This window comes from Bos indicus x Bos taurus, chromosome 16 (genome assembly GCF_003369695.1).
Source record: "Bos indicus x Bos taurus breed Angus x Brahman F1 hybrid chromosome 16, Bos_hybrid_MaternalHap_v2.0, whole genome shotgun sequence".
NCBI lineage: Eukaryota > Metazoa > Chordata > Mammalia > Artiodactyla > Bovidae > Bos > Bos indicus x Bos taurus.
In genome coordinates, this window is record NC_040091.1 from 24,174,452 (window position 1) to 24,246,540 (window position 72,089).

Genomic DNA, 72,089 nt, shown 5'->3' on the forward strand with positions numbered 1-72,089 from the left:
GGGACTAGCATGAGAGGGTGGGCAGATTAGAGGCCAAAGCCAAAACTAAGTGGATATATTTGTGATTACTATTTTTGTTTAAAAGTCGAATGTTTTTGCTTGCGAAAGAAATGTTATAGCCTTTCAGAGAAAAACTGTAAGTAATTAGGGATTAGGGAAAACTATGCAGGCTAGGAGGTTTGAACAGAGCGAAGAGGCAAACTTAGACATTGTCCCATTCCTTCTCAGACTCTACGGGACAGGTGACAATGAAATGCTGAAATCCAGGGTTTGTAATATGGCACAGGAGAAAGATGAGTGATTTTTTTTCTAAATTATCCAGTTTAATGAATTTCCATAGGTTCATCAGTCAGTTTAGTTGCTCAGTCGTGTCCGACTCTGCGACCCCATGAATCACAGCATGCCAGGCCTCCCTGTCCATCACCAACTCCCGGAGTTCACTCAGACTCACATCCATCGAGTCAGTGATGCCATCCAGCCATCTCATCCTCTGTCGTCCCCTTCTCCTCCTGCCCCCAATCCCTCCCAGCATCAGAGTCTTTTCCAATGAGTCAACTCTTCGCATCAGGTGGCCAAAGTACTGCAGTTTCAGCTTTAGCATCATTCCTTCCAAAGAAAGCCCAGGGCTGATCTCCTTCAGAATGGACTGGTTTGATCTCCTTGCAGTCCAAGGGACTCTCAAGAGTCTTCTCCAACACCACAGTTCAAAAGCATCAATTCTTCAGCGCTCAGCCTTCTTCACAGTCCAACTCTCACATACATACATGACCAGTGGAAAAACCATAGCCTTGACTAGACGGACCTTTGTTGGCACAGTAATGTCTCTGCTTTTGAATATGCTATCTAGGTTGGTCATAACTTTTCTTCCAAGGAGTAAGCGTCTTTTAATTTCATGGCTGCAGTCACCATCTGCAGTGATTTTAGAGCCCAGAAAAATAAAGTCTGACACTGTTTCATACAGTTGTATAAATATGGGTACAATCAATATGTAAAGCAATTAATATATATGACAACATCAAAAAGTTTCCTCCTATCTCCTTTCAAATCCACTCTGATTCCCATCTTCAAGTAACCACTGACTTTACTTTTATCACTGGGGTTTGCCTACTTTTAGAATTACATAAATAGAATGATAGAGTGTATATGATTTTTTTGTCCACAATTCTTCACTCAGCAAAATTATCTTGATATTCTCCAAGACATTTTTGTTCATTTTTATTGCTGTGTAAATTTCCACAGTGTGTGTGTGTGTGTGTACATATCCTTTCATCAGTTGGCAGACATGTGAATTGATTTTGTTTTCTGCTTTTATGAGTAATACTTCTATGAGCATTGGAAGTTGAAAGAAGTTAATTAGGAATTTTTTGTTTAGGCCATGCCATGAGACATGTGGATCTTAATTCCCTGATCAGGGATAGATCCCATGCCCTCTACTATGGGAGCTCAGAATCTTAACCACTGGACTGTCAGGGAAGCCCCTATGAGCATTTTAAACAAAATCTGTGTGTGTACATCTGTTTTCGTTTCCCTTCAATAAAAACCAAGGATAGCTGAACATGTGTTTGACTTTGTAAGATACTGTCAAACTGTTTTACAAAATGTTTGTACCATTTTACAATGCCATCAGCAGTTTTGTTTGTTCTACATCATTAATACTATTTTTAGTCATAGAAATTTTACCTATTTTATTAAAATGGTAGTTCGGGCTTCCCAGGTGGCTCAGTGGTAAATAATCCACCCGCAATGCAGGAGACATGGGTTTAATCCCTAGGTGAGGAAGATCCCCTGGAGAGGGAAACGGCAACCCACTCCAGATTCTTGCCTGAGAAATCCCATGGACAGAGGAGTCTGGAGGTCCATGGGATCACAAACAACTGGACATGACTTACTGACTAAAACAGCAACAAATTGTAGGTTGTTATGGTTGTTTTTATTTATTATGGTAAAATACACATAATATAAATTTTACTATCTTAATCATTTTTCAATGCACAGTTCATCTACAATGCTGGCCTAACATCATCATTATCCATTTTCAGAATGTTTTCATCATCATAAATAGGAACTATGGCCATTAAAAAATAACTCCCTACTCTTTTCTCCCCTGAAGACCTAGTCATCTCTATTCTACTTATGTTTATGAATTTGCATGTTGTAGGTACTTCAGATATATGAATTCATACTATATTTATCTTTTTGTGTCTGATTTCTTTCACTTAACATAATATTTTGAGATTTCATCCATGTTGTAGCATGTGTAACAATTTTTACTTTTTAAAGTTTGAATCATATTCTGTCATCTTTCTCTCACTCTCCAGATTCTGTTTACCTGTCCATTTTCAACCTTTAAAGTACATCATTTGGGTTGTTTTATATCTTGTGAATACTGTTGCTATGCATGTTGGTGTGCAAACATTTGAGTCCTGTTTTTGATTTCTTTGACGCATATTTAGAAGTAGGATCACTGGATCATATAGTGATTCTGTTTAACTTTTTGAGAAACCACCAAACTGTTTCATAGTGGCTGTAATACTTTACAGATTCACAAGCAAATCCTGAGGGTTCTGCTTTTTCTGCATCTTCATCAACACTAGTTATTTTCCATTTTGGAAAAAAAATAGCCATTCTAAATGCTACGTAGTATCTTCCTGTGTTTTGATTTGCATTTCCCTAATGACCACTGATGTTCAGCACTTTTTCATGGTCTTCAGTTCAGTTCAGTCACTCAGTCATGTCTGACTCTTTGCGACCCCATGGACTGCAGCATGGACTCCAGGCTTCCCTGCCCATCACCAGCTCCTGGAGCTTGCTCAAACTCATGTCCATCGAGTTGGTGATGCCATCCAATGTCTCATCCTCTGTCATCCCCTTCTCCTGCCTTCAATCTTTCCCAGCATCCGGGTCTTTTCCAGTGAGTCAGTTCTTCACATCGGGTGGCCAAAGTATTGGAACTTCAGCTTCAGCATCAATCCTTTCAATGAATATTCAGGACTGATTTCCTTTAGGATTGACTGATTTAATATATTTGCAGTCCAAGGGACTCTCAAGAGTCTTCTCCAACACCACAGTTCAAAAGCATCAATTCTTCAGCACTCAGCTTTCTTTATGGCCCAACTCTCACATCCATACTTGACTACTGGAAAAACCATAGCTTTGACTAGATGGACCTTTGTCAGCAAAGTGATGTCTCTGCTTTTTAATATGTTGTCTAAGTTGATCATAGCTTTTCTTCTAAGGATCAAGTGTCTTTTAATTTCATGGCTGCAGTTACCATCTGCAGTGATTTTGGAGCCCAGGAGAATAAAGTCTGTCACTGTTTCCATTGTTTCCCCATCTATCTGCCATGAAGTGATGGGACCAGATGCCATGATCTTAATTTTTTTAAATGTTGTTTTAAGCCAGATTTTTCACTCTCCTATTTCACTTTCATCAAGAGGCATTTTAGTTCCTCTTCACTTTCTGCCATAGGGTGGTGTCATCTGCATATCTGAGGTTATTGATATTTCTCCCAGCAACCTTGATTACAGCTTGTGCTGGAGTCATGGTCTTACTCACCATTTATATATCATCCTTGGAGAAATGTGTTTTCAAGTCCTTTGCCCATTTTTTAAATTTGGTTTACTCTTCTGTTGTTGTTAGGTTGTAAATGAAGGATTTTGATATTGGTCCATCTAGTGTGTTTTAGGACAAATTTAATAAATACATGCTTATGTAACTATGTGCTTAGTGCTTAGTCACTCAATCGTGTCTGACTCTTTGTGACCCCATGGACTATAGCCCACCAGGCTTCTTTATGTTGATTCTCCAGGCAAGAATACTGGAATGGGTTGCCATGCCCTCCTCCAGGGGATCTTCCCAACCTAGGGATTGAACCCAAGTCTCCTGCTTTGCAGGTGGATTATTTACTATCTGAGCCATCAGGGAAGCTTCTATGTAGATATACTATAGCTAAAAGTAGATAATATAGAGCTTCAAGACCTTGATTCTCCATTTCTGAAGTTCTGACCTGATTTTTGAAGCTGTTGTAATTAAAAGTGAGAAATGTTAACATTCAAGCTGTTATTTGATATCTCTGATATAAAGAAATCAGTGCATTGTTTTGGAGGGGTGTTATGGAGAATGACATAGAAGATTGATTACTTATTTGGAATCATTTCTTATTTAATAATTTAATTCCAGTCTTCTGGATCATTTAAATGTATATTTTATACTCTAGCCCAACAGAGCGTACTCTTAAGCTGTTCATAATGATGCTATTCTGCTTTTTATTACCCTTTGGTGAAACAGAGAGCCACACATGTAACTGTTAATAATGAAATGTATATGATCTTTCATTTCAATGAAATATGTGTTATTTGATGAGTAGTACTTAAAAATATGTTATTTGATTTGTAGTACTTAGAACTAAAGAGCTTCTTTATGAAGGTGAAAGAGGAGAGTGAAAAAGCTGGCTTAAAACTCAACATTCAAAAAACTAAGATCATGGCATCTGGCCCCATCACTTCATGGCAAATAGATGGGTAAAGATTGGAAAGAGTGACAGACTTTATTTTCTTGGGCTCCAAATTCACTTCAGATGGTGACTGTAGTCATGAAATTAAAAGACACTTGCTCCTTGGAAGCAAGGTAAAACCTAGACAGCATGTTAAAAAGCAGAGACATCACTTGCTGACAAATGTCTGTATAGTCAAAGCTATGGTTTTACAAGTAGTCATGTAAAGATGTGAGAGTTGGACCATAAAGAAGGCTGAGTGCTGAAGAATTGATGCTTTTGAGCTGTGGTGTTGGAGAAGACTCTTGAGAGTCTCTTGGACTGCAAGGATTTCAAACCAGTCAATCCTGAAGGAAATCAGTCCTGAATATTCATTGGAAGGACTGATGCTGAAGCTGAAGCTCCAATACTTTAGCCACCTAATGCAAACTGCCAGCTTATTGAAAAAGACCCTGATGCTGGGAAAGATTAAAGGCAGGAAGAGTAGGGGATGACAGAGTGTGAGATGGTTGGATAGGATGTTCGACTCAATGGACTGAGTTTGAGCAAACTCTGGGAGATAGTGAAGGACAGGAAAGCTTGCTGTGCTATAGTCCATGGGGTCGCAGAGTCAGACATGACTGAGAGGCTGAACAATAATAACAACTTAGAAAAACAAATTTTCCTTTCTTAAAAGAGTGAGTCAATGGCACCCAACTCCAGTACTCTTGCCTGGAAAATACCATGGATGGAGGAGCCTGGTGGGCTGCAGTCCATGGGGTCGCTAGGAGTCGTACACGACTGAGCAACTTCACTTTCACTTTTCACTTTCACGCATTGGAGAAGGAAATGGCAACCCACTCCAGTGTTCTTGCCTGGAGAATCCCAGGGACAGGGGAGCCTGGTGGGCTGCCGTCTATGGGGTTGCACAGAGTCAGACACAACTGAAGTGACTTAGCAGCAGTAGCAGCAGCAGCAGTTCAGATGTCTTACCTAAAATCTTTCCCACTAATGTGGCCTTATTTATGTCCTTATGGAAGTGAGAATCATTTCAGTTCTCTTCAACAAGCTTCTCTGTGGATATGGTCCATGAACTAAGAGTGGTTTTCATACTCTTCCTACATATTTTCTGAATTTTACTGTGCTTGTTTTGGTTTCTTTTTTGTTTTGTTTTATTGAAGTATAGCTGACTGACAGTATTATATTAATCTCAGCTGTACAATATAGTGATATGATATTTTATAGATTACACTCCATATAAAGTTATTATAACATATTGGCTATATTTCCTATGCCATATATTACATCCAGACATGAAGGGAATTATGCTCAGTGAAATAAGTCAGACAGAGAAAGACACATACTGTTTGTTTTCACTCATTATGAAAGTGTTAGTTGCTCAGCCGTGTCTGACTCTGCGGCTCCTTGGACTGTAGCCCGCTAGGCTCCTCTGTCCATGGGATTCTCCAGGAAAGAATACTGGACTGGGTAAGCCATTCCCGTCTCCAAAGGATCTTTGTGACCCAGGGATTATATCTGTGTCTCCTGCCTTGCAGGCAGATTATTTACCCTCTGAGCCACCAGGGAAGCCCCTTCACTTATATGTGGAATCTAAAAAATAAAACAATATTTTATTGTTTTATTGTGAACGAATATTTAATATATCAAAACAGAAATGGACTCACAGACACAGAGAACAAAGCAGTGGTTACCAGTGGGGAGAAGGATGGGGAAAGGCAACATGGGGGAAGGAGATTAAGAGGTACAAATTATTAGGTATAAAATAAATAAGTGGTGCTCATTTGTGTGTGTGTATTTAGTTCAGTACAATTTTATAACCTGTATAGGTATATAGGCATGTATATCACACATATCTATAATGACATAAAAGAGTCTCATTACCTCAACATTTTTCATGGTCACACCTGCCTGCCTCTCACTTACTTGGGAGTTCAGTTCAGTCGCTCAGTCGTGTCCGACTCTTTGCGACCCCATGAATCGCAGCACGCCAGGCCTCCCTGTCCATCACCAACTCCCGGAGTTCACTCAGACTCACGTCCATAGAGTCAGTGATGCCATCCAGCCATCTCATCCTCTGTCATCCCCTTCTCCTCCTGCCCCCAATCCCTCCCAGCATCAGAGTCTTTTCCAATGAGTCAATTATTCACATGAGGTGGCCAAAGTACTGGAGTTTCAGCTTTAGCATCATTCCTTCCAAAGAAAGCCCAGGGCTGATCTCCTTCAGGATGGACTGGTTGGATCTCCTTGCAGTCCAAGGGACTCTCAAGAGTCTTCTCCAACACCACAGTTCAAAAGCATCAATTCTTTGGCATTCAGCTTTCTTCACAGTCCAACTCTCACATCCATACATGACCACAGGAAAAACCATAGCCTTGACTAGACGGACCTTTGTTGGCAAAGTAATGTCTCTGCTTTTCAATATGCTATCTAGGTTGGACATAACTTTCCTTCCAAGGAGTAAGCGTCTTTTAATTTCATGGCTTCAGTCACCATCTGCAGTGATTTTCGAGCCCCCAAAAATAAAGTCTGACGCTGTTTCCACTGTTTCCCCATCTATTTCCCATGAAGTGATGGGACCGGATGCCATGATCTTTGTTTTCTGAATGTTGAGCTTTAAGCCAACTTTTTAACTTTCCACTTTTACTTTCATCAGGAGGCTTTTTAGTTCCTCTTCACTTTCTGCCATAAGGGTGGTGTCATCTACATATCTGAGGTTGATATTTCTCCTGGCAATCTTGATTCCAGCTTGTGTTTCTTCCAGTCCAGCGTTTCTCATGATGTACTCTGCATATAAGTTAAATAGATAGGGTGATAATATACAGCCTTGATGTACTCCTTTTCCTATTTGGAACCAGTCTGTTGTTCCATGTCCAGGTCTAACTGTTGCTTCCTGACCCGCATACAGATTTCTCAAGAGGTAGATCAGGTGGTCTGGTATTCCCATCTCTTGAAGAATTTTCCACAGTTTATTGTGATCCACACAGTCAAAGGCTTTGGCATAGTCAATAAAGCAGAAATAGATGTTTGTCTGGAACTCTCTTCCTTTTTCCATGATCCAGTGAGTGTTGGCAATTTGATCTCTGGTTCCTCTGCCTTTTCTAAAACCAGCTTGAACATCTGGAAGTTCACGGTTCACGTATTGCTGAAGCCTGGCTTGGAGAATTTTGAGCATTACTTTACTAGCATGTGAAATGAGTGCAATTGTGCGGTAGTTTGAGCATTCTTTGGCATTGCCTTTCTTTGGGATTGGAATGAAAACTGACCTTTTCCAGTCCTGTGGCCACTGCTGAGTTTTCCAAATTTGCTGGCATATTGGGTGCAGCACTTTCACAGCATCATCTTTCAGGATTTGAAATAGCTCAACTGGAATTCCATCACCTCCACTAGCTTTGTTCGTAGTGATGCTTTGTAAGGCCCACTTGACTTCACATTCCAGGATGTCTGGCTCTAGGTCATAGATTGTGATTATCTGGGTTGTGAAGATCTTTTTTGTACAGTTTTTCTGTGTATTTTTGCCACCTCTTCTTAATATCTTCTGCTTCTGTTAGGTCCATACCATTTCTGTCCTTTATCGAGCCCATCTTTGCATGAAATGTTCCCTTGGTATCTCTAATTTTGAAGAGATCTCTAGTCTTTCCCATTCTGTTTTTTTCCTCTATTTCTTTGCATTGATCACTGAGGAAGGCTTTCTTATCTCTTTTTGCTATTCTTTGAAACTCTGCATTCAGATGCTTATATCTTTCCTTTTCTCCTTTGCTTTTTGCTTCTCTTCTTTTCACTTGCTTGGGAAACCACTCACCATACCTGTTCTCCATTTTTATTTTTCTGCTAATAAATGTTATATAGATGGAACATATAATATGTAACTTTGGAGGGTTTATTTTTTCACTCACCATAATTCTCTTGAGGCTTATCCAATTGCTATTTGTATCAAGAGTACACTCTTTTTATTGTTGAGTAGTATTCCATAATATGGATGGATGTACTATATTTTGTCTAACCATCCATCCACTGAAGAATACATGATTGTCTTTATTTTTGGCTATTATAAGTAAAGCTGCTCTGAATATTTGAGTACAGGTTTTTGCATGAATACTGGTTTTCTATTTCTTTGAGATAAATACACCAAATGCAACTGCTGGGTTGTTTGATAATTATATGCTTAGTTTTATAAGAAATGGCTGAACTATTTTCCAGAGTGGTTATATCATTTTATATTCTGTCCAGCAATGTATGGATTATCTAATTTTCCCACGTACAGCATTTTCTGCTATTACTATTTTTCCTTTTAACCAGTGTAAAGAGTGTACAGAAATAGCTCACTGGAGTTTTAACCTGCAACTCCTGGATAGCAATTGATGTTATTATTTTCCATGTGCTTACCTCCCATATCTGTATTTTCTTTACTGTAATATTTGAGTATGTCTTTTTTCCTTTTTGAAATTTGATTTTTTTCTCTTTTTTTTCTATAATAATATGTTTTTATTATTTTTATAAACAGAAAGAAGTTCTTAATAGAACTTTTTTTTAATTTCTTTTTTTATTTTTAAATTTTATTTTATTATTTAACTTTACAATATTGTATTGGTTTTGCCATATATCAACATGAATTCGCCACAGGTATACTGCTGAGTTTTGAGAGTTCATTATATGTTCTAGACACAATTCTTTTGGCACACATGACATTTGCAAATATTTTATCTCAGCTTAAAATTTGTTTTTCCATATTCCTAAAAGCAAAATCTTGAATTTGATGAGGTACAGTTTATCAAATTTTTCTTTTATGGGTCATGCTTTTGATATCAGGTTTAAGTAATATTATGATTGTTGTTTTTTAGTTGCTAAGTCGTGTCTGACTCTTTTGTGATGCCATGAACTCTGTAACCCACCAGGCTCATGTATGTGTCCATGGGATTTCTTGGGCAAGAACAGTGGAATGGGTTGCTATTTCCTTCTCCAAATATTATATTTGCCTAGCCTTAAATCCTAAAGATTTTCTCCCATGCTTTCTTCCCTAAAAATTTACATTTTTGCATTTTGCATGTAAGTCTATAATTCATTCTGAGTTAATTTTTGTGTGAGGTATTAGGTCTACTTTGAAGTTGGGTTTGCTTTATTATTTTTTTTTTTCACCCATGAATGTCCACTTTAAACCATGAGAGACAGTGTAGGGTATTTTTTTTTTTTTTTTTGGAGGGGGGGAATGGATGCTATTATCTCTAAATATATTTGTAAGACCGACTTTATAAAATAAGTTGGTAAATGTTCATTCCTCTTCTGATATCCAGAAGGGATTGTGTAAAACTGGTGTTTACTCTTTAAAAGTTTGGTAGTATTCTCTAGTTAACACTATTTTGGTCTGGAAGTTTTGTTTAGTAGAGTTTTTAAATCATGAATTCAATTTCTTTAATGGTTATAGGAATGTTTATAATGTCTAATCTTGGTTGGGTTTCTAAGTTTGTGATTTTTCAAGGAATTGGTCCATCTCTTAAAAGGTATTAAATTTATGACTACAATGCTTTTTATAGTATTACCTTATTATCCTTTTAATGGTTGGAGGGTCTGCAGTATTATAATATTTCCCTTTATTCCCATTTCTTTCCTCCACTCCAACTCCAATCAATCTTTCTAGAGGTTTATCAGCTTCATTAATATTTTTGAAGAACAAGCTTTTGGTTTTATTGATTTTTTTCTGTTTTACTTTTTTAAAGTTAGATGATTTCTCTTATCTCTACTCTTCCTGTTTTTTTAATTAATTTTGCTCTTATTTTTCTAATATTTTGAGGAAGCCACTTCACTTCAGTTTAGTTCAGTTCAGTCGCTCAGTCGTGCCTGACTTTTTGCAACCCCATGAATCGCAGCACGCCAGGCCTTCCTGTCCATCACCAACTCCCAGAGTTCACTCAGACTCACGTCCATTGAGTCAGTGATGCCATCCAGCCATCTCATCCTCTGTTGTCCCCTTCTCCTCCTGCCCCCAATCCCTCCGAGCATCAGAGTCTTTTCCAATGAGTCAATTCTTCGCATGAGGTGGTCAAAGTACTGGAGTTTCAGCTTCAGCATCATTCCTTCCAAAGAACACCCAGGACTGAGGAAGGCACTTAGATTATATTAAATTTGAGATATTTCTGTTATCACCACTTTTCCTTTTAACCAATCTAAAGCGTGCATAGTGATAGATTATAGTGGGTTTAATCTGCATCTCCTTAATAGCTATTGATGTTATTATCTTTCCATGTGTTTATTTTCTCTGTCAATATTCTCTTTATTGAAATGTCTGTTCTACAGGCATTTAGTGCTATACATTTCTCTCTTGGGACAGATTTACCTATATTGTGAATATTTGACATGTTATGTTTTCATTTTCATTTCATTATTTGTATTTTCATATTTAAAATACATATTTCATATTTCAAATATGCATTTGAGACTGCTCTTTAACCCACAGATGACTTAAGAGCCTGATGTTTAATTTCCAAATGTTTGGAAATTTTTCTCTTGTCTTTCTGTTAACAATTTCTAGATTTATTTAATTTTGTTCAGTGAACATATTTTATATAATTGCAGTTCTTTTAAAAATATTGAGATTTGTTTTATGGCCCAAGATATAATTTATTAATATCTTGGTGAATATACTCTTCTCATATGGAAAAAACTATGTTATTCAGCTATTATTGGGTTATATGTAGGGATTAGATCCTGTTGCTTGATTGCTTTGTTCAGATCTTTCATATCCTTGTTGATTTTCTGTGATGTAGTTGTATAGATTATTATGTTGACCCGAAATAAAGTGTCAGTTGCTCAGTCATGTCTGACTCTTTTCAACCCCATGGACTGTGGTCCGCCAGTCTCCTTGGTCCATGGAATTCTTCAGGGAAGAATACTGGAGTGGGTGGCCAGTCCTTTCTCCAGGGGATCTTTCCGACCCAGGTTTCCTGCATTAAGGGTGGATTCTTTACTGTCTGAGCCACCTGCCAAATATTTCTCCAACAAATATAGGTTTATTCAGGATCAGTAGGAAATTGCAATTTGGGGTCTGCAACCATGGAAAGCCATGTGCAGGTCCCCATAGCACAAGGGAAGGAGAGCATTTTTACCCAGAAGAAAAAGACGTCGGGAAGAACATAGTAAACAAACAAGTCCATGGCGTTTCATTGGCTGAGACCTTGCCAGGGAAGACATCTTCTTGTTTGGGCTTGGTTATCAAGGTAGGACATGAGAGCGCCCCCTTCTGGTTTCCCACCTCTACTTAATTGAGGTTTCTGTTTATTTCTTCTTTCAGCTTTATCAGAATACGCTTTATGTATTTTGAAGCTCATTTTTTTTGGGTGTATACACACTATAACAGTTGTATCCTCCTTGTGGATAGATTCTTTAATTATTACTTAATGTTCCTTTTTTTTGCCCCTAGTAAATATCTCTGCTGAAGTCACGTCTATCCAATTTTAATATTAAAACAATCCTTGCATTTTATTATGAGTAGTGCTTTCACGGAATATCTTTTTCTATATTTTTACATTAGTCTAATTGTTGAATTTAAAGTCAGTTTCTTGTAAACAGCATTTGGTTGGGTTGGTGTATACCTTCTTTTTTTCTTAAACTCATCTTACCAATCTTTGCCTTTTAATTGACCTATTTAGCCTTTCTGTCAATACATTTAAAGTAATTGAGCTTTAGTCAGCCATTTTATTATTTGTTTCCTTTTTTTTTTTTTTCCTTCTAGATACCTTTTCTTGCCTTCCCACAGGTTACTTGAGTATTTAGGATTCTGTCTTAATTGATTTACAGTGTTCTGATGTTGTTTTTCTTTCCATGCTTTAAGTGCTGAACATCTGACTTGTGAACAGCCTACAGATATAAACATTTTCCTGCTTCAGGTAAAATGTGGGGCTTAACTTGCATTTGTGTCCCTTTTAGAGTAGGTCTAGTGAAGAAATCTTTTAGCTTTCTTTCACCTGAAAGTGTCTGTATCCCCTGCATCATTTCAGAGTGATAGTTTCCCAGGACACAGAATCTGTACCTGACGGGGTTGGGGTTTTTCACCACTTGAAAAATGTGCCACTTTCTTTTAGTTTCTATGGTTTCAGATAAGAAATCTGCTGTCACTGGCATGGTTTTTTCCCAATAGGTGATACACTGTTTCTCTCAGAATGCTCTCAAGATTTTTCCTTAGAAGTTGTTTTGGTGTGGCTTTCTTTGAGTTTGCTCAGATTGTTGAATCAATCGATCAATCTGTATTTCTCTAAACCTGGGAAGTTTTCAGACATTATTTCTTCAAATACTCTTTATGTTCCATTCGGGTTCTCCTCCCCTTTTAGGGTATCCAATATGAGATCTTTTTTTGTCATTTTTGCACAGGTCACTAAGGCTCTGTTCATTTTTTCCTCCAGTCTCTTTTATCTTTATTGTTCAGACTAGGTAAGTTTTATTGATTTGTGTTCAAGTTCACCAATTCTATGCTCTGTCACCTCAACTCTACTATTGAGCATATCTAGCAAGTTTCAAAATTTTTATTATTGTATTTTTTCACATAATTTACATCTGGTTCATTTATGATAGCTTCTATTTTCTCATCACACTTTCTGGGTTTTTTTCCCATTTGTCTCAAGATAATTTATGGTTGTGTATTAAAGCATTTTTATGATGGCTGCTTTAAACTTCCTCTCAGATAATGCTGACATTTCTCTCATCCTGATGGCAGTATCATTTAATTGTGTTTTGCCATTCAAGTTGTGATTTTCCTGACAAGTGATTTCCTACTGTATCCTGGACATTTAAACTATCATGTCAGAAAACTGTGGCTTATATATAAATCTTTTTTTTAGCAGGCGATTCTGTTTAGGTTCAACATACAGATTATGGCCTGCTTTTGTGGCCATGACCCACTGTGGGCTGTGGTTCCAAAGGCAAGCTTATTTTAGAACTTTTGCTATGCTAATTTGGTCTGCTTGGTGTATCTTGTGCAGATGAGACTGTCATTGGTCACTGCTTTGGAAATGTGCAGATTTTTCCAGGCTGCTGTACAGTGGTAAAGTAGGGGGTGCCTGGTCCATTGGAAAGAAGAGGCTTCCTGGTCCAGGACATCTGTTGTGCCAAGGTTCTCTCTTCCAGATGCTGCCTGGTCACCTGTTGTCTTAGCTGCAGGAGCTGCAGGGAGTCTCAGGTCTGTGGGGACAAGGAACTTCCCGAGTTGGCTCTTATTATGGCAGAATCCCCTTTGCAGGCATTCCTAGCTGCCTAGTATCTCTTGATGATAAGGAAATTCTCAAGTCCAGAGGAGATATAGAATGTTTCTTAAATCAGAGTGATTACTGTGGTGAGATTCCCACTTGATATACTGTCAACCATCTCTGGGCAGGTGAAGAGAATCGCAGTCCTGGCGAAAGGGACAATGTTTCCCCTGGCCATGTGTCGTCAGTGGGGATCTCTTGCTAGAGCTGCTGGTCTTGTGGCCTAGGTAGCAAAAAAGGCCTGAGCCACCTTTTTTGCTAGGTTAGCTATGAGGAAACAGGCTTTGGGTTGCTTTCTTCTGCTGGATGGGAGTTTGTAAGAGGCACTGGGACTGTGTTATGTTTTTCCTTCAGTGCTGGAGTCCCTAATCAGGTTTCCTTCCTGTGTCTACCTTCCACGGTTCTCTTTTGGTTGTGTCTTAAATTATTTCCAAGGTTTTAAATTGAATTTAGAGAGGAGAAGCAGAGAGAAACAAACCTATAACTGTCTTCTCTGGACATAATTTATGTTTTAGACAGAATGACTAAAAATACATGGAATCTTTGCTAAACAAATTTTCTCTGGGAGGTCAGTAGTTGACAGGACCATTACATTTCCATATTATTTACTGATAATTGCTCATAATAAATAAACTGAGGTTCTGGTTGTTGAAAAACACACTACTCTTCAAGAATCTACTTTTAAGTGGAAATTGATCTGCAACTATCATGAAACTGACACATAATAGATCATATGTAATTGGTGAATGAATGAAGTAAGGAATGAAAACTAAAGAATCTCTCCCTTAACAGCATGATAATGCAGATGGCCAAGTAAGGGCTAGATGTTTTGGAAGGAATATGACATATATTTTTGCAGGATTTGTCTCTAGGTTTATTTTCCTGATTCTAGTCACAGAAGAGCTCCCTATAAATACAAAATTAACACAGCAAGAAGAAAACCTGAAGGTTTTGTTATTGTATGAAGGCCCAGAAAGTTCTTGAAAAAATGAATGAAGAGTAGATCCAAAAATGCCTGGAGTTCATGCAGAAGAGATTGAGGAACCTCTGTGGTTTGGAGGACTGGTCCAGGACATGGCATTGAGTTAAACCATAACATTAATTAACAGCAACTCCAGAATGACATGAATCAGAGATTTTAGTTAAGGTTCCCTTAGCAATTTCAGAGAAGGCAACGGCAACCCACTCCAGTACTCTTGCCTGGAAAATCCCAGGGATGGAGGAGCCTGGTAGGCTGCAGTCCATGGGGTCGCTAAAAGTCAGACACGACTGAGAGACTTCATTTTCACTTTTCACTTTCATGCATTGGAGAAGGAAATGGCAACCCACTCCAGTGTTCTTGCCTGGAGAATCCCAGGGATGGGGGAGCCTGATGGGCTGCCATCTATGGGGTCGCACAGAGTCAGAAGTGACTTAGCAGCCTTAGCAATTGGAGCTTCTGGTGTTCTGATAATGCAGAAAGGACAGAAGACAGTGTTCAGACTGTGTAACCCTTCCCAAGAGAGCACCCTGGAGAAAGAAGAATGTCCCGTCAAACACCAAGCTTCCACTCTTCTCTCTGGGGACCCTTCTGAGGGCAAGAGCTCAGAGGACATCTCTGAGAAGTCTCTGCTCTAGATCTTCATTTGCCCCTTGTCTATAAGGCTCTGTTTTCCATCTTCACAACCTGACTTGCTTTTCCTCCACCTGTCAAACAGACCCAGTCACAGCCCCTCACCTCATGGGTACCTCTGCCAGCCCCCTTGCAAATTTCTTGCTGGTGGGAGACAGCTGGGTCATCTAGGGCACGCACTGCCCCATCCCGTGGACATGGTTTTGGTTCCTGACAGCAGGCCCTAGCCAGAGGCTTAGTCTCTCTGCATTCCACAGCTGATGAGCTCCAGCAAGAGAAATTAGAGTGGAACGGCACCGGCCTCTGTCTACAGACTTCAAACACTCCCAGCAGATGAGGCCTGGTGCTGGTTAAGGGCCGTTTGCAGTTGCGACTCTGGGTTTCAGCTGTACGTTTTTATGTTTCGCATTAGCCCATTCCACTCCGCCTCCCTCACACATGCCCTGGAGATGGATTGTGCAGGCAGACACCGTCTGCTGTCCCTCAGTGGGAGACTGAGGCCTGCCTTCACTTTGCCCATGTGTCATGTTTTGTATGTGAGGCGACTACACGTGACCCCTCATCAGTCAGATATGGTGCTGTGGTTCCTGCCATGGATGACGCTGGGCAGAACAGAGCCCAGCGCTTTCTAGTCTTCCCCTCCTGAGCCATAGCTCGTTTGGCAAGTCTACAGTCTCTTCCTGGGGATTAAAGGAATCAGTTGGGCAAAAAGCAAAACATTCTACTCAGGAACCTCATCTCTGAGCAGGATTAACCCAGACACATGTTTCTCAGAGGACAGTGGTATTTCAGAGATGAAGTACCACATTCTGCGTTACTCTCTCCCCAACAGCCCTGAGAATATGGACAGCTGCCTGTAGGTCTTCCCCAAGAAGGTGGCTAGACTGAGTCTGTAAGTTGAGTTGCCCAGGAATCCCGACAGTTGCTTGGAGAAGTTTGTTGTTGTTCAGTCGCCCAGTCATGTCTGACTCTTTGTGACCCAGTGGATGGCAGCATGCCAGGCTTCCTTGTTTTTTCACTGTCTCCCAGAGTTTACTCAAACTCTTGTTCATCGAGTCGATAATGCCATCCAATCATCTCATCCTCTGTTGCCTCCTTCTCCTCCTGCCCTCAATCTTTCCCACCATCAGGATCTTTTCCAATGAGTCAGCTCTTCACAGCAGGTGGCCAAAGTATTGGGGCTTCAGCTTCAGCATCAGTCCTTCCAATGAGTATTCAGGTTTGATTTCCTTTAGGACTGACTGGTTTGATCTCCTTGAGATCAAACTCCATGAGATCAAACTCCTTAAGATCAAATTCTATGAAAAAGAATTTCCCTACACTGGCTATTCCCTCACCTAACTGTAGTATTTTCTAGAATTTTGTTTTTAAAAGATCTTATTGAACTCTAAGGCCCTCAAGGAGAGAGAATTTGGGGACATAATTCTTAAGAAAGATACTCTTGGGTTAGGTGAAATTGTGGGGAGAGGGAGAAGGAGAAGATAGCTAAAGCAAAACTATGGTTCATTTTGCTGAAAACATAATGATTATTAAAATTTTGTTTCCATTTAAAATTTTTTGTTTAAAAAATAATAATAAATATGGAGTCAAATGCAAAACTTATTTGCATTTTGGTCACAAAATAGGGTATGTCAAAGACTTTTAGACTTTACTTTAGGCTGCTCTGATTTGTGTCTACCCAAATACCAGTCATTGGGTCCCATCACAGGGCACATAAAGGGGTCATTCAGGGAGCACTGTACCTGTGCTTCTTAAAGGATGACCAGTTCAGACATGGGGTCCTCTGTGGAGGTGATTGGAACTGAATGGAGAAAAGGGGACCTCACAGGAGATGGGAATCTTACCTTAGTAAAGCGTTGGGCGAATCATGAAGATACACTTACTAAAAGCTTATTCCTTCAGTTTGAGTGTCTAAATCTGGCAGAGAAGTTCACCCATGAATGGATCTGTGTCTCTTCTTCTACAAAAATCATGAGGACTCAATCAGCAAGTCAATCTTTCACCAAAGCTGCTTTTTTAGAGGGGTTTTAGATATGATTGATATATACTTACTTTTTAAATCCATTTTTTTGTCTTTATTGAATTTTTTACAACATTGCTTCTGTTTTGTGTGTGTATGTGTGTGTTTTGGCTCTGTACTATGTAGAATCATAGCTCTCTGACCAGGAATCAAGCCTGTACTCTCTGCATTGGAAAGTGAAGTCCTAACCACTGGACCACCAGGGAAGTCCTAAAAGATGCATATTCATGATTTTAGAATTTCATAGAGAATGTTTAATGTATTCTTTTTAATTGCAGTGTAATTGCTTTACAATGCTGTGTTAGTTTCTGCTGCAAATGAAGTTATCAGCTGTATGTATATATATCCTCTCCCTCCTGAACCTCTCTCCACAATACCTTTCTTTTTAACTTCAGAGGTAAGCAGGACAGTAAAGTCACTTTTTAAAATTTGAGATGAGAAAACTGAAGTTAAAGGAGCTAAGAAACTTGCCCTAGGAGACCTGGCTGTTAGGGCACAGCAGAGACCATCCTTCCAGTTTCTTTGTGTTTCATACACTATCTTTCTCTACTACACCGTATGGCCTCCAGCTAAAAGGTGTGCAGCAATTCACTTCCAAGCCATGTGGTTTAGTATGTTTTTCACTATTAAAAATGCAAATATAGACTGGTACTAAAAATGCAGTGAAGAGTTGAGAAATGCTGATATCTGCTTATTTAGCATCTTGCAGTGCAAACCTGGAATTTAGCCAGCTTTGAAACCTAGATTTGCGTCTAGTTTTAAAGTCTAAGAAAAATTTAAAAGTTTTTGAAGTATCCTGTTTCATCACCGAAGTTCACCTAAGTTTTCTACTCTGTAATATATACTATTTTTAAATAAAAATTTCAAAATGAAAAAATCTTTGAAAAATGTTGATTTTTTTTTCTTTCAACAAAATCTCTCATTAGCTGCCTTTGTGTGTAAAATAAGGAGTCATTTATGTTTGGGTAGAGGAGAGAGAGAAAAGCATAGTGACCACTTATTCTCAGAAACGATTGGAAGTTACTTTTGCAGGGGTAGGGGTAGGGGGCTGTGTGCTGCCAGACTGGCAGTGTTGGGGTGAGGGGATATCTTACATGCCAACACTGTCTAGGGGTAGTATGTTTCTCCTTTTTGCCTCTCTGCTGACAGTCATGGCTGGGATGCCCGTCTCTACAGAGCTCAGATCTTAGCACCTGTTCAGTGTTCTACCAACTTCTGGTTCTAACACCAACCCATGTGACAACCAAAGCATGAATAGTAGAAATCAAGGACCTCAAAGCAATGTATCAGAAGGATATGGTTCAGAGCTCAAAGCCGTTGATTTCTAATCCAGTCCTGCTTTCACTTGATTTTTATGGCCCTCTGAGATTTAAAGCAAAGTGAGCAGACACACGACCTAAACCCAAGTCATGTTCTGGCCTCCGAATTGATTTCTGGGAATTAGCTTCTAAACTGAGAAACACTTCTTCATTAGAGACAAACATTACAGCTGGAAGGAGTCCTTAATCAGAACATAGGTATGACATTCATTAGAGACTGTCATTTTTCTTGTCTTTCTGCCCCTTATTGAAGTCTAAGTCAATCTGTTTCTCTTTATATTTCTAAATCAAAGGTGTATGATAGATTTTTCATAAGGCTCCTTTTAACCAACAAAACTTTCTCTGGTTCATTGACATTGTAAAGTTTTTTTTTTTTCACTTAACATGCACTTATTTGAAAAACAAATCTTGAACTTTTTGCCATTAGGCTCACTGCCTATAAAACCATCTGTTTGGAGAGCCCCTCTTGGGGTACCCTGCAGGTGCCAAAGTCTCCACAGCTGTGGCAGTTACACACTGATGAATTTGGGGAATGGAATGGACTTCAGATCAAGATGACCAATGAGATAACTGTACAACTCAAGCTGAAGCTTATGTTAAAAATTAAAAGGCCTTTATAGATGGCTTTTGTTTCTCCCCTGAGTCTTCTAAATCAGGAAGACAGCTTGCAACAGCCCTTGTGCTGGATATTCCTTGCATGGACAGGCTCCCTGAAAAACCAGAGGGCCAAGACATGGGCCCCAGTTGAGTTTGGAAAAACTGGGAAAGGATTGCTATGATGGCTGCTGTGGAGGTCAGACTCCTTGCAAATGAGGGTGGATAGCTTTTCCAAGTGGGTTTTGGCAACCACTGATGTCATCTGCACCTCCAAACTTCTTTTGTGACTTGTATTCTCCTAAGCTAACAGCTCCAACAAATGTAGAAGCTAATGAGATAGGGTGGGTCTGGCTATCCTTCAAATAGACCTACCAGCAAATAATTCCCTTGTGGTGTAGACAAGTTAACTCTAAGTTGTTTAGGAAAGATACTCTAACGAAACTGAAGTTGTGGTCCCATTGCAAATTAGGGTCTCTGATTTGCAGCAATCATGAGAAGGTTTCTCCACCTTATCCACCAGTGTTCTCATATCATTGCATGGTTGCAGGACTTCTAGGTTGTATGTAGATTGTTTCTTCATGATCCAGTCACAACTATGACTAAAAGGCATAGGACAAGCAACCTTAAAGCTTTTTTTTTTCTTTTTCTGAAAAGAAAAAGCAAAGAACTTGTGTCCTTTATTTCAAATATTTTAATCATATTAAATAACCTAATTGAAAATAAGTAGCATAACTGAGAAACAAAATAGTTAATTCATCCATGTGTCTTTAAAAAAAAAGCTCATCCTTCATGTTCTAATATTATCCTTCCAAGTATTTACAGTACTTTATAAACCACCATCTATCAGTGCCGAACATGTGGGGCTGGTGTTACCAGAGCATGCAGTGTATTTGGAACATTCTCTGCACAGCAGCCTTGCTGGTAAAGGTCAATAGGGGAACATGCTCCTTTCAACAGCACATGTCTTGAAGAGTCTATGCATGATCTTTGAAGATTTGCATGCTTACTAGCAGCAGTAAAACAGAGAAAAACGGAACTGTTAAAGAAGCTCTAGATGGCTAACCTCCCAGGAACAAACAAGTCTGGATCTTGAGCATAAGTTTCTTCAGAGAAGGACTTTGAAGTTTGTTTCATCTGTGATATTCTAGTAATGGTCTAAATTTGCCCCTCTACATCTGGTGGAGATAACTGCAACCAATGGTATATGTATTCATTCATTAATTCAAGACCATTTTGTTGAAAGCCTCCTATGTATAAGAAAATCATCTCAGCATTTCAAGGAATAGAGAGGTAAGATAGTCTTTGCTCTCAAAAACCCCTTTTTGGAGGGAGGGATCCATAAGTACATAGTGGTAACATGTAGTATACTGAGATAAACCTCAAAAACTGTATCAGATTCAAAGATGTTTTATATGATGATATATAAGACACTGAAGAAAGAAATTGGAGGTGACACAAACTATACTGTGCTGACTAGAAGAATTAATATTGTTAAAATGACTATATTACCCAAGGCAATCTACAGATTCAATGCAATACCTATTAATGTCAAAGGAATTTTATGCAGAACTAAAATAAATAATCATAAAATCTGTATGGAAACACAAAGACCCTCAGTTGCAAAAAACAACCTTGAGAAAGAAGAAAAACCAAGAGGTATGATGAGCCCTGATTTCAAACTATACTACAAAGCTTCACTAATAAGAAAACAGTATGGTACTGGCACAAAGACAGATACACAAATTAATGGAACTCTATAGAAAGCTTAAAAGGAGCTCAGTTATAAGGGCAGTTAATCTACAACAAAGCAGGTGAGAATATACAATGGGGATAAACAGTCTCTTCAATAAATGGTGTTGGGAAAACTGAATAGCTACATGCAAAAGAATAAAAATGGGATACTTTCTCAAATAATAAACCCAAAACACAACTCAAAGTGGATTAAAGACTTATGTGTAAGACCTGAAACCATTAAACTTCTAGAAGAAAATAGGCAGAACATTCTTTGACATCAGTCTTAGCAGTTCTTTTGCATATTTCTCTCCAGGCAAGAGAAACAAAAGCAAAAATGAGCAAATCAGGCTATATCAAACTAGAAATCTCTGCATAGTAGAAAGAAACTACTACCAAAACAAAAGTGCTGTCTACTGAATGGGAGAAGATATTTCCAAATGATACTTCTGGTATGGAATTAATAGTCAAAATATGCAAAGAATTCATACAATTCAACATCAAAAAAAGCAAACAATCCAATTAAAAATGGGCAGAAGATTTGAATAGACATTTTTCTAAAGAAGACACGCAAATAGCAATAGGCATATTAAAAGATGCTGAACATCAGAGAAATACAAATAAAAACCTCAATGAGATGTCATCTCACACCTGTCAGAATGGTTATTATCAAAAATAAGTGTTGGTGAAAATGTGGAGAAGAGGAACCCTTGTGCCTTGTTGGCAGGAGTGTAAATCAGTGCAGCTACTCTGGAAAACAGTCTGGAGAACCCTAAAAAAATAAGAATAAAACCATTATAGGGCACATAAATTCCACTTTGGGGATTTATCTGAAGAAAATGAAAATATTAATTCAAAAAGATATGTGCATTTTTATTCACTGCAGCATTCTTTACAATAGATGACACATGGAAGCGACCTATGTGTCCATCGACAGGTGAATGGCTAAAGAAAACTGTATGTATATATATGTATATACACAATGGAATATATATTATATATATATATACACACACACAATGGAATATTACTCAGCCATAATAGGATAAAATCCTACCATTGGGGAAAACATGGATGGACCTAGAGGGTATTATGCTAAGTGAAATAAGTAAGACAGAGGAAAAGAAATACTGTACGATTTCACTTATATGTGGAATCTAAGAAACAAAACAAATGAACAAATATAACCAAAGATAAAACAAATGAACAAGTATAACAAAAGTATAGGTAAAGAGTACAAATATATGGTTGCCAGAGGGATGTCACATAGAGGGAGGAGAGAAATACATGAAGAAGATTGTGAGCTGCAGGCTTTCAGTTACAAAATGGGTGAGTCACTGGTATGAAAAGCAAAGTGTGGGGAATATAGCAAATCATTATGTAATATCTTTGTATGGTGACAGATGGTAGCTAGACTTACCATGGTGATCCTTTCAAAATGTATAGAAATATTGAACCACTATGTTGTATTCCAGGAACTAACATAGTGTCATAGGTCAGTTATACTTCAAAAGCAAACAAACGAGCATACAACAAGCTCATAGAAAAAGAGATGTTTGTGGTTACCAGGGGAGGGTCTTTGAGGGTGGGAGAATTGAATGAAATGAAGTTGTTAAAAGGTATACACTTTCATTTACAAGATAAATAACTACTACAGATCTAACGTATGATATAATAAATACAATTAACATTGCTGTACATCATATATAAAAACTTTTTGTGAAAGTAGATTCTAAGAGTTCTCATGACGAGAATAAAATTTTTTCTATTTATTTAATGTATCCATATGAGATGGTGGGTGTTCAGTAAACCTGTTGTGATCATCGTTTCATAATATATGTGTGTCAAATCATTATACTGCACACCTGAAACTAATACAGTACTGTATGTCAATTATATATCACTAAAACTGGGAGAAAAATAAGTTTGAAAAATAAAGGATGGATAATGGCATATTTTGGGGACTAACCTAATGGAAGGGTTTATAAAAGGATTTGGGTTATACTGAAAGAATATGCTGGAGTTCTGTATCTTAATAGGTCTGGAGGTTTGGGAGGATATTTCAAACAAAGGCACAACAGGAATAAAGGCATAAGCATGGGAAAAATGCAAGTCAGGCTTGGAAACAGTGAGAAGCTAGATTTGAAACTATGGTCTACCCTTGGATTGGCATCCTGAGTAGCTCATATGGTAAAGAATCTGCCTGCAGTGCGGGAGACCTGGGTTCGATCCCTGGGTCAGGAAGATCCCCGGAGAAGGGCATGGCATCCTACTCCAGTATTCTTGCTTTTGGAAAATTCCACGGACAGAGAAGCCTGGCAGGCTATAGTCCATGAGGTTCCAAAGAGCTGGGCATGACTGAGTGACTAACTTTCACTTTCACCCTTGGATTATCCAAGAAATTGATATTTCCAGTTGTCTCATAATCTATTTTCTCTAATTCATTGCTTTGTTCCTTACTGATTTGTTTATTAATTTAAAAAATAGTTACTAAAAATTTAATATAACAAATATTTCCAGCACTGATTAAGTGTTGAAGATATAATGAACTAGATTGACTTAGATTCTACTCACAGATCATCTAGAAAGATGGACAAGAAAAAAGAACACTACCTGTTAGTCTCCAGCTGCTGGGGATCCAGCTCACCCTCTGCTTGGATAAGGATCCAAGAATTCAGGTCAACCCTCTCTGTTTTTCCCCTTTCCCTAAAAGTCACTCTCACTGGGATTTCCTCACAGAAATCTGCCTAGTTTCTGACTCCTCCCCATAAAATCAGATGTTCTGGACCTTTCTAGATGTATCAATAAATTCATCTGTAATATAACTACTGATGGGCTTCCTGGTGATTCAGACAGTAAAAACTCTGCCTGCAATGCAAGAAACCTGGATTCGATCTGAGTAGGGAAGATCCCCAGGAGAAGGGAATGGCTTCCCACTCCAGTATTTTTCCTGGAGAATCCTATGGACAGAAAACCCTGGTGGGCTACAGTCTATGGGGTCACAACAAGTCAGACACGACTAACAATTTCACTTTTTTCATTAATGCTGACAATAACAAAGTAGGAGGAGCAGTAAGTATGTTTATCTGGATATTTCAGATTGACAAAAGAAGAAATTTAAGGATGCCAATTTTAGAATTCAGCTGCATATAGATGAGTTCAGGAAGGCAGACTAAAATTCTTTCCATGATGCTTTTAGAGATATAGAAGTAAGTCAACTGAGAATAACACTTGGGAATAATGTAAAGAGTTTTCCTGAGTGTAGACTGTGTTCTCTGAAGAAGAGCTTCAGTGTCTGTGGTTTCCCATGGGAATAAAAGTCTAAGTAAATTTATTAGGTGATCATTTATATTTGAAAAAGGAGATAAATTTTGACTTTCATACAAACATAAAATGAAAAGTGTCAAAGATTTTACTTATTAATTAATGAGGCAACTAATGAGATGCTAAAAACTTGTTCAAAGGAGAATGGAAAGAGCAGGCAATCAATGATGCTGAAATGAGTTTGTGTAATGGATGCAAAATTGACTTATGACATGAGCACAAGGTTATATGAATTTCACCTCCACAGGAAGAAAATTTCATTGGAATTTCTATGAATAGGAAGGGTTAGCATTAACATCAGTTTTCTAAACTGATTGAAAAACAGCTCCAAGTCAATGAAAAATGCAGTCTTCATAGACTCATATAGCCCAAAAGGGTACATACTAAACAAAGCTTAACTTTCTTTTGAAAAGAAACTCAGTAATCTTCATGGCATATTTAAAAGCCTTTCACAATTTTTCCTGACCAAGTCTTACTGTCATCTCTGATAAGAGAACAGTTCAATGGTTCAGTTACATTTGGCGATGTCTTCTTCCCCATTTAGGTGACCCATGTATAATCTAATTAGAAACATCAGCCATGCCTCTGGGAGACGACATTCAAGTATGCAAATTTATGGCTACAGACATGTGTAAAATAGTGCAACTAGTTGCACCGGGATGGGCTGAATCAGAGGATAAGTAAAGTTCCTAGTCTGAGTGACAACTCCAACCGCAAGAAGCCAGGAATAGTGCTTCTCTTAACACAGAATTAGCAAATGACTTTAAGAAAATGATGAGGGTACTCAGAACATTATTGTGTTAATCAGTGAAAATGGTAGTCAAGAACTAGATGTGGTCCAGGGAAAGAAGAAGAAATAAATTAAAGCAGGAAGCCATGCAGTCTTGAGTACTGTGGTAGGAGTTTGAGGAGAGCTGGTTATGCCCCACAATATTGAAAGCAATTTGTTCACATGTGGTGAATGGGAACAAAATCAAGGGGACTGATTGGCACAGAGGAGGGAGGAATCGACTGTGGGCACATGTGACAAACAGATTTCTGACTCTGACATATAATAAGCTAAATATGGAATATGTTATTATACAATTACATTATTATTATACAACAGAACTGGCAACATGCTGCTATGGTTCATAAATAAGGGTAGGACATGCAGGTAATCATAAATACCTCCATCTCTATAGCATTTTGTATGTGAATGTTCTCATTAATAACCCTTAGATGTATATACTGTTATTTCTGCATTTCAGTGGAAGAGCTAAAGCCCTTGTTAATGGGAGACAGAGGCAGCACTTACACAGCTTCTTCTGATTTCCATCAGACCACAGCTGCTGCTTCTGTTCCACGAGCCGGTCCTCCTATCACGCTGCCTCGGGCAGATCCCACATAGAATTCTATGTAGGACCAGAGGTCAGGCAGTAACTATCCAGAAGCCCAAACTATAGGAAAGAAAGACCCACAACAGTGTCTAAAAGATCTATGACTATACTATGTCCTTAAGAGACCAGAAAGCTGTGGGGAACAGAGCAGGTACATTGTGGATGAAATGCTGAATTTAAAGTAGTGGCCAGAAGGGTGCCCTGAGGGAAGATGCAAAAATGAGAATAAACAGCAAACTTCTTGGGAGAATTGACCAGGCCGGGCATTGGCTATGTAAGTTACATCGGCTTTCCCCTTTATTCTTTACAATGCGCCTAGAGGTAGGTACTATCTCCATCTGTCAGATGTGGAAACAGGCACAGAGATGTTAGAGGAGACCCCAAGGTCCCTTGGGGCTTCCCAGGTGGCTCTAGTGGTAAAGAACCTGCCTGCCAATGCAGGAGACATAAGAGACGCAGGTTCAATCTAGAAGATCCCCTGGAGGAGGAAATGGCAACCCATTCTAGAACTATTGCCTGGAGAATCCCACGGACAGAGGAACCTGGTGGCCTACACCATCCATAGGGTCGCAAAGAGTCAGACACTTTCAAGGTTCCTACCTTGTAAATGTTAAAGTGAAAGGGAAGTTGCTCAGTAATATCCGATTCTTTGCGACCCCATGGACTGTAGCCTACCAGGCTCCTCCATCCCATGGGATTTTCCAGGCAAGAATACTGGAGTGGGTTGCCATTTCCTTCTCTAGGAGATCTTCCCAACTCAGGGATTGAACCTGGGTCTTCCTGAGCATTGTAGGCAGACACTTTACCGTGTGAGCCACCAGGGAAGTAAATGTTAAGGCTGATATTAAAACCCAGGTCTGTCCGATCCTAAGTCTGCCACTGTTTTCCAATCAGCCCTGTATACTCTTTGCCATAAAAGTGATTATGATTAATTGGGGCTTTTCAGGGTTAGAAGAAGTGTCTGAGAGAATTTGGAAAAAATTTCTTTGGAGTAAAATCAATTATTGGACCCAAATCTTGTCTGATATATTAGTAGTTTGCATGAAGTGTACAATTAAAGATTACAAAAAAAAAAAAAAAAACATTATCTATGATCTTAACAGAAAATTCAGTGTCCTAAAATTGCAGCTGTAGTTGCTATGGGAGGTCAGGGTGACAGTTGAGGAGGGGATGGTGTTATTGAGTGGAAAGTATATTCTACCAGGTTTTGAAATAGACTGAAAACTATTGTAGGTTAATGTGTTAGTCGCTCAGCTGTGTCCGACTCTTTGTGACCCCATGGACTGTAGTTCACCAGGCTCGTCTGTCTGTGGAGTTTTCCAGGCAAGAATACTGGAGTGGGTAGCTATTCCTTTCTCCAGGGGATCTTCCCAACCTAAAGATTGAACCAGGGTCTACTGCAATGCAGGCAGATTCTTTAGCATCTGAGCCCTTAATAGCTATTAGATGAAATATAAATAGATACTAATATGGATGGTATTTAATCAAATAAGAAAACAGAATTATTACTATTCACAATAAACTATGTTGCACAAAACCTATGAAACCTTGTGGAACGCAATCCATTTTTAAAACAGCTATTGCCTTTAGATGGAATTCCAGTTAAACACAAAGAAGAGCTTGAGGATTTCCCAAATGCTGTCTTGGAACACTACATTGGCCTTCACTTATCATCCATTCTGAGTCAGTGACATCTGACTTGAGGAGATAGTACCATTTTCCCACAAATTGCCTCAGATGAAAATCTAATGCAGTCTTTAAAAAAAGGAGTTCAGAAAGGCCAGGCTACCAGAGATTGCTTCTATTTCCTTTGACTTCCGTTGGATCCTTGTCCCAGCTGGCTCTCCAGGCTTGTTCAGACCTCTCTCATTTGTCCACTTCCCTATCAATACTGACTTTGAGTTCAGCTCTTTGCCCTCAGATCTGCTTAAAACCATTCTGGGGACCAGGGCTTTCAGATGTTCTCCACTGAAATACCAGACCTCCAGCTAGCACTGTGGGGTGAGTTTTCTACAATATCCCATCCTCCGTGGCACATTATTAAACAAAACACAACACCATCAGAGGCAAAGCTTGCATCTGGATTACTTTATGGAAGCCTAACAGTAATACCAAGGATAATGAGAACTTAATTGACCAGGAGGCCTCACAGAAAACGAGACTGCCTGACCTAGAATTTCTGTTTCTACCTTCATAGTCAAAAGGGGATTTTTTTTTCCCAAGCAATTTTTAAATAGCATTCTGTCTTTCCCTCCAGTCATCCAAGTTTTAGAAATATTGAGATAACATCATGTTGAAATAACATCATAGAGCCTTAAAAGATTGAAACGACATCATAGAGCCTTGGGGTCCCCACATGGTGCTAATAGTAAAGAACCTGCCTGCCAGTGCAGAAGATATAAGAGAGGTGGGTTTGATACACGGGTTAGGAATATCCCCTGGAGGAGGGCGTGGCAACCCACTCTAGTATTCTTGCCTGGAGAATCCCATGGACAGAGGAGCCTGACAGGCTATATATAATCCATAGGGTCGAAAATAATTAGACACGACTGAAATGACTTAGCACAGCACAATGTCATACAGCTTAGCCTGAAATGGGGACATTTAAAATTTATATTAAAAATAAGATTTATATGACCTATTTTCATACTTTTACTAGACCAAAAGTTAAAATACCAGTTAGTCCAACTCAGTTGAAGGCATGGAGCCACTCTAGTGACAGATAGCCTACAGTTCCCCGTCAGGAAAGTCCCCCTTACTACCCCTGATCTTGGGAAAGAGCTCTCCTCCCATGGTGGAACTTTGCCAGGGAAATTATGTTCCAGCCAGTATTAGTTGGGAAATCCATTTGTTTTGAGAATTTGGCTCTTCCTGGAGGCAGGGTGGTTGGTCAGATCTCCCATTCTTCTTCATTTTTTCCTGTGAGTGATTCTTTTCTTTCCTTCAGGGTAGCTCTTGCTTTTTCTCCAGCACTCTCTGCTTTCCCTAATGAAACGACTGATTAATGTGCTGGCATTTTGCCTTTCAAATTTTCTGAGATGTTGTCATGGCTCAAAGCAGCAGTAACTATTTTATTTCATTTTCAAAATCATCTCTGAGGGCAATGGAATGGTTTTAATTCGACTCATCCACAACCTTCTTTTTTCCCAATAGATTATTTTTTTTTTCCTATTGCCTTGTTTGGCACAATTCCTGATTTACTCTTGGCTAATTTCAAGGACAGGCAAGAGAGATGTTTACAGGTATCCTTAAGTTCAAAGTTGATAATAAATATTGTAGTTATTAAACTTATCTTGCTGCCAAAGGCAAAATGAATAAAGATGTTCGCTCCAATGAAGATAACTGTATTTCTAGTCTTTTCAGAATCTTGCCTGGATCTGTAGGACATTAGCACATTAGAGGAAATCTTTAGCAGTGACTAAAGATCTCCAGCCCCAAATTATCCTCAGCCTATTGCTTAATCACTTGCTCCTTGGAGTCAGGGCTCAGAGGAGAAGCACACTTAGGAAAGAATTTATAGATAGAAAACTACTGAAGACAACTCAGTGGAATGAGCCAAACCATCCCAAAGCAAAAACCAAACAAAAACAAATTATTTGGGGGGAAATGCTATAATCCAAGGACTTATTTATTTTTGATAGCATTGGCCATTGGCTGCATATTTTTGCTTTCTGTTTGATTTCTTTTATGATACAGATATTCCTCCAAATTCCAGAGGTCCCCATTCTTATTCTTATGCAGACTTTCTATATGTACAGACTAACACTACCCACCCTCCAGGTTTCCCTACTGCTGTTTAGCCAACCCCCCTTCTCTCTCTTAGTTCCAAAATCTCTGGAGGAAACCTCTATGATGGTTGGTTCAAGACAGGGCCTGGAGAAAATGACAAACTAGGGGAAAATTTCTTTTTAGTTTTCTGGTTCCCTTTCTAAATCTCCAAAGCTGGTAATGATACAGTCTTACTGGCAAAATTGTACAATCTGTTAGGAGTTTAGGTATGTATATAGTATTCTCGGAAACTGTTTTAAAAATATGCATAAACTTATTGCATTCATACATTTTGGCTCAGTAGTTTTAACTTTGCATATTTATCCCAAGGAAATAATCTGAACAACAGCAAAAATTTTGTACAACAAGATGTCAACTTCTTCATTGTTTACATTAGTACAAAATTAATAACAGTCTAAATGTCTACCTGTCTAACACAGAAGAACTGTACAAAAAAGATCTTCATGACACAGATAATCATGATGGTGTGATCACTCACCTAGGGCCAGACATCCTGGAATCCAAAGTCAGGTGAGCCTTAGGAAGCATCACTACGAACAAAGCTAGTGGAAGTGATGGAATTCCACTTGAGCTATTTCAAATCCTAAAAGATGATGCTGTGAAAGTGCTGCACTCAATATGCCAGCAAATTTGGAAAACTCAGCAGTGGCCACAGGACTGGAAAAGGTCAGTTTTCATTCCAATCCCAATGAAAGGCAATGCCAAAGAATGCTCAAACTATTGCACAATTGCACTCATCTCACACACTAGTAAAGTAATGTTTAAAAATCTCCAAGCCAGGCTTCAGCAATACATGAACTGTGAATTTCCAGATGTTCAAGCTGGTTTTAGAAAGGGCAGAGGAACCAGAGATCAAATTGCCAACATCCTCTGGCTCATGGAAAAAGCAAGAGAGTTCCAGAAAAACATCTATTTCTGCTTTATTGACTATGCCAAAGCCTTTGACTGTGTGGATCACAATAAACTGTGGAAAATTCTGAAAGAGATGGGAATACCAGACCACCTGACCTGCCTCTTGAGAAACCTATATGCAGGTTAGGAAGCAACACATAGAACTGGACATGAAACAACAGACTGGTTCCAAATAGGAAAAGGAGTACATCAAGGCTGTATATTGTCACCCAGCTTATTTAACTTACATGCAGAGCACATCATGAGAAATGCTGGGCTGGATGAAGCACAAGCTGGAATCAAGATTTCCAGGAGAAATATCAATAACCTCAGCTATGCAGATGACACCACCCTTATGGCAGAAAGTGAAGAGGAACTAGAAAGCCTCTTGATGAAAGTGAAAGAGGAGAGTGAAAAAGTTGGCTTAAAGATCAACATTCAGAAAACTAAGATCTTGGCATCTGGTCCCATCACTTTATGGGAAATAGATGGGGAAACAGTGGAACAGTGGCTGACTTCTATTATCTACTTCCTTCACTCAAATATGATTTCCATGGAGGCAGGGGCCTTATTTCTATTGTTAGTAACTTGTTTAAATACAGCCTGATAAATAGTGTGTGCTCAGAAAATAATTATTTGATGGCAGAATGATCACGTGTGCATCAGATGAGGATCAGTCTTCTTCCCTGGGTCTGTGGGCATGGCTGAAAGTGAAAGTGTTAGTCTCTCAATTGTGTGTGACTCCTTGCAACCCCGTGGACTGTAGCCCACCGGGCTTCTCTGCCCATGGAATTTTCCTGGCAAGAATACTGGAAAGGGCAGGGGATCTTCCTGACCCAGGGATTGAACCTGGGTCTCCTGCATTGCAAGCAAATTCTTTACCGTATTAGCTACCGGGGAACCTCATTTCATATGGACCGTTGGGAATATGCTCAAGGCAGGAGGATCACTCAGCAGAGGGGATCCATCAGGGAAGTGCAAGGAACTGCAAGGTGATAGTCTGGCGAGGATAGATGGGATGAGGGTGAACATCGCCGAAGTAGGGGATCGGAGCACAATCTGATGCTGGAGAAGCTAAGGCATCCAAGGGCCAAGGAGACATAAGTGGGGAACGTGGTTCTAATGCAAAAGATGGGGAGCAGTCTAGGCAAGTTGTGGAAGCAGGGTGGCTGCATGTGAGGCAGGCTTTGGTAGCACTCCCAGCAAGGGCACAAGCAGACAGGCCAGCTCTATTGCAAGCATTAAATTCTTGCCTGGATGAAGTTATTTACAAAGCAGAAATAGAGACACAGACATAGAGAACAAATCCATGGTCACTGTGGAGGAAAGGGGGTGGGATGGATTGGGAGACTGGGATTGACATATATATATGTGCATGTGTGCTAAGTCGCTTCCGTGCCCTGCTGTCGCTCAGTCGTGTCCAACTCTGTGTGACCCCATAGACGGCAGCCCAGCAGGCTCCCTTGTCCCTGGGATTCTCCAGGCAAGAACACTGGAGTGGGCTGCTATTTCCTTCTCCAATGCATCAAAGTGAAAAGTGAAAGTGAAGTCGCTCAGTAGTGTCCGACTCTTCGCAACCCCATGGACTGCAGCCTACCAGGCTCCTCCATCCGGGGGATTTTCCAGGCAAGAGTACTGGTGTGGGGTGCCATGCCTTCTCCAACTACATCCCTATGTAATGACAAATACTGTTTACCTATGGACACCAGCTATACAATGTAGCCCTACTACGTGGGACTTATGGGTTAACCTGAGAAGAAACAAAGAGTGACAACTGCATGAAAACTGCACTTGCACTTATATCCAGTTGTGTAATTCCAGTCCTTCTAGGGCCATGGGGATAGAGCCTTTTCCACACAGCAAAGGGTGCTGATGGGATTCTGAGTTGTGTCCAATTCAGTGGGCTTCCCAGGTGGCACTAGTGGTAAAGAACTGGCCTACCAATACAGGAGACTGGAGAAGTGGGTTTGATCCTTGGGTCAGGAAGCTCCCCTGGCATAGGAAATGGCAACCCATTCCAGTAGTCTTGCCTGGAGAATCCCATGGACAGAGGAGCCTGACGGGCTATAGTCCATAGGGTCGTACAGAGTGGGACATGACTTAAGTGACTTAACACACTTGCACATGTATAAAATATGTAACTAATAGGAAATTACTGTATAGCACAGGGAACTCTACTCATTCCTCTGTGGTGTCCTAAATGGGAAGGAAATCCAGAAAAGAGGGGGTATATCAGTGCAGTTGATTCACTTTGCTGTACAGCAGAAATGAACACGACATTGTAAAACAACTATACTCCAATTTAAAAATGCAATAAAATGTATTAGATTAGAGAAAAAACAAAACAAAAAACCCCAAAAACAAACGAACGAAATTCTTGCCTGGAAGCATGGCTTGGACTTTTGTTGTCAGAAATTGGTTAAGGAGTAAAATAAAATTGAAAGATTAGGAAAATTAAATAGCCATCCCCAAAATGATTCCCAAGCCCATATCAACTATTACAATGCTGCTGCTACTGCTGCTAAGTGGGTTCAGTCGTGTCTGACTCTGTGCGACCCCATAGACGGCAGCCCACCAGGCTCCCCCGTCCCTGGGATTCTCCAGGCAAGAACACTGGAGTGGGTTGCCATTTCCTTCTCCAATGCAGGAAAGTGAAAAGTGAAAGTGAAGTCGCTCAGTCGCGTCTGACTCTTAGCGACCCCGTGGACTGCAGCCCACCAGGCTCCTCCGTCCATGGGATCTTCCAGGCAAGAGCACTGGAGTGGGGTGCCATTGTCTTCTCTGATCAAATCTTACAATACTTCCATTAACTTTTCTCTAATCATTCCAGTTGGCTATTTATGTGGGATTTAGCTTTCACTGACTTGTATCTTGAGTAGTTTTTGTTTAGTACTTACCTGGACTACTAGACTGTAAACTGAACTTTTCTCTACCAAGGATGGTTTTTCCTAGTTTGGTGAAACCAATACCATGAAAGAAAAGGTACACGAATTATATCATGTTTCAAATATCATTTGCAAAATGTTTCTGAGTAATAGTAAGTTGATATATTCTTAACTCAATCTCAGCCTCAAACTGTAATTTCCCTGAACAGTTCTCAATTCCAACTTTCTCCTTTTTTTTTTTTCTTTTTCTCTGTCACACACTATTATCATTTTTGTCCTGAATTGTTATGCAATGTATGTTATCTTAATCTTGGGGTTTTTTTTCATATATTTATGTGGATTGCTGTTGTCTAAAATTGTAGACTGTTAGGAGATAGACACTGGGTCTCATTTGTACCTCTCTCTTTTGAGTTAGAACAGTCATACCAAGCCCAAATTTTGCAATATCCTGGAGGTATTTGTTAGTGATATCCACTTTTTCCTTTCTGGTATCTATATCCTAATGACCAAATTCTTAAAATAATTTTCAATTAATCTTAATCTAAAAATGTAGTGTTCCAGAAAGTCCTTCTTAAAGGGCTGTTGGGAAAAATACACACATTTGCCACAATTCCCCAAAGGTGGAAAATGGATTAAAGAAAAGATAACAGACCTAAGAGCGGTATCATACACCTACATAAAAGTGACTTAGCTGAGGTTTAGCAGTAGGACAGGCTAAATGTTTCCTTTGATGAAAACTGTTGTTTCCTGACGTGCCTCGTTTTCAAGAAGTTGATCAAACTAGAAGTTGAATTATGACTTCATCGCCTGTGACTCACGTGGAATGTACCCATTCTGTCCAAACCCTGTGTTCCAGTAAGATTTCAACTTCCAAACTCTTGGCAATGATGAAAACCAAACACAGGCGTGTAACACAGTGTGCCAGGCATCACAGTACTTATGCTCTCTCTCTCTTTTTTTTTTAGTGCTCTCTTTTTAACAAAAGTTGCTTTTGACAAATTTTGACTTTGTTCAAGAAAGGCACTAAGTCTTAGAAAAAATATGGTGTTGTGAAATCAAGGACTTTCAATGGAAATAAATCATGTGTTAAATGACAGCAGCCAAATGGCATCAATTGGTACTCCTATTATGGAAGTAATGTTTCTTCTCTCTGAGGAAGGATTATCCACAGAAATGCTAAGGCCAAACTTTGATTAATGCACTCTTATTTCCTTGCCCAACCCTGAAATATAAGGTAACCAATCAACCTTAAGGTCATGAAGGGGCCAATGCAACTATGAGATGCTTTGCTGTGATAATAACTCAATTCATCTCTTAAGTGTGCCTGCGTGCTAAGTCCCTTCAGTTGTGTCTGACTCTTTGGACTGTACCCACCAGGCTCGTCTGTCCTTGAGATTTTCCAGGCAAGAATACTAGAGTGGGTTGCCATGCCCTTCTGCAGGGGATCTTCCCCACCCATGGATCGAACCTGCATCTCTTGTGTCTCCTGCATTGGCAGGAGGGTTCTTTACCACAGCTGTCACCTGGGAAGCCTAAATCTCTTATAATCTACAGAGAACATTCATGGATTTGACCTCACTTGATCCTAGTAGAGATCCCTTGTGATGGGCAAGGCTGATATTCTTGTTGCTACATCCAGATTTCTCTCAGTGCCTACTGCACACATAGTTACCACTTTATAGATATTTATAGAGTCGAAGTTGTTGAATCCATATTTTTATAATCAGATCAGATCAGTTGCTCAGTCGTGTCTGACTCTTTGCAACCCCATGAATCGCAGCACGCCAGGCCTCCCTGTCCATCACCATCTCCCAGAGTTCACTCAGACTCACGTCCATCGAGTCAGTGATGCCATCCAGCCATCTCATCCTCTGTCGTCCCCTTCTCCTCCTGCCCTCAATCCCTCCCAGCATCAGAGTCTTTTCCAATGAATCAACTCTTCACATGAGGTGGCCAAAGTACTGGAGTTTCAGCTTTAGCATCATTCCTTCCAAAGAAATCCCAGGGCTGATCTCCTTCAGAATGGACTGGTTGGATCTCCTTGCAGTCCAAGGGACTCTCAAGAGTCTTCTCCAACACCACAGTTCAAAAGCATCAATTCTTTGGTGCTCAGCCTTCTTCACAGTCCAACTCTCACATCCATTCATGACCACAGGAAAAACCATAGCCTTGACTAGACGAACCTTTGTTGGCAAAGTAATGTCTCTGCTTTTGAATATGCTATCTAGGTTGGTCATAACTTTTCTTCCAAGGAGTAAGCGTCCTTTAATTTCATGGCTGCAGTCCCCATCAGTATTTGATGATTTCCCCAAACTCAACCCTGCCAGATAAAATTTCTAGAACTTAAAGCCATAAATTATGCATTGTGTCTAATGCTCTTGTCATTGGTACCTGTGAAAATATTTCTGTTTCTCAATTGACTGTTTACACCCTTGCAAACAAACAATTCTTGGTGCCCCTGGACTGCAAAGACCCTGGACTTCAGAATAGGCTTAAATCTAATTAGCTACATGCTAAAGAGAGAAAAAAAAGAGGGAGCTGTGAAGGAGCAAATTGACGATAAAAGTTTTGGGCGTGGACCAAACAGTATTTAAGATAAATACAATAAAAGTTATCCTGTAATCAGTAAACAGCAATATAATTAGAATTTTTCCCCTATTTACTTCCTTTAACATGCAATGGGGGGAAATGAAAAAAAAAAGTCAAGGACTCAATCAAACAGATGGTTCTTGAGTTATTAGTTTCCCCTTGATGTTGTTTACAAGAATAAGAGGCTCATTTAAGGAAAGGTGACTCCCGGGTTCTAGTGAGACAAGCAGTTCTTTACAAGAAGGACAGAGGAAAACAGTGGGAAGAAAATTCAGATTATAAGTTTTTATTATGCACATTATTATGCCTCGTTAATTAACTCAACCACTGTCCTGGTGACGTTCTGGTCTCACTTCACAGGAAAAAATTCGTCTGGATTGCCAAGTCAAACAGACAATTACAGGAAGATCAAATTATGCCTACATTGCATTCTGTCGGGGCATCAAGCCAAATTCATGTTGAATTCATAAGACTGGAATATCCTCACTCAAAACAGCCCCAAAGAACCAACGTCACAAGCCATTTGACGTCTACACAGAGGATGTATCGATCTTGCCTGAGTTTCCTTTCTCAGCATCATATAATAGACCGAGAGAGAGAGGGCTTTCTGAGCATCACCAGCTGGTTAGCTCCTTTGTTATGTCCCATCCAGCACAATGTGGCAGGGAAACACCCCCACGTCAGGAGCTCCTGTCTCCTGTGCTGGCTGGCAGCTGTCACAGCCCTTAGAGACAGCTGGGACATTTGAAGAGAACGATGGGAACTCCTAGTGTAGGTTTTCCACTGTGGAATCCTTTGTTCTGTCTGTAATCTTGAGGAAAGCTTTGCCAAGGAAGAATGGCCAAAACAGGAAAAAAAAAAAAAAAAAAAGAAAGTCCACTCACTGACCTGGAATGTCTGATGTTTACAGCGTCAGAGATGACTCTACACTGGGATAAATAAGAACAATAGCTAAAATGCTGTGTTTTTTTTTTCTTTCTTTTTTTTAAGTTTATTTTTTAATTGGAGGAAAATCGTTTTACAATATTGTGATGGTTTCTGCCATACAACAATGCCAATCAGCCATAATTATACATGTCACCTCCCGCTTGAACTACGCTTCTCTCCCCCTAACCCACCCCTCTAGGTCAGTGCAGGATGCCAGGCTGGGCTCCCTGTGTTATACAGCGACTTCTCACAAGCTATCTATTCACACATGGTAGTGTATACAAGTCGATGCTACTTTTTCCAGCTGTCTCACTCTCTGCTTCTCCCACTGTGTCCGCAGTCCATTCTCTACATCTGCATCTCCATTCCTTCCCTGCAAATAGGGTCATCAATACCATTTACAGATGGCAAACAAACACAGGAAAAGGATGCTCAACATCACTAAAGACTAGAGAAATGCAAACCAAAGCTACAATATTTTTAATTAGAGTTGATTTACCAGTGGTCCAGGACTCAGAAAGACAGAGTAAAACGTGCTTTATGAGCACTAAAGAGTAAAAAATTTTAAGAAAATTTAAGTTTGATGTAACTTAGAAAGCTGCTCCCTGATCCCATTCAGGGCATTTCTCATTTGTAATTGAAGGCAATTACAAACCCAGGCTCTTTTCTAGATTATTTCCCTTTTTAGGCAGAAATTCCTGCACTCAGAGCCTTTCATTTCTATTTTCTAGTATATGTGTTGAGTACATAGATACAATTTTTGACTTTACGTTGGAAGTAAAAGTTCTAATTTTTTTCTTATGACCATTCATCCATTGGATGAGCATTCACTATATGTACACTATATGTACATTCACTATATGTACATTTATAAGGCACAAGATACAAGATACCGCTTCCCAAGTGGCGCAGTGGTAAAGACTCTGCCTGCCAATGCAGAAGACACATGAGAAGTGGGTTCGATCCCTGGGTCAGAAAGATCCCCTGGAGAAGGAAATGGCAACCCACTCCAGTATTCTTGCCTGGGATATTCCATGGACAGAGGAGCCTGGTGGGATATAGTCACAAAAAGTCAGACATGACTGAGTGACTAAACAACAACAACAATTAATTACTTAGGCTTGTATCTGGTGGAAAGAAAAATCCAGTGTCTGCTATTGCATTTTCGTTAGAAGTAGAAATCCACTGGAAAATGAATAACTGTTTGGTATGGGTTTGTCACCCAGAATATGGATTTAAGTTGAACACAACCTAAAATCTATGACTTGTTTTGCTGTATCTTCTGATCCTCCCATTTTTCTCAATTTGATTTACACATTGCTTCTTTTAGCTTGTCCCAGAAATTGTAACATCAGTCTTGCCCCTTCAAGCTATGAAAAGATCTCTTTGGAGCTTCCGAACTCTCCATAGCTTCAGGAATTGGTTATTCTCACTGCAGCTTATTAATTCAATTATTTAAATGAGTCAATGATACATATATGGAAATATATCTATCTGCCTACTTACCTACCAAAATATATATGTCATTCAGTCTGCTAGTCAGCGTAGTATAAAGAATATAAACTATCTGGCATATGTATTGTCTCTCTGATTGACAGAGATGTCTAAAAGCTTTTATCACCTAGCCATAAAAGGTTTAATGCTCTGTCTTCTTCAGAGTATTTCTTTTGAGAAACTATGATATGGTCTGAGACTTCTTTCTCAAAAGAATTGTGTCCTGCTGAGTGGCTAGATTAAGGAAAGTTATTTACAAGACTGCTGTGAAGGTATTAGGTGGAAGGGATGCTGCTATTTCACAGCATCCCTTTGTCTAGCACACTTGTGAAAGCCATTATGGTGCCTGGCACATGCTTGGAGGAAGAGGCAGTATCAGAGAGATGATAAAGATGCTGTCTGCAGTAAGGGACCTCCAATAATCTAAAAACATCTGTCACCAATATTTCTACTTTTTATGGCATTTGCAGCTTTTCTGCTATTTGTGTATATTACCTGCAGACTTTGCTTCACTTTTTTTTTCCCACCTGCTTAAAATATAGACATTCTGCAGCAGGATTAGGACATGTCTAAGTGTGCCGTTATATGATTTAAATTCTTGGCCTTACCATCTGAGCCCACATTCTAACCAAGGCAAGCAAGCCACATACATTACATTATTTTTAAAGCTCCAACTTTATATTCCCCTTCTGAAATACTTTCCTCCTTCACTGCTTCAATATTATCACCCTATAAACTCCTGGACTTCGTCCTAAATTCCATACTTGACACTGTGTATTATCCATAACCAGGGAAAAGCTAACATATATGGAATCACATTATAGCTGATGTTTAGTGTTAATAGTTAAAACAAACTAACTATGGTGATCAACGTCATTCAAAGTATTCTGGATCAATAGTCACCCTACATTTTAAGGTTGAAAGAGTCATAGCATAAAGAAGGAGAAGAAAAAAAATACCAATCAAAAAGCCCAGGGAATTTTTGTCTTTGAAAATAAAATATGTTTCATTTGGAAGCAATCACATTTTATTATACTTTTTATTAAGGTAGCCTTATATTCTAATAAATTTCTTAGTATGAGCTTTCAAGTCATGAAGTGGATTTCCTTAGGATAGCATGATGAAATCAGAGGGTAGATCAGAACATTAGACCTCAATCTTTTTGCTTTATGCCTGATTCATGTGCTGCAGTGGTATCGGTGTCTAAATACCTGGACAGTCATATGAGGTGAAGGGAGAGAAGCTTCTTTCAGGTGAAGTATATGCTTATACTTTACTTATGCTTAGCATGAGCTATAGTATATGCTTACCCTAGAGTCACCCATACCATTCCCATGCTTATCATACTTGCACCCAGCACTGCCCACAGTGATGGAGCAGCCATGCCTGGGGGGATGGAGTGTAAGGCTCTACTTACACGTAACATAATTCTGGCCAAGTCCATCCTAATAGAGAGACTCCAGACTTGGAGAGGACTTGGGGGTCAATCACTGAGAAAGTAATGGAGGAGACAGGTTGGCACCTGGGTTAAGAGCAGATCGAGAATCAGATTGAATCCTCTCTTCGCCACTTTCTAGCAGTGTGACCACAAATGCTTCTCCCTCGCCATGTTTCCTTCCATCTGGAAAGAATTTATGATAGGTTACAAAAATGGCCACAGATTTCTTTCTCCTTCCTGTCGCCATCTGGCTTGGAATGCTCTTCTGTTCTGAATTGGAATTGGCCACATGCTTTCTTTGGACAATGAAATGATAGCAAACCTGATGCAAATAGAAGCTGAAAAACACTTTCATGTTTGGTCAGATGTCTCCTGGAGCTCTTGGGAGCCATTTAATACTGTACGGAAGAAAGGCACCTCAAATAGGACCCAGTGATGGGGCTGCCATTATGACAAACTTCCCAATTTCACAAGGGGATAGCAGTGTCATAAATGCCTTTTGGGAGAGAAAGAGGGCAGAATGCATGTCAAAATTTCATCCTCAGATTTCCTAAAAATTTTCTTTCAATTGACTTTGAGTTCGTTGGCTATTAATTCTGACGACTTGTAATGTGGTATGACTAAAGAAAATGAAATTTCCATCTATTTGAATTCCATGATACTCTTTGACCATACAGGTCTGTAATTCTTTCTCCCAAACCTTCTGTGTTTCTGAATTCAGAATTATTCAGATTATATCAACATCACAAAATACTTCAAATACTATCTGCAGAAGCACCCCATAATCTAACATTCATATTTTTGCCACAAAATATGTAAATATTTATACTTGGCATGACACATGAAAACTATAAATCACATCAGTCAGTTGACATGAATATTTGCCATGAAACGCATTTTGAATTTTGGAAAAACAGATAAAGGATTATGAATTACTACATGTTTTAGGTTCTAGGAATAAAATTTTTCCTATGATATTGCTCTAGAGCTGGAGTGAGTTTGTTTTCTAAATTTGGTAGATGTGGGACTGGTCCTAGATAATCTTGTGTGTTCTATTCACTCTTGAATTTATTAAAAAGGTAAAGTATTGTATTAAAAAGGCTAATACACTGTCTAATACACTGGGCTAATACAAGCCTGACTTAGCTACTGTTACCCCATTGAGATGCAGCCCAGACTTTATCAGCCATAGGAACTCTACTTAGGGAGTGGAAACCCTTCTGTGCGTATGTGCTAAGTCGCTTAGTCATGTCTGACTCTTTGCAACCCCATGGACTGTAGCCCACCAAGTTCCTCTGGTTATGGGATTCTCCAGACAAGAATAATGGAGTGGATTGCCATGCCCTCCTCAAGAACGCTTCTGAGATTGAAATGAGTAAAAAGCTGTGGGGGAGTTTGAACTTCCTTGGACTTTTGACTCACATTTGATTTCTTCTCTGGATCTTAGGTCTCAAAGAGCTTTAATTGCTGAATCTTAATTTCTCCCTGGAATTAAATATACAAAATCATAGCTGGACTTTAAATCTCTTAATCTTGAATGTTTTAAGTGAAAGGAATTTAATCATTGAACATTAGTGTCTCTCTAGAAAAGTTATAATGTCAGGGACTTCATGTTCAAATTTGGCACTTTTAGGTTATTATAATTTTATTCTACATTTCAGTATTTGGATATCTTAGTGTTTTCGTTTCATCTCATCCCCAAGACTGTGCTATGCTATGTTGGTATAGAGTTGACTAGAGTTGATTAGATTCTGGTCTATTTTACAATCTTCTTAGAACAAAAATCTAAGCTTTTCACCAATTAAATCAGGAAGATACCCTGTAGAATTGGGCATCAGCTCATGAAGATGGGGACAACAATGCTGGTTGTTACCACAAAGCGGGATAGTTGCAATTCTGGATGATAGTAGGCTTAATGGCTAAGTCTGATATGCTAAGGGAATAAACTTCTAGGGACTGTTAGAGGGGAAAAGGTTTTCCCAAGTACTGTTATTTCCTCCATATAGAAGGAGCTCAATCATGAATGCTCTGCATATTTCTGTTTCCCTTTTACTGGCTTCACCCGCATAGAGTATGGAAAAGTGGATCTGATTGGTAAATTTGGAAAGAATCTATTAACATATATTATCAACTTAGCTACTCCCCTCATCCTCTTGGACACGACTTGCCTGCAGAGCACAGGTGCCAGGCCAGCACTGCCACAGCCGGGTGGGTAAACTTTTCCAGTTCTTGGTTCAGTATTAATATAGACACCATTTTTCTTTAAGCTATTTACTCCCTCCAATGCAGGAATGCAGGTGTAATGAATAAAAAAGTGATATATCGATCCTGTCTTTCTTATTTTTGGTTACTCCTAAATTGATTCAGAACTCATAAGTTGGTTGGGAAGATGACTGCTATCAATTGGGTGCCCTTGAAAATTTCAATATTGTATGAGTTACTTAACCTCTCTTCATACATCTTCATCTTTATAAGGAAGATTTTTGATGATGATAAGTATGTGATTTAATACATCTAAAGCATTGCCTAGTGTATAGCAAGAACTCAATATTTGCTATTATCATTATTTCTATCTAGTTTGTGTCCAATGTTGTAAGGAGAAATTTATAATGTCAGAGGACCTGGGTAAGACTGAAATGCATGCCTGCCTTCCAAGAAGTCTATTATCTGGCCAAGAAGACAAATTATAGAGAGTATATATGGCATGTAATATATATGCCGTGTAATCATGTGTTTGACTTGTTAGCATCCATACTCTGGGCTACGACAGATACATAAGAGTAAAACTTGGACTTGACCTGAGAGGACAGGGAGCATTGCAATAGATGGATTATAAACACCGTCTTTGACATTTACTTCTGTTTCTTTAATTGGGGAGAGAGACAGCGTGAGTGTGTGTGTGTGTGTGTGTGTGTGGTCAGTTGCTCAGTCTTGTCTGGCTCTTTGCAACTCCATGGACTACAGCCTGCCAGGTTCCTCTGTCCATGGAATTTTTCACATGAGAATATTGGAACAGACTGCTGTTTCTTACTCCAGGGGTCTTCCTGACCAAGGAATTGAACCTGTGTCTCCTGCATTGATTCATTACCACTGTACTACCTAGGAAGCCCATTAATTACAGAGCATTTTCTTAAATACATATTGTTGCTAATTTCCTACATGACTTTTTCTTTCACCAGATTGAAAACTTTGTAAGAGCAAAAACTGAGTATTACTGATTTCTCTATCTTCACACTTGTATCCAGGAACATAGGTAGTGTATGTAGGCATGAGTGCACACACACACACACACACACACACACACACACACACACAGGAACACGCAAGCACGAATGCACACACACCCTTTGAATAATGATTCTATAAGAAAAAAAAGAGGGAATGAGGAAGAGAAGGAAGGAAAGGTCTATCTGACTGATCCGAATAGAAGGCTGAGCTGGGAATGGAAATAGAAGGCCAATTAGACAGGCAAAAAGGACATGCATTGTGGAAGGAAGATTGAATCTGGGGCTCAATGCTCACAGAGGACAAAGGGTCTATTATCCTTACTGCAGTGGTTACTGGGTGCAGGGCAACAGATCAATATGCACCCCTAACTCTCTAGTGAGGAAGAATTTCTCAATGTAACAAGCAACTTAGGCTTCAGAGGTTCAAGACTGGGGTGGGTCCAAGTGTCCTCACGAGAGGATAGTAATACAGTTGAGTGGACCCTGAGCAAACTGAGATACATGACCAATTCTGCAATGTTGCTTATTTGGGTAAAAGGAAGAACTAATGAGTACATCATTTAAAATCTCTCCAAAGAAAACCACTAGATTACTTTAAGTGTCTATTTTTAGATAAAAGTTGAAACTTCACAGTATCCTGTCAATTACTATCTAGTAATATTTTATACTTGGCACATGGACAATGCACAGATTTTCTTTAAAAGCAGTATCACTAGAGTTCTCATATACCTCCTGGAATATACACGGCTTGACTTCCTCGGAAAGGTGACCTGCTGATTTTGACTAATGACTCTGCTAATGAATCACAAAGAGACTACTAACCTAATCGTTTTTCATTTCCCACTGGGCGGTGGGGGCGGGGCGGGGGGAAACACACACCCTCTCTTTTGCAGTTTAATGCTTCCCTTAGATCACAAAGGATCTTGGTAGAGGAGCCAGCCCTGGAACTAATATAATTGTCCTTATGGGAGACTCTGCCTGGCCTCCCCGTCTTCAAGGGCAGTAACAGTGTTGGCATTCATTCAAGAATGGCATGTCAACAATCATCTTTGTTTTATGCCTCTTTGTCATCAGTAGTTAATATTTCCTGGTGCATCAGAAAAGGATTACATCTTGATGCACAGGCTTCCTTCTCCTATTGATAGCCTTTGCAATTTGTCATAAATTGTTGGTCATTAAATAAGCATGTCTTTTAAACACGACTGGCCTGGGAACAGTTTAGACTATCAATCCTTAGAAAAACCTACCACTCTTTCCTAAGTCACATTCCTTTCAGCAGAACTGTATTATGTTGGGCTTTGTTCTATTTCCTGCTTTGGACCAATAATGAGGCTTTAGTGTCCCTTGCTTGTTTTTAAGAAGGATGACATATTTCCTGCAGCTCTTTCTACAAGTAGACAGCTGTGGAAACATCACAATAATGACCAAACATCTTGTGGGTGCCCAAGGCAGCTCCTAAATATTCACTATCCTTTTGTTTCATGTTCTGGGAAATTTCTGCTAATAAAACCTGGGGAACCAAGTGGCATTTCTCATCCAAGTTCCTTGACTTTGGCATCAACCATGGTCTTTCCCCTTTGTCAACTTATGTAGTAAGGTAACACTTGGGCTTGGGTATTGTTCTTAATAATTTCAATTGTCTTGGCACAGCCAATCATCCAGAGAGCAAAGATTTTACCAGAATAAGAAAAAGACTTGAGGAAACATACTATACCTACGTAAGATAACTTTCAAACATAATGCTATGTCATTTAACTCAAAAACAAGTAAAGCTATAAATTGTGTTTATAAGTGACTTTTCTATCTTAATTCTCAGTGGAACTATCTTTCCTGCACATTTAGGGAGCATAAACCATATGTTTAACACCTTACTTGCACAACATTGTATCTCCCTAGCCATTTGTTTTATTTTTTAGAATAAACTGGGGCTAGTTCAAATGCATTACAATTCCTCCTGCTGTCTTTGTATAATTCTATAATGTAAAATTTTCTTATATGGAAAACCTTTTATCTAGGGCTTAATGAGTTATTATAAAATGAACTTCATTGTTACCATTACAAGAAACAAAATTTGCTTCCACTTCAGAAGCTATTCCAATTCTGTTTTCTCCCCCTTCAAATTTAACCATGGCTTGCACTTTCATAGTGATTTCTTCATCAACTTTCTTTGCTGTTTTATCACCCATGTGAAGTGAAAAAGTGAAAGTTGCTCAGTCTTACTTGACTTTTTACGACCCCATGGACTGTAGCCTGCCAGGGTCCTCTGTCCATGGGATTCTCTAGGCAAGAATACTGGAGTGGGTTGCTGTTTCCTTTTCCAGGGGATCTTCCTGACCCAGGGATCAAACTCAGGTCTCCTGCATTGCAGGCGGATTCTTTACCTTCTAAGCCACCAGGCAAGCCCCATTACCCATGTGAGCATTCCAGTAACTGTAGCCTTGATCATTTAAATAAAACAGATATGACTTTTGAGCCACAGTTACCCCCTTCATACCTTACTTTTCTTTACAACTTATCTGTTGAGTAAGAGGCATTTGACATGAATGCCCCCACAGTCTGGATTTTGCTGATTGCCAACACAAGGTTCAATTCAACACATTCACCTATCATTGAGATTTGCTACAATGTGGATTTGATGAAACAAATCCTCATCAGACTCAGTTTCTCTTTATTGAGTAGGGCTATAGGTGGTGGTGTGTTTACAATAGAAGGCATTTGATGTCTGGTTGCCTCTCTTTTTGTGATGTTAGTGGAAACTGATGCTTGATGAATAGGTTCCTTAATATTTTGTGGGGTTTCCCATGGTGTCAGTCTAAATTTATCATTTATTAGATCAGAATATTTTATAAGAGAAACTTCCTCTTATCTACAATTGGTTACCTACTAGAAAAGTTTATACTGAAAAGGAAGGGCAAATGATTTTTCTTGTCCTTAATTTTCAAGATGATAAGTTTTCAAGATGATAAATTGTTTCCCAATAATCTTTTGTGATGAACTGCTAGTTTTATCTTTTAACATCAACTCAACCACATGAGGGCTTCCCTGGTGGCTCAGTTGGTAAAAAATTGGCCTGCAAGGCAGGAGATCGGATTTGGATTCCTGAGTGGGGAGGATCCTCTGGAGAAGGAAATGGAAACCCAGTCCAGTATTCTTGCCTAGGAAATCTCATGGACAGAGGAGTCTGGAGGGCTATAGTCCATAGCGTCAGAAGAGTTGGATGTGACTTAGCAACTCAACCAACACCATGAACATATTTAATGGGTTTTAATCCACTGCAGTTAGTATGTTTTTTCAAGCACAAAATTGAGCCACTGCAGAATGGAACCTCTTCAAGTTGACTCTTGAATCTTTTCACAGCTTCATCACAATCCAGTATGATAATTTTGTATATTTCTCAGTTGAGCTATTTCAAATCCTGAAAGATGATGCTGTGAAAGTACTGCACTCAATATGCCAGCAAATTTGGAAAACTCAGCAGTGGCCACAGAACTGGAAAAGGTCAGTTTTCATTCCAATCCCAAAGAAAGGCACTGACAAAGAATGCTAAAACTACCGCACAATTGGACTCATCTCACAGGCTAGTAAAGTAATGCTTAAAATTCTCCAAGCCAGGCTTCAACAATACGTGAACTGTGAACCTCCAGATGTTCAAGCTGGTTTTAGAAAAGGCAGAGGAACTAGATCAAATTGCCAACATCTGCTGGATCATGGCAAAAGCAAGAGAGTTCCAGAAAAACACCTATTTCTGCTTTATTGACTATGCCAAAGCCTTTGACTGTGTGGATCACAATAAACTGTGGGAAATTCTGAAAGAGATGGGAATACCAGACCACCTACCTGCCTCTTGAGAAATCTGTATGCAGATCAGGAAGCAACAGTTAGAACTGGACATGGAACAACAGACTGGTTCCAAATAGGAAAAGGAGTATGTCAAGGCTGTATATTGTCACCCTGCTTATTTAACTTATATGCAGAGTAAGTACATCACGAGAAATGCTGGGGTGGAAGAAGCACAAGCTGGAATCAAGATTGCCGGAGAAATACCAATAACCTTAGATATGCAGATGACACCACCCTTACGGCAAAAAGTGAAGAGGAACTAAAAAGCCTCTTGATGAAAATGAAAGTGGAGAGTGGAAAAAGTTGGCTTAAAGCTCAACATTCAGAAAATGAAGATCATGGCATCTAGTCCCATCACTTTATGGCAAATAGATGGGGAAACAGTGGCTGACTTTGTTTTTGGGGGGGCTCCAAAATCACTGCAGATGGTGATTGCAGCCATGAAATTAAAAGAAGATTACTCCTTGGAAGGAAAGTTTTGACCAACCTAGATAACATATTCAAAAGCAGAGACATTACTTTGCCAACAAAGGCCTGTCTAGTAAAGGCTATGGTTTTTCCAGTGGTCATGTATGGATGTGAGGGTTGGACTCTGAAGAAAGCTGAGTGACAAAAAATTGATGCTTTTGAACTGTGGTGTTGGAGAAGACTCTTTTTTAAAAAATTTTTTAAATTGGAGGATATTTGCTTTACAGAATTTTGTGGTTTTCTGTCATACATCAACAAGAATCAGCCATAGGTATACCCATGTCTCCTCCCTCCTGAACCTCCTTCCCATCTCCCTCCCCATCCCACCCTTCAGCCTGTCACAGAGCCCCTGTTTGAGGTCCCTGAGTCATACAGCAAATTCCCACTGGCTATCAATTTTACATATGTTATTGTAAATTTCCAAGTTACTCTGTCCATACATCTTCCCTTCTCCTTCCTCCCCTCCCCCATGTCCATAGGTCTGTTCTCTATGTCTGTTTCTCCATTGCTGCCCTGAAAGTAAATTCATCTGTGCCATCTTTCTTGATTCATATGTATCCATCAGTATACGATATTTATATTTCTTTTTCTGACTTCCTTCACTCTGTATAATAGGTTCTAGGTTCGTCCACCTCATTTGAACTGACTAAAATGCATTCCTTTTTATGGCTAATATTCCATTGGGTATATATACCACAACTTCTTTATCCATTCATCTGTGGATGGACATCTAGGTTGCTTCCATGTTCTAAAAATTGCAGTGAACATTGGGGTACACGTGTCTTTTTCAAGTTTGGCTTCCTCAGGGTATATGCCTAGGAGTGGAGAAGACTCTTGAGAGTCCCTTGGACTGCAAGGAGATCCAACCAGTCCATCCTAAAGGAGATCAGTCCTGGGTGTTCATTGGAAGGACTGATGCTGAAGCTGAAACTCCAATACTTTGGTCACCTGATGCAAAGAGTTGACTCATTGGAAAAGACCCTGATGCTGGGAGGGATTGGGGGCAGGAGGAGAAGGGGACGACAGAGGATGAGATGACTGGATGGTATCACCGACTCGATGGACGTGAGTTTGGGTGAACTCCGAGAGTTGGTGATGGACAGGGAGGCCTGGTGTGCTGCAATTCATGGGGTCGCAAAGAGTCAGACACGACTGAGTGACTGAACTGAACTGAACTGAATCTCCCAGAAGCTCTGGATTCCTTTAATAGTCAAATATGTTTGCGACTATGATATGATCAATAAGATGTTCATTTCTATCTGTTTGGTTATTGTTTCTAAGCCTCTTCAGTGGATACAGCCAGAAAATAAACTCACATGTGCTCACAGGTGTGCACACATGCTCACACACAGAGACACACACAGAGACACACACACACACGATGTGTTCATACTGATACGTCAAATTCAAAATCAGGACTAACTGGTTTTTCTTGAACAGATTCTATATCATTTCTGCAACTCCTTTCTTCTCTGTAGTAGTAGTAGTCTCTGTTGCAACTACTCAGTTCTATCATTAGAGCAGGAAAGCAGCCATCAATAATATGTAAAGTATGGGTGTGGCTATAGTCCAGCAAAATGTCATTTACAAACATGAAGGTGGTAGGCTCATGAACTACAGCTTGCCAACTCCTATTCTGCATTGGAAATCTTGATTCTTAAAGACATGGATCATGGCTAGATTAGACAAGTCCAACACTGCTCTTTACTTGTCTCACATTACATGCATTCAACAGTTTCGGAATAATGATAATACTACTATTAGGAGCCACATACTTACTAAGACAGTTAAAATAGACTTCATTTGTGCATATTCTGTCCCTTTCTATAGTTGCACTCTATCTACATTATCTGTGGATAGCTATTGCTTGTTATGGGACTTCCCTGGTGACTCAGTGCTAAAGAATCTGCCTGCAAAGCAGAAGCAGGAGACTCGGGACTGATCCCTGGGTTGGGAAGATCCCCTAGAGGAGGGATGGTAACCCACTCCAGTATTCTTGCCCAGGAAATCCCATGGACAGAGGAGGCTGGCGGGGACATGGGGTCACAAAGAGTCGGACATGACTGAAGCGGCTGAGCACACAGACGCGTTGCAGGTTATATTTGTTCTCTCTTTTAATCCTCATTTAGTCCTAATTGTACAACTATCTACATATTAAATTTTCCTCTCCAGGTTTTATCAATATGTGTTTCTAATTCCTTTCCTTATCTGAAGCTCATTCTTCAGTAAATGCTTTAGGGAAGGCCCATAAGGAATAATACTTTCTGAGCTTATTCAGATTGATAATAATTTGTCTGTGCCCCTTGTACTTTCCTTTTCCTTTTCTTCTCTTAATATCTTAAACATGTTACTCTATTTTCTTCTCCCATAAAGTGTTGCTGTCAGATAGCCTGTTGATAAACTACACTCTTTCCCTTATAAGTCACATGCTGTTTTTCTTACTTGCCTATTTCAGATTAGGAAGGAAGACCACACTGATATGACCATCAGCACGAAGGAAGTTTACTAGAGAACGTCCTCAGGATTAACACTAGCTGAGGGGTGGGGGAGGAGAGAAAGGAATATCGGGTAAAGAGAGAAGTTGAGCTGTGATGCAGCCGCAACAAAGCTTTACCAACCCTGAAGGGAGCACTGCAGCTGATCTCAAGTGGGGAGAAGAAACTGCATCTTTTAATCCTAGAGCTGACCAGTTCCCTAGAAAGTGGATATGGTGTTGGGCATTGTGGCTTTCCTCAGCCAAGTAAGTGACTGAAGAGGTCATTAAAAGTGAGATCTGTCAAGCAACAGTTTCATAGCAGCTAGTGAACTTTCAAAAATAAAATAAAACTTTAGGTTCAATAATTTTTCTAGAACATGTCTCGATGTTGGTCATTCCAGTTCAGTATTCTCAGAGACATAACACACTCTTTCAATTTGCAGTTTCAAGCTATTCCTTATTTCAAGAAACATGAATTCTTGTGTTTTAGCATTTGTTTTACTCTCGTTTTGGTTTCTAACATCAGGGACTCCCATTATACCTGTACTGGATCTTGGTCTTTCTTGCTTTCCTTAGTCTCTTACATCGTCTCTTCTCCTTAAGGTATCATCTGTCATGTTTAACAGTTTTTATCTTTTTCCCGGTTTAGCCCTCATTTCTGAAAAGATCTAATCTTCTAATTGTTTCCTGAGTTCTGTCACTAAATTTATGAATATTTCTAAATCTGATTTATATTTCCTATTCTTATTTATGTTTTCTTTCTTCTAAATGAGAATAAGTTTATAGTTTATCCTGGGGCTTCCCAGGAGGTGCTACTGGTAAAGAACCTGCCTGCCAATACAGGAGACCCAAGAGACACAGGTTCAATCCCTGGGTTGGGAAGATCCCCTGGAGTAGGAAATGGACACCCATTCCAGTATTCTTGCCTGGGAAATCCCTTGGACAGAGGAGCCTAGCAGTCTATAGTCCATGGAGTCACAAAAGAGTCAGATACAACTGAACACAATAGCCTTATATTCTGTTTTAGAGCCTATCTTTCTGGCATATTTCCATTACCTGTAGGGATATTATTTATTATCTTTTTTCTTTTAATAATTTTGTATGAAATTTAACCTCAGGTCTTTTCTGTGTTCTTTTTTTGTGAAACTAATTTTCCCCAACTTTTAGAAAGAAATGTGGTTCAGGGAAGCTTTTACGCCACAGAGGATTCTGTTATATACTGCTTCTTGTAGTTTTAAAAAATATGGTTGTTTGCTTCTGAGATTTCCTGGCTCTTTTCCTTTTCTCACTTTTGTCTGGACCTCCTATTATTTCATCTCCATTGTCCCTATTCTTAACAATCTTGCTTCAACTCTCAGAAGTTTCTCCTTTGGGCATGGACCTACCTGTAAAGAAGATTTGGTAGGTTAGAGAATTTATTGCACATTTACTACTACAGACCCACTGGTATTTACAATAGGCCTGTTTCACTAATTTACAATTACATTGAGAAAAACCTCTCCTAATTTCAGCTGCTCATCTGAAATTGGCCCATGGCACTTCCCACCACACTGTGTGAGCTATTTTTAATTTCTCCTGTTCTCAGGTATTTCAGGCTAACTATCACACACAAATACTAAAACTATGCAGATCTTGGCTGGTAGTAGCTTGTATTCATTCTTTTATTGTTTGAGAATTGTGTTATTCAGTTTTATTTAAAATATCATCTATGGGTTTTTGATTTTGCTGTCTAGCCATTCTTTTTTTCATGTTGGGTTTTGGAAAGATTAGAAAACAATGTAGCTGATACTGCTGCCTCTCTTCCAGAAAAAATTTTAATTTGTTTTCTAGATGCTAAAGGTATGAAACAGTCTGAATAAAATGTGAATGAAAAAAAGTGGAATAAGAGGTCTATGGTAAAAGATGCATTTTATATTTCATTAAAAGTACCTAGACTCCAATTTTTACCCCAAAGGCCACCAGACCTTTTTAAAGTGTTTCATTTCCTAGGTCAAATTTACTCTCTTGTAAACTGTTTCAGCCATGAATAAACTTCTAGCTTTGCTGTGACTCACTTGGATTCAACTCTGGCTAAGCCATGGTTTATTTCTGTGAACATGGGGAATGTTTGTTAAATTATCTGAGGTTCACTTAAAATTTAAACAAAATTATATTCATCTTATGAATCTAATTTTCCAAGAATATTTTTATAATCTTTTTCTCTCACCTCTCATCCCCCCAACAACCAATACATATCACAAAGTCCAGTTACTATTCCTTAACAGGTAATTTTTGAATTTTCTCTCTTCATTTCCACCACTACTGTTCCAGGCATCTTAATGCCAACTATCATATTCCATTTCTTGAGCCACTTAAATACTCTCCTCAATTACCTGCCAACATGCTCTTTGGCCCCCTCCGTCCCCATTCCTTAAACTCAGCCAGAATAATTTCAAAACACGATTTTGTCAACCTCTTGCTTAAATAACATTGACTACAGCAAATCTTCTCTTAAAATTCTTCAAGGTTTCCCATTGGCTCTAAGATTTAGGTGAAACTTGTTTTGCATTAAAAATAAATCTTTCCTCTGTCTATCTTTCAAGCTTATCTTACCTGGCTCTCTTCATTTGCCATCTCAGTGTTGGTCACACTGCTCTGCTTTCTGCTCCTTGTCCTCGCCATGCTCCTTCTCTTCAGGGATTTTTCACATGATCTGTCTCTTCTTGAAATACTATTCTCTCCCTTCTTCACCAAATTAACTTCTAAAGATGCTTCCTATCTCAGTGTAAGCATCAGTTTCTCCAGAAATTTTTTCCTGTCCTTCTGAGCAAAGCAGATCACATATAGTACCATGGACCTCTTCTTCAAAACATACAATAATAGCACGTATTTATTAAAGTATATAATTACTGCCTCCACTCCTATAGTGCTTAAACTCCATGAAGACAGGGAGCATTTTTGTTTACCATTGCAATCCCAGCACAAAGCCTGCACATAGTATTTAGGAAAGTTTTATTATGAATAAATGAATAAGCAAACATTTTAAATATTGTTGTGAAGATCAGAAAAGTTTACTTGTATTCTGAATTGGCCTAAGCTCTTTTGTTTTAACAAGTAATGAGTTTCTTTTAAATAAATACTGTGTGCATGCTAAGTTGCTTCAGTCGTGTCTGACTCTTTGCAACCCCTTGGGCTGTAGCCCACCAGGCTTCTCTATCCATAGGATTCTCCAGGCAAGAGTACTGGAGTGGATTACCATGCCCTTCTCCAGGGGATCTTTCCAACCTAGGAATTGAACCTACCTCTCTTACGACTCTTAGGCGGATTCTTTACCAGCTGAGACACTGTGGTTGGGAAGATCAGCCACTGATCCCTGGGTTGGGAAGATCCTCTGGAGAAGGAACCGGCTACCCACTCTAGTATTCTTGCCTGGAGGATCCCATGGACAGAGGAGACTGACAAGCTACAGTCCAGGGACGGGGTTGCAAGAGTTGGACACAACTGAGCAACGTTCACTTTAACTCTTATGTCTCCTGTATTGGGAAACCCAAATAAATCTTAGTAGCCCCCAGACTGCTAAAAGTAATGCAGTTAGTTGCTTGCTCCCAATCTTACTAAAGGGCTTCCCAAGTTGCGCTAGTGGTAAAGAATCCACCTGTCAATGCAGGAGATGCAAGAGATATGGGAAATCCCATGGACAGAGGAGACTGACAGTCTATAGTCCATGGTGTTAACCTGCAAAGAGTCGGACACAGCTTAGCAACTAAGACAACAACAAAAGGCTGTGAAGCTTTGTCATGTTTACAGGACTGTTTTTGTTAATTAGCTTGTTTATTTTGTAGCAAAATGTGATCTGAGACTTGTTTTCATTAAAAGCCTTTAGTGAGATTTCCTGTGTGTGCTAAGTCGCTTCAGTCATGTCTGAATCTTTGCGACCTTATGGACTGTAGCCCACCAGGTTCCTCTGTCCCTAGGATTCTCCAGACAAGAATACTGGAGTGGATTGCCATGCCCTGTGTTATTTTTGTCACTAAGTTGTGTCCAACGCTTTGCAATCTCATGGACTGTAGCCTGTCAGGCTACTCTGTCCATGGAATTTCCCAGTCAAGAATGTTGAAATGGGTTGCCGTTTCCTTCCCCAACAGCCTTCTGTACTTTTTGGCTATTTGAGAAAGCTATTGACAGCTATGCCTGAGGCAAAACCAAAGTGTTCCTGACCTGAAATTCTTAATCTCTATGTGACATATGGGGAGAATTTCCCTTAGGTTGTAATAATTAGGCTGCTTAGAGTTCCAGAGGTTTCTGAACCATATGAAGTCAGAATGATAGTCTTAAAGCAAAAATCATCAAAACCCTAACAGGTTTTAGATTCCTGATTGATTTCTTTGCCCTAGATTATCGGTTGTGTAAAAGCCTGGAATTCTAAGACAAAAGAGTGCAATAAAGAATAATGCAGTTCCTATGTATGTGTGATTACTATAGGAATAAAGCAAATAAGTAGAAAGGAACTTCCCTCATTTTCAAAAAATCTGAAGTCATTGTTCCCTAGCTCTATAATTGTAGCTCCAAACAATCCAGATAATTATGATTTATAATGAACATTTCCAGAGCACCTGAAGGCTGAGGTTCCTTGTACCCAGAGTGGATGAGTCACTCTTAACTTGTTTGTGCAATACTGGCAGGAAAACAACAAGATCATATCTCCCTCTTGAGCTAATAATAAGGTGACATACACTTAATCAAAATAAAGGGCACTGAAATAATTCAAAGGGGTCAATCTTCAAAGGAATCATTAAGAGGTGTCCTCTTGTTACCAGAAAAACAAATTTCAGGAAAGGATATAATAATCATTCAGATGAGATTAGTGGTTCAAAATGGAATGATTTCACTTCCCTAAGGAATGTTTAATAAGTCTGGGGATATTTTTGGTTGTCACTATTGGGTGCTACAGGCCTCTAGCACATAGGGGTAGAGATACGGATAAGCCTTCTGCATCACACAGTCCCTCACAACATGGAATTCATTATCCAACACAAAATGTCAGTAGCAATGCTATTGAGAAACTCTGGGCTAGATCATAGATGAGGAACAGTTGGAGCTTTTTTAGGACCTGCCATCATCAGACCCATGCAGGGTTTTGAGACATAATGCCAAGTTGTCAAGTAGCTGAAGCCAAGCTAAGCCCAAGTGTTTTCTATTCCATCACACCCTCATCTAATATAAAATCTGGTTTCTCTCCTCTGTAACGTAAGGTGAAGATTCGTAAAGGTAAACCTTACAGGGCTTCCCTGGTAGTTCAGCTGGTGAAGAATCTGGCTGCAATGCAGGAGACCCTGGTTTGAGACCCTGGTTTGATTCCTGGGTAAGGAAGATCCACTGGAGAAGGGACAGGCTGCATACTCCAGTATTCGTGGGCTTCCCTTGTTTCTCAGCTATTAAAGAATCCTCCTGCAATGTGGGAGACCTGAGTTTGATCCCTGGGTTGGGAAGATCCCTTGGAGAGGGAATGGCTACCCATTCCAGTATTCTAGCCCGGAATATCCGATGGACTGTTATAGTCCATGGGTTCACAAAGAGTCAGACACTACTGATTGACTTTCACTTTCACCTTCAAACCTTACAGTGATGCAAGACATTTAAATTAAGATTAAAAATGTCACTTGATTTTTAAGGCAGATATTTTTGTTCTTGTACATTGTCTTTAAAACAGCCTTCCTCAATTTTATTATTCTATCTTCTTCCACTCTTCTCTTTCCCTACCTCTCATTATCCTTCTCATCTCTTTTTTTTTTTTTTAAGATATTTTGATGTGGACCATTTTTGTAAGTCTTCATTGTATTAGTTACAATGTTGCTTTTATGTTTTGGTTTTTTGGCCCTAAGGCATGTGGGACCTTAGTTTCCTGACCAGGGATTGAACCCACATCACCTGGATTAGAAGGTGAAGTCTTAACCACTGGACAACCAGAGAATTCCCTCATCTCTATTAACAACTCAGCATATAGCCTTTTGTAGTTTTCTATGCTCATACAGATATAGATATGTAAATATTCAGTGTAAGTATTCATACATACAAGTGTATCTTTTTTTTTTACAAATACTTCTTTTTTACAAGTGTATCTTCATATTATGCATAATTGCTTTTGCTACAACTTGCTTTTCTCACTCAAAAATATTTCATGGAAATCTCTCAAAGACAATTTTCACAGTTCTCTTTCTTTCTTCTTTTTTAAAAATCTTTCTTCTTTTAATGGTGTTAATTGTCTTTGGTTTTTTCAGTCATTCTCTGGTTGACAGCATATTTTATTGTTCCATGGTAAAACATTTTAAAATAATATCCCTCTGCAAATATTATGTCTGAAGGTTTTTATTTTCATGAAATAGAGCCTTAAAAGTGGGATTGTGTATTTGAGAATCTAGAATGAATACTCCAAGTACATCCAAAGGTAAGACAAGCCTTTTTAGATAAGACTAGAAATTAAAAATCTAAAGATGCTTTTGTATATACATACATATATACATAAAGAAATGGGAATACCTGTATGCAGATCAAGAAGCAACAGTTAGAACCCTGAATGGAACAACTGATTGGTTTAAGGTTGAGAAAGGAGAACAACAGGGCTATTTGCTATCACCCTGTTTGTTTAATCTATATGCTGAGCATAGCATGAGAAATGCCAGGCTGGATGAGTTACAAGCTGGAATCAACATAGGTGGGAGAAATATCAGCAACCTCAGATATGCAGGTGATACCACTCTAATGGCCGAAAGCAGAGAGGAACTAAAGAGCCTCTTGATGAGGGTGAAGGAGGAGAGTGAAAGAGCCAGCTTAAAACCAAGATCATGGCATCTGGCCCCATTACTTCATGGCAAATAGAAGGGGGGAAGATGGAAGTAGTGAAAAATTTCCTCTTTTTGGGCTCTAAAATTACTGTGGATGGCAACAGCAGCCATGAAATTAGAAGACAATTCCTTCTTGGCAGGAAGTGAAAGTGAAAGTGAAGTCACTCAGTTGTGTCTGACTCTTTGCAACCCCATGGACTGTAGCCTACCAGGATTCTCCATGGGATTTTCCAGGCACGAGTACTGGAGTGGGTTGCCACTTCCTTCTCCAGGGGATCTTCCCAACCCAGGGATCAAACCTGTGTCTCCCACATTATAGGCAGACGCTTTACTGTCTGATCCAGCCTAGACAGTGTGTTGAAAAGCAGAGACATTACTCTGCTGACAAAGATCTGTATAATCAAGGCTATGGTCTTTCCAGTGGTCACATACGGTTGTGATCCATAAGTTCCGTAAGTATAGAACTGTATGAACCGTAAAGAAGGCAGAGCGCCGAACTGATGCCTTCGAACTGTGGTGCTGGGGAAGACTCCTGAGAGTCCCTTGGAGATAAAATCAAGTCAATTTTAAGGGGAATCAGCCCTGACTACTTGTTGGAAGGACTGATGCTAAGGCTGAAACTCCAATATTTTGGTCATCTGATGCAAACAGCTGACTCATTGGAAAAGTCCCTGATGCTGGGAAAGATTAAGGGGAGAAGGAGAAGAGGGTGTCAGAGGATGAAATGACTGGATGGCATCACCGAAGAAATGGACATGAACTTGGACAAACTTCGGGACATGGTGAGGGACAGGGAGGCCTGGCATGCTGCAGTCGATGGAGTCACAGAGAGTCAGACATGACTGGGTGACTGAACAACAACACATGTATATATAATTTTAAATGTTAATTAGAACTTAAAAAATTTTAATTAACAATGTATGTGGAAAATACAAACACTGTCAACAAATAATTATTTTTGGAAAATGTAACATAGGGGATGAGCAAAAGGAAATATTATTATAATTTTTAAATAGCTTTTTAACTTACCAGAAAATTTGATATGAGAAACACAGAGGCAACTCATTGAAAATCATATGCAAGTCGGCTACCAAACACCTGAAAAGATGTTCAAATTCTGTAGAAGCCACATAATTACAAAGTCAAGTAGCAATGTACTCTCTCTTTGAACCCAAGAGACTGGCAAAGGATATAAAGGCTCATAACACCTGCTGGAGAGAATGTGAGGAAATGAATATTCTTATGTACTCTTGGTGATAATGCAAAATTTTAAATCGGTTTGGAAGACAGCCTAGCTTAATTAAAAAAAATCATATCTTCTCACAGAAGCAATTATTGCTAAAGTGGTTTGTAAGACAGCACAGCAGGAAGCAGGCTTCTCGGGTGGCGCTAGTGGTAAAGAACCTGCTTGTCAATGCAAGAGACACAAGAGACGTGGGTTCAATCCCTGGGTGAGGAGGATCCCTTGGAGGAGGGCACTGGCAACCCACACCAGTATTCTTGCCTGGAAAATCCCATGGACAGAGGAGCCTGGAGGGCTACAGTCCATAGGATTGCAAAGAGCTGGACATGACTGAAGCGACTTAGCACAGCACAGCACAGCAGCAAGAAGTTCTATTCATAATTTCAAGTGCAAGTAAAAAGGAAAAATGAAAGCCAGAAACGGGTTTTGACACAATTGCACTCATCTCACATGCTAGTAAAGTAATGCTCAAAATTCTCCAAGCCAGGCCTCAGCAATACATTAACCGTGAACTTCCTGATGTTCAAGCTGGTTTTAGAAAAGGCAGAGGAACCAGAGATCAAATTGCCAACATTCACTGGATCATCGATAAAGCAAGAGAGTTCCAGAAAAACACCTATTTCTGCCTTTTTGACTATGCCAAAGCCTTTGACTGTGTGGATCACAATAAACTGTGGGAAATTCTTCAAGAGATGGGAATACCAGACCACCTGACCTGCCTCTTGAGAAACCTGTATGCAGGTCAGGAAGCAACAGTTAGAACTGGATATGGAACAACAGACTGGTTCTAAATAGGAAAAGGAGTTCGTCAAGGCTGTATATTGTCACCCTGCTTATTTAACTTGTATGCAGAGTACATCATGGGAAATGCTGGGGTGGAAGAAGCACAAGCTGGAATCAAGATTGCTGGGAGAAATATCAATAACCTCAGATATGCAGATGACACCACCCTTATGGCAGAAAGTTAAGAGGAACTAAAAAGCCTCTTGATGAAAGTGAAAGAGGAGAGTGAAAAAGTTGGCTTCAAGCTCAACATTCAGAAAATGAAGATCATGGCATCCGGTCCCATCACTTCATGGGAAATAGATGGGGAAAGAGTGGAAACAGTGACTGACTTTATTTTTTGGGGGTCCAAAATCACTGCAGATGGTGACTGCAGCCATGAAATTAAAAGACACTTACTCCTTGGAAGGAAAGTTATGACTAACCTAGATAGCATATTCAAAAGCAGAGACATTACTTTGCCAACAAAGGTCCGTCTAATCAAGGCTATGGTTTTTCCTGTGGTCATGTGTGGATGTGAGAGTTGGACTGTGAAGAAGGCTGAGCGCCGAAGAATTGATGCTTTTGAACTGTGGTGTTGGAGAAGACTCTTGAGAGTCCCTTGGACTGCAAGGAGATCCAACCAGTCCATTCTGAAGGAGATCAGCCCTGGGATTTCTTTGGAAGGAATGATGCTAAAGCTGAAATTCCAGTCCTTTGGCCACCTCATGTGAAGAGTTGATTCACTTGAAAAGACTCTGATGCTGGGAGGGATTGGGGACAGGAGGAGAAGGGGACAACAGAGGATGAGATGGCTGGATGGCATCACTGACTCGATGAATGTGAGTCTGAGTGAACTCCGGGAGTTGGTGGTGGACAGGGAGGCCTGGTGTGCTGCAATTCATGGGGTCACAAAGAGTTGGACACGACTGAGCGACTGAACTGAACTGAACTGAAACCTCCTCAGCGGATGCTTCTGCAATTGTATCTCTTTCCTGAGGTGCTGGACCCTCTAGTGAAAGTCTAGTGAAAGTGAAAGTCGCTCAGTTGACTCTTTGCGATCCCCTGGGCTATACAGTCCATGGAATTCTCCAGGCCAGAATACTGGAGTGGGTAGTCTTTCCCTTCTCCAGGGTATTCCCAACCCAGGAATTGAACCCGGGTCTCCCAAATTGCGGGCGGACTCTTTTTACCAGCTGAGCCACAAGGGAAGCCCAAGAATACCGGAATGGGTAGCCTATCCCTTCTCCAGCGGATCTTCCTGACCCAGGAATTGAGCCGGGGTCTCCTGCATTGCAGGCAGATTCTTTACCAACTGAGCTCTCAGGGAAGCCCAAAGACTGGCTTGTCAGGAGTGGGATTTGAACCCTCACCTCCAGGGGAGACGGCAACCTGAACGCAGCACCTTAGATCGCTCGTCCCTCCTGAGAGCAAGTCCAGTCCTGGTGTAATCGTGGCAGGGAAAACATGTCTGACATCCCACATGTAAACTGTGAGTTGGTGGTATTCCAGACACAAAGGCAGGATTCAGTGCTACATTAGAAGTGGGAAAACCATCAAGTGCGTGTGAATTCTAATTTGGGGATAAATCGGAAATCAGCACCCATGGGGTCTGAAGAGTTGGAAGGCACAGGGAGCAGTGAGAGAATAGTCTGGAGCATTTGTCATGCCTGAGATGCTATCCTTCCAGCCCGGTGAACTGGTCCAGCCTAGGAGGGTCCTGCCCAGTGGAGAAGAGAGTCCTGGGTGAGCAAACAGCAAATTCATGAAAGGTGCTTGAGAGGTTCATCTCTTGTTTTCCCACTTGATTTAAATGGTAGGCTCACAAACCTGGATGGTGTCTTGGAAGTCATTTCGGAAGGAAAAGAACTCTGGTACTGGAGCATTAGAATGTATATACACTGGGACTGGCTTTGTCAATTCATTTTTACTTGAATGGGGACAGATTCCAGTACAGATTATTTGTTGAGGTCATAGCACAGTGAGGATGTTTTGAGAAATTTCCAAACCTGGATTTGGGATGAGCTGTCTCATAAGAGTAAATGTTATTGTTAAGTCTATCAGTAGTGTCTAATTCTTTGCCACCCAATGGACTGCAGCCTGACAGGTTCCTCTGTCCATGGGATTTCCCTGGCAAGAATATTGGAGCAGATTATCTCCTTCTGCAGGGGATCTTCCTGGATTAGGGATTGAACCTGCATCTCCTGCATTGGCAGGTGGATTCTTTACCACTGAACCACCAGGGAAGCCCAAATGTTCTCTGCTGCTGCTGCTAAGTCGCTTCAGTCATGTCCGACTCTGTGCGACCCCATAGACGGCAGCCGACCAGGCTCCGCCGTCCCTGGGATTCTCCAGGCAAGAACACTGGAGCGGGTTGCCATTTCCTTCTCCAATGCAGGAAAGTGAAAAGTGAAAGTGAAGTCGTTCAGTCGTGTCCGACTCTAGCGACCCCATGGACTGCAGCCCACCAGGCTCCTTGGGATTTTCCAGGCAAGGGTACTAGAGTGGGGTGCCATTCTCTACCAGGTGTAAAAACGATAGCTAGTGGGAAGTTGCTATATAGCACAGGGAGCTTAGCTTGGTGCTCTGCAGTGAGCAGGGTGGGATGGGAGGCTCAAGGGGGAGGGGATATAAGTATAGTTGATATACTTTGCGAGCATGGGGTTGCAAAGAATCAGACATGACTGAGTGACTGAACTGACTGACTGATGCACTTTGTTGTACAGCAGAAATTAACACAACATTGTACAGCAGTTATACACCAATAAAAAAAAAGGGGGGGGCTCCCCAGGTGGCACTAGTGGTAAAGAACCTCCTGCCAATGCGGGAGACACAAGAGACCCAGGTTCGATCCCTGGGCTGGGAAGGTCCCCTGGAGGAGGGCATGGCAACCCACTCCAGTGTTCTTGCCTGGAGAATCCCATGGACAGAGGAGCCTGGCGGAGCTACAGTCCAAAGTGTCACAAAGAGTCAGACACAACTGAAGTGACTTAGCACTTGCACAGAAGAATGAAAAGAATTAAATGTTCTTTCAGGAACAACGTGATAGGCTCTTTTCAATCATGGCTGTTTCAGAAAATGTGAATATATACAATTAGTATGAGTATAGAGGAACATGTAAGGATAAATCATGTTTCAGGTCAGCTCTGATGGGGAGATATGACTATCCTGAAGTCCTTTATCACTTTCTGTGTTCATATTACTCCCAGGCCAGATGCCAGCATTGGCCCTCCAGAGCTGGTTTGCAGCACAGAGTGTGCAGCAGCCCACTAAACTATATAAGGAAGGGGGAGCCTCTGCTTCCTTCATTCTTCTTCCTAATTACTGCTGAACAGCCTACACACCTGCCAAAATAATTTGAAAGGAGCTTGGTGTTAGAGCAAGGTCTGAGCCGTGTACGGACTAACAATGGGGCCCCAATATGCAGGCCCGTCTCAGCAATCACTGAGATTTATGATATTAATACCCACAATTTCTCATAAAAGCAACACAAGGTGTGCTTCCTATATGTCAGTGGAACTTGGCTTGGATCCCCAGCTTCGGCTCCTATAATCAAAGCCAATAAGGCCACCCTCCTCTCCACCGGACAGAGAGGAGTATGTTTACAATTGTCCCCTGTCTTGGGATAGCCACTCTGTCTCGGACATTCCTTCTCCCTTGACACCGTAGTGAGCCAAACTCTGTCATTTTTGCTTAGGGTCATACTTAGCAGGAAGATGTTAACCGTAAGACTTTCTAAGTCTAAGAGCCCCGGGAAAAACTTGGCTGGAAGTCCAGGTTTTGAGGACATTAGACTCAGAATGGATATGTTGACAGATTGTGTGCAGCCAAGAATAAACCTGCTTTTGTGCAGCTGAGTCACAAGACCCTTTGGTTAACTCGCTAATAACTGAAAACCCAGTAATAAGTTCCATATTTCACGAGCAGAGTCTCATACCAGAGATATTTCTCCATCAGTGTGTACATACTCTGGACTTATATATCATATTTGTAATGGCTGCAGGTATATTCTGAGTTCTCCATGCTTTTTTAGGTACCAGATGTGCCTGCTACAGATAATGTTCAGATGTCTCATGCCTTTCTAGAATGTGGGGGTTTGCTTTGATGCTTTTCTAACACAAAACACAGATCTTAAATGGAATTAGTGTTTCACACGACAGACTGTTCTATGGCACTACTATAATCGAACAGTTGTCAAAAATCCACTTTTTGGATGAAGAAGACTTGGTAGAAGGGCTTCATTCTTTAGAAGAGATATTACTTTCGTGACAAACGAGAGAAAAAACAATTACCATTTTAAATGAAACAAAGAAAACGAGGCTCTGGAAAACTTCTGTTAGTTCTGCAGCAAAGGCAACTTTTAAAAGTTGCCAAGAGACTTTAGTTAAAGAGAGAGAATTAACATGGATATGTCACGGTTATATGACAGATAGGAACTGTGAAATTCTAGCCTGTAGAAATTTTAAGTAGTTCTCTGGGAAACTAAAAATCTAGGGCAGGAGTTCCATTTCTAGCAGCATGGGGAGCAGATATAATTTAGAACAATATTAACAAGAAAAAGTTTTAAATGCAATACAAATTGTACTTAAAAAATGTGTATTTGAATCTAATTCATGGGGTTTAGGGAGAAGGAAATGGCAGCCCACTCCAATTTACTTGCCTGGAGAATCCTGTGGATGGAGGAGCCTGGTGGGCTGCTATCCATAGGGTTGCACAGAGTCGGACACGACTGAGGTGACTTAGCATGCATGCATGCATTGGAGAAGGAACTGGCACCCCACTCCAGTACTTTGCCTAGAAAATCCCTTGGGTGGAGGAGCCTGGTAGGCTGCAGTCCATGGGGTCGCTAAGAGTCGGACACGACTGAGCAACTTCACTTTCACTTTTCACTTTCCTGCATTGGAGAAGGAAATGGCAACCCACTCCAGTGTTCTTGCCTGGAGAATCCCAGGGACGGGGGAGCCTGGTGGCTGCCATCTGTGGGGTCACACAGAGTCGGACACGACTGAAGTGACTTAGCAGCAGCAGCAGCAAATAGGGGAAAAAAGATCATCTGCTTTTCAGAAGAAAAATAATGTAGATACTCCCCCTCCCCCGATCCTGCAATGCAATGAAACATAACTCCTCACTCTGTAAAGGTAGATGGCGTGGGGTGATTTCCTTCTAAAGAGCACAGTATGGAACGGGGCAAAATATAACCTCACAGTGGAGAAATCTGACAACTATTATTTTAAGCAGGTGATCAAGGTAAACATCATTAATAATAAGTCATGTCAGTAGCATGTATTTTGATATGATGTGATGAAAATGGTACTTTACCTCCTCACAAAAACTCATAACTCCAGCCTAACCATGAAAAAAAGTCAGACAAGTCCAAATTGAAGAGCATTCTATAAAAGACTTGACCCTAACTCTTCAAAACTGTCAAAGTCATCAAGAAACAAGGAAAGTCTAACAATGGTCACAATGTAGAGGAGTTTAAAGAAAGATGAAAACTGAATTTAATGTGATGTCCAGGATGGGATTCTGGAACAGAAAAAAATAGGCAGAAACTAAGGAAATGTGAATAATGCATAAACTTTATACTTATTTATTGGTTCCTCAGTTTTGACAAATGTGCCATGGTAACATAAAATGTTAATGATAGAGGAACTTGGGTGCAGGATATATGGAAACTCTTTGAATTCTCTGTACTATAATCTTTGAAACTTTCTTGTAAATTTAAAATTATTTAAAATAAGCATTTTACTTTGAAAAAATCTGTAAGTTTGGAAATAATATTAAAATTTATAAAAATTCACAAAATTCTTATAGTGGATATTAGAAAGTGCTTGGAACAGAATAATTATGAAAATACCACATTTTAAAATTTATGGAATTTAACTGAAACAATTGTTTAAGAAAGTATAAAAGCTTAAATGTTTATGCTATGAAAGAAGAAAGTCCCAAACTTAATTAGCTAAATACCCAACTTTTCAAGTTAGAAAAAGGTCAATATAATAAACCTTACTCAAATAGAAGAAGGAAATAATAAAGGTAAGAATAGCAATCATTGAAATTGAAAGCCATTAAAGAAGAAAGGATAAGCATAGGGAAAACTGATTCTTTTTTTAATATAAATTTATTTATTTTAATTGGAGGTTAATTACTTTACAATATCATTTTGGTTTTTGCCATACATCAACATGAATCTGCCTTGAAAATATTTGAACAATGGCAAGATAGATTGGGGAAAAAAGGAAGAGATCTTAATAAACAATGTGACAAATGAAAAGACATAACTGCAGAGATTTTTTTCAAGTAAAATATTGTGAAAAGTTCATGCCATATATTTTAAAATCTACATGAAATTGACATATTCTTGAAAAACTGTAAATTTTAAAAACTAATTCAAGAAGACATGAGGCACAAAATGATTTTAGAGATGAGTGATTCAAATTTCTAAGAAATACAAAACTCAGTTCTTATACTAAACTAAATATTTCAAAGAATAGAAAAATGGAGACAACTTACTCCCAACTAATTTTATGAGGTTTTTATAACCTGCATAACTAACCAATGATAAGGACATCTTGACAAGGGAATCAGACAAGCTCTAATTATAACACAGGTGCAAAACACTAAGGAAAATATTAGCAAACAGAATCCTTTATTTCATAAAACAAATACTTGACCACTAATTTGAATATGTGGCAGAAATGCAAGATCGGTTCAATGTTAGAAAATCTTTTATGTGGTTCACCACATGAACAAATCAAGCAAACAAAAATATCATATGATTGCTTCAATGTATACAGAAAGAACACATAATAATATTCAACACCAATTCTTTATATTTAAAAATTCCTTAGTAAACCAAGAGTAAGGAGTGCTTTTGCAACCTGAAAAAGATGCACTTACAAAATATTAAAGAAATCACTATACAAATAGTAAAACACTTAAGGCATTCTCTTTAAAATTAGTAATAGGACATGTCTTCCCACTCTCACAAATTCTATCCAACATTAACTTAGAGGTTCTATCCAATATAATGACTCAAATAAAAATAGATGTAACTGTTGGAAGGGAATAAAAAATATTATTTTCAGATGGCATCATATTCTACATAGAAATCCCAGAAGAATCTGCAGATACTTACTTTTAGACTTGTAAGAAAGTTATACAAGTTTTCTATATATACCAGATACAATTAGAAAATGCAGTGTTGAGACATTATTTATAACATCAATTGAACATATAAAATACTCATGGATAAAAGTAAAATATGTGTAAGACCTTTATAAATATTTACTGGATAGCTTTAAATACCCAATTGAATTAAAATATAGACATCCATGATTAACAATACTTAATATTATAATAATAATACTTAATATTATAATGTCGGTGCAGGAGGGCCGAGAGGAGCTACTCCACGTACAAGGTCAGGAGGGGTGGCAGTGAGGAGATACCCCTTGTCCAAGGTAAGGAGCAGCAGCTGTGCTTTGCTGGAGCAGCCGTGAAGAGATACCCCATGTCCAAGTTAAGAGAAACCCAAGTAAGAAGGTAAGTGTTGCGAGAGGGCATCAGAGGGCAGACACACTGAAACCATAATCACAGAAAACTAGTCAATCTAATTACACAAACCACAGCCTTGTCTAATTCAATGACACTAAGCCATGCCATGTGGGGCCACCCAAGACGGGCAAGTCATGGTGGAGAGGTCTGACAGAATGTGGTCCACTGGAGAAGGGAATGGCAAACCACTTCAGTATTCTTGCCTTGAGAACCCCATGAACAGTATAAGAAGGCAAAATGATAGGGTACTGAAAGAGGAACTCCCCAGGTCAGTAGGTGCCTAATATGTTACTGGAGATCAGTGGAGAAATAACTCCAGAAAGAATCAAGGGATGGAGACAAAGCAAAACAATACCCAGCTGTGGATGTGACTGGTGATAGAACCAAGATCTGATGCTGTAAAGAGAAATATTGCATAGGAACCTGGAATGTTAGGTCCATGAATCAAGGCAAATTGGAAGTGGTCAAACAGGAGATGGCAAGAGTGAACGTTGACATTCTAGGAATCAGCGAACTAAAATGGACTGGAATGGGTGAATTTAACTCGGATGACCATTATATCTACTACTGTGGGCAGGAATCCCTTAGGAGAAATGGAGTAGCCATTATGGTCAACAAAAGAGTCTGAAATGCAGTACATGGATGCCATCTCAAAAATGACAGAATGATCTCTGTTCATTTCCAAGGCAAACCATTCAATATTGCAGTAATCCAAGTCTATTCCCCAACCAGTAATGCTGAAGAAGCTGAAGTTGAATGGTTCTATGAAGACCAACTAACACCCCCCAAAAAAGATGTCCTTTTCATTATAGGGGACTGGAATGCAAAAACACCCTCTTCCAACAACACAAGAGAAGACTCTACACATGAACATCACCAGATGGTCAACACCAAAATCGGATTGATTATATTTTTTGCAGCCAAAGATGGAGAAACTCTATACAGTCAGCAAAAACAAGACTGGGAGCTGACTGTGGCTCAGATCATGAACTACTTATTGCCAAATTCAGACTTAAATTGAAGAAAGTAGGGAAAATCACTAGACCGTCCAAGTATGACCTAAATCAAATCCCTTATGATTATACAGTGGAACTAAGAAATAGATTTAAGGGACTAGATCTGATAGGCAGAGTGCCTGATGAACTATGGACTGAGATTTGTGACATTGTACAGGAGACAGGGATCAAGACCATCCCGATGGAAAAGAAATGCAAAAAAGCAAAATAGCTGTCTGGGGGGGCCTTACAAATAGCTGTGAAAAGAAGAGAAGAGAAAAGCAAAGGAGAAGATGAAAGATATAAGCATCTGAATGCAGAGTTTCAAAGAATAGCAAGAAGAGATAAGAAGAAAGCCTTCCTCAGTGATCAATGCAAAGAAATAGAGGAAAACAACAGAATGGGAAAGATTAGAGATCTCTTGAAGAAAATTAGAGATACCAAGGGAACATTTCATGCAAAGATGGGCTCGATAAAGGACAGAAATTGTATAGACCAAACAGAAGCAGAAGATATTAAGAAGAGGTGGCAAGAATACAAAGAAGAACTGTATAAAAAAGATCTTCACGACCCAGATAATCATGATGGTGTGATCACTCACCTAGAGCCAGACATCCTGGAATGTGAAATCAAGTGGGCCTTAGAAAGAATCACTACGAACAAAGCTAGTGGAAGTGATGGAATTCCAGTGGAGCTATTTCAAATCCTGAAAGAGGATGCTGTGAAAGTGCTGTACTCAATATGCCAGAAAATTTGGAAAACTCAGCAGTGGCCACAGGACTGGAAAAGGTCAGTTTTCATTCCAATCCCAAAGAAAGGCAATGCCAAAGAATGCTCAAACTACCACACAATTGCCCTCATCTCACACGCTAGTAAAGTAATGCTCAAAATTCTCCAAGGCAGGCCTCAGCAATACATTAACTGTGAACTTCCAGTTGTTCAAGCTGGTTTTAGAAAAGGCAGAGGAACCAGAGACCAAATTGCCAACATCCGCTGGATCATGGAAAAAGCAAGAGCATTCCAGAGAAACATCTATTTCTGCCTTTTTGACTATGCCAAAGCCTTTGACTGTGTGGATCACAATAAACTGTGGGAAATTCTGAAAGAGATGGGAATACCAGACCACCTGACTTGCCTCTTGAGAAACCTATATGCAGGTCAGGAAGCAACAGTTAGAACTGGACATGGAACAACAGACTGGTTCCAAATAGGAAAAGGAGTATGTCAAGGCTGTATATTGTCACCCAGCTTATTTAACTCGTATGCAGAGTACATCATGAGAAATGCTGGGGTGGAAGAAGCACAAGCTGGAATCAAGATTGCTGGGGGAAATATCAATAACCTCAGATATGCAGATGGCACCACCCTTATGGCAGAAAGTGAAGAGGAACTAAAAAGCCTCTTGATGAAAGTGAAAGAGGAGAGTGAAAACGTTGACTTAAAGCTCAACATTCAGAAAACGAAGATCATGGCATCTGGTCCCATCACTTCATGGGAAATAGATGGGGAAACAGTGGAAACAGTGTCAGACTTTATTTTTTTGGGCTCCAAAATCACCGCAGCCATGAAATTAAAGGACGCTTACTCCTTGGAAGGAAAGTTATGACCAACTTAAATAGCATAATCAAAAGCAGAGACATTACTTTGCCAACAAAGGTCCGTTTAGTAAAGGCTATGGTTTTTCCAGTGGTCATGTATGGATGTGACAGTTGGACTGTGAAGAAAGCTGAGCACTGAAGAATTGATGCTTTTGAACTGTGGTTTGGAGAAGACTCTTGAGAGTCCCTTGGACTGCAAGGAGATCCAACAAGTCCATTCTAAAGGAGATCAGTCCTGGGTGTTCTTTGGAAGGAATGATCCTAAAGCTGAAACTCCAGTACTTTGGCCACCTCATGAGACGAGTTGACTCATTGGACAAGACTCTGATGCTGGGAGGGATTGAGGGCAGGAGGAGAAGGGGACAACAGAGGATGAGATGGCTGGATGGCATCACTGACTCGATGGACGTGAGTTTGGGTGAACTCCAGGAGTTGGAGATGGACAGGGAGGCCTGGCGTGCTGCTATTCATGGGGTCGCAGAGTCGGACACGACTGAGTGACTGAAATGAACTGAATATTATAACTATGTCTTTTCTCCACACATTTAATTGATTGATTTAATACTAGTCTTATCAAAATCAGAGTATTTTTTTTTACTAGAACTTGAAAACCTGATCCTAAAATGTATATGAAAAATAAAGGGCCCAAAATGGTCAAAAGGCTCTTGCAGAAGGCAAAGAAGGAAGATTTTCTCAATCAGATATTTAGACCTGGTGGCTCAGATGGTAAAGCATCTGCTTACAGTGTTGGAGACCTGGGTTCGATCCCTGGGTCAGGAAGAGCCTCTGGAGAAGGAAATGGCAACCCACTCCAGTACTCTTGCCTGGAAAATCCCATGGACAGAGGAGTGTAGTATGCTACAGTCCATGGGGTCACAAAGAGTCAGACACGACTGAGAGACTTCACTTCTCTTCACTTCATACACTAGAGATGCTGAGTTATACTGAAACAGCATTAGAAAGAGCGATGACCATGACAGATGTCTGTGATATAGATGCACAAATAGGTACCAACTTGATGTTAGACAAAAATGACATAGCACCTGATGATTAAAAATTGATGCTGAAAAATTAGTTTCAACATGGAAAAAAATTAAAGTGGAATTTTATACACCTGTGAAAATGAAAGAATATATCACAAGCATTAACAGGGATGGGTCCCACAAGCATGACACTGAGTGAAAGAAAAGCAAGTTTAGGAAAAAAATATATATGGTATGAGCATGTTTTATATAAAACTAAACACATATAATAAATTATATTGTTTAAGGACTTTTGCCCTCAAAAAAAATCAGAAGAATCATGAACCCCACATTCAAAACAGTAATTCCCAAAAGAATTATCTGTTTATACATTGCAGACCCTGGTGTATCATAGATAGTGACCAGGCAGAATGGATTCTGCTTCCTGCTACACTGGGAGCACTCGTTTAAGATGCTGGGTGATGGAGTTGTCCAGAGGGTTCCAGGAAAGGCACTTGCGTGGCTGGGGAATCCCAAGGCAGTGGTTCTATTAATGATGTGTAACTAGTTCAGGTATGGTAATCTCAATATGCACTAGCTAAGCATTAGCCCTGGAAGAAACTTTGAGACATATGGAGAGAGGAAGTAATAGGAAAGGTACATAGGAAATTCAGAGTTCTTGGTAATGCTTCATCTTTCATACTAGAAGGAAATTCATTTCATTTCATCACCATTTTTAACCTACACAAATATTCATTTGCACATATGATATAGTTTCCAATAATCATAAAACAGAAAATACCTGTATTACTGTCAGCGGTTAATTTTATTCAGAATAAAAATGCTTCAGAAATAGCACTTGAATATTTGAAGTAAGGGTGAAAAGGAATTGTGCTTAAAGTTCGATTAGAGGAGACAGCACTTCCTTCTTGTACGTTTAATCCCCTTCTTCCCGGGTATGAGTCCATCTAGTTCTAAGCTTCACCGTTACCCATCTGTTGGTGACTCACAAGTTTGTATCCTCAGCTGCAACTTGAGCTCCAGATCTGAATAACTCCTGCCTGCCTGACATCTGCACAGACTTCCTGTTGGCATCTCAACTGAACACTCCTAGTCCACTGTCTTTGAGAAGGTGTGTGTCCAGAAAGTCTACTGGGGACACTGGATAAAAACCCATAGGAGAGTGAAGAATGTATGGTAGAGGAGGTGGGCTGAAGGGTGATGCAGTTACAGCAGAGGCCCCAGCTGGTCCTACTAGCAGGTTTGAAGCTGGATAGCCCTTCAGAGTTCCCCTGACTTGAGGGAGGGGTCTGAGAATTTATATCCCACCATTGACTGGTTCCTAGTTGGTGCTAGTGGTAAAGAACCCACCTGCCAATGCAGATGTAAGAGACGTGGGTTCCATCCTCAGGTCGGGAAAATCCCCTGGAGGAGAAAATGGCAACCCACTCCAGTATTCTTGCCCAGAGAATCCCATGGACAGAGGAACCTAATGGGCTACCATCTATAAAGCTGCAAAGAGTCAGGCACGGCTGAAGTGATTTAGCACACACACACACACCGTTAACTGCTGTTACTTTCAGGGGATCTGCTCTTGAGTGGGTGACTCTCTTCAGTTGAGGACAATTCTTGGAGATAAAGCTGAGAGCTGTCAGCAGAATCTCTCCCATTACTGAAGGAATGGTAGCTGCCTTAATCTTAAAGAGGGGATGGGGTCAGAATCACAGCATTTATTCTGTCCATCCTGCTTATCTCTCCTTCTTTCTACTCCAGTCCATTTCCTGTGTCCCTGCCTTGCTCATGGCATCCTCATCCCAGAATTTCTGGTGGGCAGTTTCTGGCAGGAAGAATGGGTCTCTGCCTTTTGAGTTTTCATCCTCTACCTGGCAGAGAGTCAGACACATTCTCTGACAAATTATTAGATGACTGAAGCGTTACATCAATGACTAGCCCATATGAAAGGGATTAAGGAAATATAAAATTATCAGGAAACTCATTGCTAACACAATTTTCAGGGTGACAAGGAGCATAAAGTATGTTTTCCTCTCCCTCCTCATTAAATCCATCTAAGATCACTTGAGAATCCGTTGGACTGCAAGGAGATCCAACCAGTCCATTCTAAAGGAGATCAGCCCTGGGTATTCTTTGGAAGGAATGATGCTAAAGCTGAAACTCCAGTACTTTGACCGCCTCATGCAAAGAGATGACTCATTGGAAAAGACTCTGATGCTGGGAGGGATTTGGGGCAGGAGGAGAAGGGGACGACAGAGGATGAGATCGCTGGATGGCATCACCGACTTGATGGACATGAGTCTGAGTGAACTCTGGGAGTTGGTGATGGACAGGGAGGCCTGGCGTGCTGTGATTCATGGGTCGCAAAGAGTCAGACACGACTGAGCGACTGAACTGAACTGAAGATCACT